General features: G+C 41.9%; 3 protein-coding genes across 4 annotated transcripts in view; 1 reads left to right on the top strand and 2 right to left on the bottom strand.

Moving 5' to 3' along the window:
* The first annotated feature begins 227 nt into the window (after positions 1–227).
* ZNF488 (zinc finger protein 488) lies at positions 228–22157 on the top strand. Of its 2 annotated transcripts, none has more exons than XM_080596682.1 (4): positions 228–360; positions 12658–12880; positions 15378–15606; positions 16247–22157. In XM_080596682.1, the coding sequence occupies exons 2-4, from the start codon at positions 12662–12664 to the stop codon at positions 17410–17412; spliced, it is 1614 nt and encodes a 537-aa protein (XP_080452808.1). In that variant the 5' UTR covers positions 228–360; positions 12658–12661; the 3' UTR covers positions 17413–22157. The 2 variants fall into 2 exon arrangements, with proteins under 2 accessions (XP_080452808.1, XP_080452809.1); XM_080596683.1 differs by lacking the exon at positions 228–360 and adding an exon at positions 10545–10550.
* Positions 22158–23963: 1806 nt separating this feature from the next.
* On the bottom strand, positions 23964–40177 carry RBP3 (retinol binding protein 3; the record flags this gene model as incomplete). Its single annotated transcript, XM_080596680.1, has 4 exons — positions 23964–24343; positions 26143–26285; positions 29206–29396; positions 37130–40177. 4 exons carry the CDS (start codon positions 40175–40177, stop codon positions 24015–24017), a joined length of 3711 nt encoding a protein of 1236 aa, XP_080452806.1. The 3' UTR covers positions 23964–24014.
* Positions 40178–51235: 11058 nt separating this feature from the next.
* The window catches only part of GDF2 (growth differentiation factor 2), a 4228-nt gene continuing 1656 nt past the window's right edge, over positions 51236–53807 (bottom strand). The window contains 3 exon segments of the mRNA XM_080597856.1: positions 51236–52404; positions 52406–52795; positions 52797–53167. Of these exon segments, the coding sequence (XP_080453982.1) occupies positions 52228–52404; positions 52406–52795; positions 52797–53167 (938 nt within the window). The 3' untranslated portion in view covers positions 51236–52227.

The raw sequence follows: 53807 nt of genomic DNA on the forward strand, positions 1-53807 counted from the left end.
TACAAGGGGGAATCCCCACCACCTCCCGAGCTCCCCCCCACCGCTGCACTTCGCGGCCGCTCCCGGGACCGCCTCTGCCTCGGGCGGGCTCCGCGCCCCTCGGGAGCCGTCGAGGGTCCCTGGGGGAGGCTTTCGGGGGGCGAGGGGGGTTAAGGGGGGGGTCGGGGCGCCGCGGTGGGCGTTATCCTGGGCGGGGAGCGGCGGAGGGGGAGGAGGAGGAGGAGGAAGCCGCCGTGCGGGGGGCGCAGGGGGGGCGGATCGGGGCCGGCCGCGCTGCCGCCGGCAGAGCGAGGGCAGCGCCCGGCGGAGCGGGGGGCTCCGAGCCGTCCCTCCCGGCCGGGCAGAGCCCTCCCGCAGCGGGTAAGGGCGGCGGAGTGCGGGGACGGGGCGGGGAGGGCGGCCCCGGGGGTCGGAGACCTCCGGAGGGGTTCCCCGGGGAGCGGAGAGGGCGTGGGGGGGGAGCCCGGAGAGAGCCGCTGCGGGGGCCGGGCGTGATGGGTTGGGGGTGATGGAGACGGGGAGATGGGGCCGGGGGTGATGGAGCCGCCGTGCTGCAGTCCCTCCTCAGGTGCACCGAGGGGTTCCTCTCGGCGAGCATCCCCTCGAGCATCCCTTGCCCTTTTTGCTGCTGCGCTCGTTCGCCCGGCTCCCATAGGTGGCCAGGGCGATCGCGGCCGATCGGTACTCGGGGTTTGGAGAAATTGGTGAAGTTTCTTGGCAATACATCGCGTCGCTATTCTGTATTTGTATCGGGTATAACGAGATCCGCGCTCCCCTGCAGAATTTTCTGAGTGGGTCAGTAAGTTAGGAACTGCTGTTGTTGTCACTTGGAAATGTCACATTGGGCTTTACGTTTGCAAACCCTGCCATGAAAAGGTTTCCGTAGGATTGAAGTCCGGCACCAGTGTGTGAAGCCTCTTCATGTCTTCATTCTGTGATCAGACAGGAACCAGTCGTAGGAAATGTCAATGAAAACTTGATGGAGGACATCATTTTTAAGCAACTCTGTATTTTCGGTAGAGTTGCTCTTAAATGAAAAGTGGTCGCACTCATGCATTGAATTCGGGAATTTAAAAAGGATTGCTCAGGAGCTATTCTTTGTTCGTGGCTTTTGAAAATGCCGAATTTAGTGCTCGACAGCTCTTGCTACCATTTGTTAAATACAATTGGTGCTACAGAGAGAGGGATTTATTTAGGCAATAGGAAGACAGGGGTATTAAATTCAGTATTTTTTTAAAATGTGTAAAAGTAGACGAAATTACATATAGTTTTTTGAGAGAGCACATTTATTCGGTATTTAAGCATCCTCCAGTATTTTGAAGCAAAATAGAGCTGCCGTATAGAACTCTATGGAAATATCATCTTATAGGAGAAAAAAAGCTCTATAGCCATAGAAATATTGATGTAAAGTCAAAATATTACTTTAGCTTCTATTACCTAAATGTAAGATAACCAGACAAGAAAAAACAACAATAAATTCTTTGTAAGAAATTATATATTACACGGAAGAATTGGCAGAATTAATTGCCTAAATACTTGCATGTTCTATGCGTTTTGTGTTTTTTTTTTTTCTATGTCCATAATGCAGTGAATCAGTATGATTTTCCTACAGTACATGTTACTTGAAAATGCTATTAATAAACACCAGCCAAAGAACAAAGTATTTAATTGGGAAACAAATTATTTTAGATCAGAACTGTTTTAATTTACAAAATTCACTTTTGATTACAAGGTTTTTTTGCTTCACCGTAGTATAAAATAAGTTGTTTATGTTGTTCCCCATAATTTCACATTACATAGTGTTATTCAGATCAGTTATTGGCTGTTAGTGGAGTAGACATGATGTAGTAAGTTTAGAATTAATGTAAATAACATTAAAGTAAGTGACTGTTACTTAGTACAGTTGAAGTAATCTCCAGTATTAACCATGTGAAAGTGACTAGTCGTAGTTTTAAAATATTTTTCTTCATATGCAAATGATAAATATGCAAAATTGCAAAAGATTATATAGCTGTATGTGCATATATGTGCGGTTGTGAATGCATGTGTATTTATGTGTAGACATATATGTGCACACAAATATATTAGTTTCTTGTCAAAAAGAGGTGTTTGAACGAATATCACATTTTTTTAAAAATCAAGAGCTATAAAAAATAAATAGCATGAGTGTTAAATGAAAACAAGCCTTACACTTCTTGAACATCAATCAGATAGTCATTTCTCTGAATTTGCAAAAAGAAGACATGAATTTGAAACATATGAAGAGAGAAGGGAAACAATCTATGACTATTTTCAGAAGTTACACATTTTGTTTCAGTCTGATTGCGTGTGATTCGGTCTGATTGTGTTTGGTTGTGGTTTGCTGCTTGGCTGCTTGTTTCTCAGTTTCCTCTGGCTGCAGGTAAGGAATGGAGGTTCTGCCTGCAAGGATGCCTATGTGAAGGAAGAGCTGCACCGGTCTGTGTGAGAACAAGTGTGGTAGCACACATTTCCATGGTTGGGGCCTGGGTCTTTCCTATTTACATGAATGGGACAAGGATTTTCCTGAAAGTGGATACATGCATATGTGTGGCAAGTAACTTACAGCGTGTTGACAGAGGAAGGTTTGTTCAGTTGCCTTATCTTCCCATGAAGCTGGAATTCCCATGAAATGACTTTGCTGCTTTAAGATGTTTGTTTGTTGTATGCTCCTTTTGTGTGGGGGAGAATTAGAGGCATTTTTTTGCCTCCCTTCCCGGTTGTTCCCTTTAAAATTGAAATTTCCTGTGACATTTTGTATATGACATTATGTATATTGCTGAACACTGAACAATGCCAGAGCAGCTGGGGCAGAATCCAGACCAAGCCTCTGAGATGACCACTGGCACAATTCAGATCTGGAATACAAAATACTGTGTGCTCTGAACTGAAATATATCCATACAGCATGCTGCATATACTATGCGGCTGAAATGATGATAATTCATTACATGTATAATACAGTAATCCTCAAACATGTCTCGAGGGTTACAACGTGCTCCCAGTATCCCACAGGAACCCTATTTTTTAGGTCCTAGGCCTTGAAACTTCAAGAACAAAAGTGGTGGATTAAGATAATGCTTCCACCACATGGACAATCTGTATGCTAGAGAAAAGTCAGCCCTTCAGTACAGAGCCCTGTGCACAGAAGCTAAGTCTTTAAAAGCCAGCAGACTACAGAGCTATAGTCAGCTCCTCTTTGTCCGCAGGTGGGCTGTCTGACTTGTGAATGGCTTGTACAAGGCAGTACCATCCACCAGGGTCCATTAAATAAGATGCAGTGCCAGACAGAATGAATAGTTCTGCCTCTGGGGCCAATCCAACTAGAAAGGAGTATTGACATTTTATGCATCATGGAGCTAAACTCCTAGATTCAGTTTGTATGAACCTGGGGTAGCAGAAGATCAACATATTTCCTGCTTTCTAATTAAGACATCATGGTATTTACTACTGCTTTTTGTCCAGCCTGAAATATAAAGAACCCTGCTAGTTTTTGTGTTTTGTTTGTGGGTTGGTTTGCTAGATTATTTTTTCATTTCTTGCACCTGGGAGGTGTGGAGCAGAGACCTCAGTGGCTCTGTGTGGGGTCACTCACGTTCTACCAGATTTAACACCTCCCATTCACAACAAGGTCTGCTAGATCAAGGAAGGCTCCCCTGCAGCTGTGCTGATACCATTCCATCACACATCCCAGCAAATCAATATTAGTGAGGCTTTCCTGCTATGCGGGATAGTCCGTTCCACTCCTGCCTGCCCTTTTCCTGCCCTGGAGGATAGTGGCAGTAGAGATAGGTGTTCAGTGTGGAAAGTGCCAAAGAGCACAGGGAAGTTTGCTGTGGAGCTCCCATTTGAAAGTCACTTAGGTTAGGATACGTGCCTCTCCTGGAACTTGTCCAAATCTCAGTTATTTCCTCACCAGACTATCTCTGACACTGAATCGCAGACATTTCATTCCTGGGCTTCAAGTAGAGTGGAAATTACATCCCTGTGGTCTTGTGAGAAAAGTTTTGCCCCTTCTGCAGTGAGGCAGCTCTGCATGTCGGTGGGGCAGCTGCCATGCATCAGGAGAGATCCCACTACACCTTCCCCTGTCCTCAGAGAAAACAAAAAAAGAAACATGAAAAAAAGAAAAAAGAAATCACAACTGGAATCTGATCTTTTAATCTGTACTTCCAATTGGCTCCTGTACTTCACAAGACTTGCTTCAGGCAGATGTGGAACTTTAGGTATTTTCTCATTTCTAAACAGGGATTTTAGCTCTGTCTTCTTCATTATTCCCCATGAAGTTTGAGAGATTGTTCATAATAAAAAGATTTGGCAGCTTCATGATTCACTAGGCTGGGTATCCAGCCAAGATATAATGATGGCTCATCAAGAGCTGTCAGTTTATATTGCATGTACTGTGGATTTCAGGTGATGGAAGACAGTCTGAAGACCACAGAGCCTTAAAATACTAAGATTTGGAGAACCGTTCCCTGAAGATACCATGACAATAAAACAGCAAAATTGTGAGCACCCCATAAACTTGGAGGTGTCTGACTCATAACAAAAACTTCCAGATTGGACAGAGACCAATCTCCAGAAAGGGCCAGTCTGGAAACTCAACATAGATATCAGGCTCTTCACTCAGCTGCCTCATGATATTTTCAGGGGATGTGAAGTTTCCCTGTTTCTACCCTCTATTCTTCAGGGCTTGTCTAGCCAGAGTTCTGCAGCTGCTGTGCAGAAAGGCATGAGGAAAGGACGCTGAGGCCAGCTGAAATGCCAATTTTTGAAGACCATTTTCATGCACTGGGCTAGTTCAACCCCAATTTTATTCCGCTCTCATCTGATTCAGTTAATCTCTGCAGCCAGCAAATTCTGCCCTGTTGCATAATTGTATTTTCTTCTGCTTCTCCCCTGATGCCTGGCTCAGGCATGCTGCAGGGACTGAGCTGTCCCAGGAGTGCAGGGTATGTGCTCAGAGCAGAGGAGCGAAGAACAGGTGCTCACAGTATGGCCCAGGGTAGCCTCAGGTAGAATCAGAAAAACATTCTGGTCTCCACAGGTTTCATCATTAGCATTTCGTTTATCAGTGCTAATTGGACTGCTCTTAACACATGAATTGGAAGTGGTACATTGTCAGTAAAGGGCCTTCTTTGAACCAGCTGACCCCATATCTCTTTGCAGAATCATTGCTGGAATCTAAATTTGCCATGTGTGAAACTGGGAGGATGAAAGAGGATACTTAGAGCTCAGGAATTCAAGGAAAACTGTACACGAGCTATTTCTAGAAGATGGACAGGATGCTGAGCTTGAGCTCAGCACTTTGTGCAGCCCACCTGGGCTGGGAAAGACAGCACATGGCTGTATCCACCTGTTGTCTTGACATCTCCTTGTGCAGTTTTCTTCTGCCATGTGCATGAGCTTTTCAGCAGCAAAGGTCTGAAGGAACCACTTCATGCCCAAAAGGAAAGGCTCCCAGACCTGGGCCCAGGCTGAAGCAGAGGTGCTCTATCTTGCAGCATCAGTGAGCTAAAGGAAATGGCCTGCTTAGACCTTCTGTGCTTTAAGAAGACCTTTTCAGCTTGTAATTTAATGGATTTAAGAAGCAGCTTGCAGTTTGTTCGAGCATTTGTCTTGGGGTGTTTGGAACTACTTATTTTATCTTTCAAAACAAGAATTCTTTCCTTTCTTTGATTTCCTGCCAGTTTCCTCCAGTTCCAGTTTTGATTCTTCTCCTTTGCAGTTCACAGCATGAATAGAAAAAGAAAACTTTGCACAGAAGGAAAGCAAATGTATAAAACCCAAGAAGCAGATTTTCTCACTTTTCCATCTCTGATTCCCTTGGAATTCCCTTCATGTGTTAAGAACCCTTAGTTCCTTATAACGACAGAGAATAATAAATACTGCACACAGAAGCACTCTGTCTGCATCAGCTCAATTCCCTTAATATCTGTAGTTTATTGTGCATGACACTGCATGTCTGATCATGGATTCCTCAGACCGACAGACCCCTAATTGAAATCAAAGGGAGTTTTGGCAGTAGCCACAGGAATGCAGTGGCATGGAGTCCCAGGTTATGTGCCTCAGGGAGAACATTGTCACACTTTTGAGTTGAGAGGAGTAAGTTAAAAGGTGAAGGAAATGATGGTTCCAGTATTTAATTTCTATTTTATTTATTTTTTTATATTTCAGTCTTCCTGACATGGCAAATGCTGTTTAAATTAATCCCTACTCTGGAGAAAGGCCAGAGTAGATGTAAAAATGTCTGGGGAGACTGGGATGATGCCTTCCCAGGTCAAATACAGTGGTTTTTGTGGGTAACTTGTGGAGTGTTTATTTTTTTCCAAAGTAGGGTAATTGTTTTGAAAGAGATATCACTACACGCAAATTACGCCACAGTTCAAATGGAATGTGAAGGTGAAATTGAAGAAGCTATTGAGAGTTATTTTTGTCAAATTAAGAAAATCAGTTTTTATTATCCCCTTCCATTTATGATTGCAAAGAACTAGATAAAACAAGTTCTGGTTGAAAAGTTTCCTCACTTGCGAAAGTGGTTCAGTTGTTTCCATTACACTTCCAAAACTGATAATAATATTAAGCAAGGCCACCAGTGCTTTTGTGACCACCAAGAAGCAAAGGGTGATGCCACAGTTCAACATTGTCACTGTGGCAAGGAGAATTGGGCTGAGTGCTATGAAAATAGGGGAGAGGGGAGTCTGTGTTCAAATTGTTGTTTCTGCACTTGGGCTTTTCCAGACATTTCTTAGAAGAGCTTGCAGTGACATCTGAAGGCCATATAGTAGAAAATCAGGGATCTGAAAATCTGCTCTTGACTGTTCCTATGACCTTCTTTCACTTCTCCTCCCTAGAAATGTATTTTTGTCACAAGGTGAGGGAGCTACCTAAATATTTTTTGGGAAGGCACAAGTTGTAACCTGATTAGTACAAGTGGGATGACATGCGAGTGCTAGGAAATGGGGAGAGAGAAAGGATATCTGCAAGGTTCCAGCTTGGAAGAGGATTCAGGAAAATGGAAAATAACAACTAAACATTTCAGCAATGGAGTTATTTCTTAATATGCACGGGAGACTGTTGAACAATCAACTGGGATAGATATACACAGAATAGCCCCAGCATTGGGAATGTTTGTGTGTTTTGGTTTTTTTTTGTGAATGTTTTTGAAAGAAACAGACTGTCATGCTTCCCACCCAGCAGCCAGGCAGTCATGGCTCCTACCCACAGGCTCAGTGGTTGGAGGCAGACAGCTGAGGGTGGGGAGCAGAAACTTAATAATGCCAGTCAGGTGGTGAAGCACTGGTCCAATCTTGGTTGTCACAACTGTGTGACAACTCCACTGCACCCTTCCATGCTAAGCGCAAACTTACAGACAAGCTAAATTGTGTCTTAAATTGTTACAAAGCATGCTAATTCCAGTGGGGTGAGCAGTCTTCTTGAAGAAGCACAGGAAAATGCCTAGAATGGGTCTTAGTAAGGGAGAGCTGAAAGGAGATTGTGTTTTAACCAGGCAGCTCTATTAACCGGATTAATAGAGCATAGGTTCACAGAGGTCTTCTGAAGACATAAAGACGAGTAAGTCACTGGAGCTGTATCTTCAAAGCAAATTGCTAAAAATGCCTGCTAAATCACAATGAAACTTGGCAGGAGGAAAGGGTGTAAATCCTTCAGATTAAGATAAGGAACACCAGCCTAAGGCGTCATAGTTGACTTTGCAGGGCCACAGATTTGTTATAGACTATACCCAAATCATCAGGTTGAACCCTTTTCAGTAGCAATTTGTCTGCTACTTCTGGAAGCAAGCAGGCTGGGATCAATTGCTGTGAGCACCATCTACTTCGTGTTCTTTTTGATGAAACATCCGAAACTGCATAATCCATTGGGAGTTGCCTGCCTATAGGTACTGGTTGTTTGACAGATCTGTCACGCTCCTCAGAAATAAAGATGCAAAATCCATGACTCAGGGACATGGTATATGTGTATCAGATACTCTCTAGGGGATGAAGAGTCCATTAAACAGCAAGACCCTAAACTCATCCGTATGAAGAATTCACATCTGTGACAGATAGAATATGGAGCGTACCCATCATCTAGCAGGTGATCTGACTCTAATGTGCTACTAATGCACTATAAATATTCAGTTTATTTCACCCTTTCAGAGACGTGTGTGGGTGAGCCCAGAGGAATTCTGCTTTTGCAGAACATGAGTGAGAACAGCAGGATTATGTTGCATGAGGGAGAACATGTCTTTAGGAGGCAATGGCACTCATAGCATAGGCTGTTCGAGGCAAGTATGTCATTGCACAATACAAAACTGAAGATACGACCTTCACAAAGAGGCTTATGACAAGGGTTCTGTAAACTTGCCAAATAATAGAAGAGGGGTGAATTAGTCAGGTGTACAAGACAAGCTAGCAAAGCTGTGTGAAATGAAAGTGCAGAATAATTATTGCTTCTCAAAGCAATGTTAGCCAAAATGTGGAAATCAGTAACATAAGACAAGTGTGATTTTGGTGTAGTACGTCTTCACCTATACGTTAAATGAATTTGCATCAAGTCCTCTTGTTGAGCACAGTAAAGCAAAAAGAGGGGTAGTTGCCTTGCTGACACCATCCCACTCCTTTGCGTAATGTCTCAGCACCTCTATTCAGGATGGGGTTCTCTTCACATAGCACCACCAGATAGGTTAATACCCTCCAAAGTAGGTAGAAATCAGACTCGTTTAAAATTTTCTTTTAGAAGAACACTAACTGTCAGTGTTCTGTCACTGAAATCAAAGGAAGTTGCCAGAGATGTCACTGAGCAACAGACCCCTCCACACAGGAATACATAACCACCTTTCCCCGTTCTATTTTTTTCTATTTGTTTAATGAAAATAGGTAACATAAGCAACTGTCTCCTGCATTTCCACTGGAAAAAAATTTTGTTTTGATATCGCCCATGAAGCTGAGAAGTCTATAAAAGGAATAAAATCATAGGGAAAACTTGTAATGCTTGTCCTGATGGCATGTGAAAACACTGATGGGCATTTCTAGGTCACTGAAAAGAAGTTGATTACAACTGTAGCTGCTTAAGTACTGGAGTGAGGTAAGAGAAGGACACCTACCTCATTAAGGGACAGAAGTGGTGGTGTTTGAGGAATATATTAAGACAAAAGACAGGATTTATGCTCAGCTTGGGAAAATAAGCAATTAACCCATCAGTGGGAACTACATAGATCCAAGTGCTTTGAGGTATAAATACACCAGCCAGAGGGGGGAATTGTTGAATATACCATAAGAGGTATAGGTAGGAATGATAGGAAGTTGAGCTAAGGAAATGAAGACCTGATACCAGCCTCAGACGTTCCTGACGTTCTAGGAGAAAGTAAAAAACCAGTTAGATGAAATTTTGGAGAATTCACGGTTATGATCGTTTTCTCTGTCCTTTGCTCCCTTTGAAGAGTGTGAGCAATTCACCTACTTGAGTCTGTCAAATAAAAATGCCAGTCATTCTAGTGTACCTTTTTCATTTTTCATTAGGACTCCAGTTGTAGGTTTTTAATGATTATAACCTTCTTTAGACTCTGAGGACTGTTGGCAAAGATGTGAAATGTGCTCTGGAACTGGATTCGGAATTATATAAGAGCTCCTGTCCCTCTGTCACTTTTTGGGACACCATGTTGTACTGAGATGTTTCACTAGATGGTGCATTCGCCAAATTATTTGAAGAGATTGATCTTCCCATGCTGAAAGCTTCTGATGCAAGGTTTACCATAACAAGCCTTTTTGCTCTCTATATGCGGTACATCCTCTTCACAACTTTCTACAAAGCTGACCCTGCTGTGCAAGAGAGGAATGTGACCGTTGCTGTCATTTGGGGGATTTTTTTTGTCCATCACGAATCTTTGATTAATTCACAAGTCATTTAGAAACTAGCAAAGAATCCTGGCTTATTGGATTGGAGGGACTCTTAACTTTGGAAAGAGAAAGTTGTGTTGGTCAGAAAATATTTCATATTCCTTATTAGGTTCCATTTCCCCCATCCCATCAATCTAGGAGAATTAAATGGAACTGAAGATGTGCATATATTGATTTATTTGCTTCCAGAAGGGAGGATTAGCCTGCAGGCAGCCCTGTGGGACAGTGAGGACAGACAGAGGTTCCCATGTCCAGGGAATTAATTCCTGCCCTTCTCCTTGGATGCGTGGAAGCCCTTCTGTCCTCAGGATTTGGGATGAGGGCATGGGCAGCACATCAAGCATCACACACCTTGCCAGGAGCTGTTGAAACTTTCACCGAGGAGCTCAGAAAAGCTATCCAGGTTGGAGGTGTGTGCTGCGCTTGTGCTCTGGGAGCTGGCGGTTTCACATCCATCTTGCAGGTAGCAAAGCCAGAGTGGGGCAATGGTGCTAAAGCCTGTCTGGCCCCTCTGCCTTTTCTCTTTCTTTGGGACGTATGTTATGGCAGAAATCACTAGGTGGTGCTGTTACACATAAATCTTGCACTTTCTCTTGATATCTTCACATTTTCAGTCTTCGGAGAAATGGTTCTGGTAAGCTTTGGGTGTGTGAAGCTCTTTGAAAGCTGCTGAAATAGGGGAAGGTAGCAGGCAGCAATAGCTGGCTGGAAGGGGGTGTAGATTCTTTGGACCCTGGTATTGGTGCTTTGGCTGGGATTTCTGGAGGAAGGGAAGAGATTTACTCCACACAGGCAGCAACACATCCTCTTCCTAAAAGTGTGTGTGCTCAAATCTAGCACCCTTGACTCCTTCCCCATCACAAATTCAGCTTTGAGGGCCCTCAAAGGAATCAGGAGATTCTGTTTCCTCTGGATGGACACCGGTGTAGCCAAGGCACAATGCTCTCCTGGTTTACATGGAGACATTCAGATGAATTTCACAGAAAGGGGAATCTTAGTGAGAGGATTTGCCTTCTAAGGTCATAAGTGGATAAATAAAATAATGTTAGAAAAGATTAGGAATTTTAGATTTTCTTTTTCTTCTGATGGTTTGGAACTTTTTTTTTTTGTATTATTATTATTTTTAAATGTGACTTGACTGTTTCAATTTATTAAAAATTAATATAATTTAAATGAAAATACACGTGCATATGAATGTGTTTATGTGTTTGTTTAGGTAGATCCTATATATTGCACAAATGTACATATACAAGACATCATTTTGTTCTCATAGCAATAGTAACTTCAGCAGATTATTGGGAAACCAGGCAGTGAAACTCATCAGTAACAGAAAGCAGAGACCCATTCTATCCTCCTCTTAATGACTAATATCTGGCAAGCCACCTGAACTTTTTTTTTTTAATTATTATTATTTTTTAATTTCCTTTCACCTCCTGCTCTTTGTCTTGTTCATCTTTTTTTAGGCCTTCTTCCTTCAGAGGCTTACAATGTTCTGTATACATAACCATGCATTTCAATATTTTCAGAGTAGGGATTTAGACTTGCCTACCAAGAGGAAATTATTCTGAATTAACTATACTGATTTAGAAACTGATTTAGTTAAATCAGTGCAACTCTCCTGAGCGCTTTATATCACTTCAGTTTAAGTCATGAGTCAGTGAATAACAAATCAATTCTGTTGGCAGAGAGTGAGAAAGATTAGACTGGATCTTCAGCCCTTCTATCTCAGTATTTATTAGGCTAAGGACTCTTCAGGGCTTGTTGCTGTTCTCTTTAATTTTCTCTGCCTAATGGACCTGATCCATTTCTTGATGGCGTAAATGAGGGTTTTTCCATGACCTCCGGCTGGGAGCTGAAGATGGCAATAACTTTATTAAAAACCTGGAGAAGCTTAGAATGACAAGTAACTCAAAACTGCCTCCTTGCTGTGTACACAGTTCTCAGGTTGAGGCTCATAGTGCAGAAATCACCTCTGCTCTGAAAAATGTAATGTTCTACATTCAGTTCAAGAGAATTCAGTCCCTAAGCATACCAGTCTCTCCTAACATTGTGCTGAGAATATCACCATGCAAAGAGCCATAATCTGATTCAATTTTCCTAACAACAGCTAACAGCTAAAATCTCACATACATTTGAAATAGGATGAAAATAATCCCTGTGTCAATCTACAATGATTTTGTGCATTCAGGCTGAATAGACTTGGGACTCAGGCTGTTCCTGGTTTTGTATCTGCTTAACCAGAACAGAGACTGATGTTACACTTACAAATTAAAAAGCATGGCTTTTTCAAAACCTACTTGGTAAAGCATCTGCTTTTTTGTTGTCCTCTTTCTGCATTTTTCTTCGCACTTCTACAGACTACTAAATAAGAAAGTTATCTGAGAATATGCTGATCAAGAATATTCTGAGTTCCACTAATTGAAAATGTTGCTTACTGTTACCAAGGTTTCTTACTGCTGGCTGTAGAGAGTACAGTGCAGAAACAGTTGTGCTCTTGGATGGTCTCACCAGTCCAGAAAAGAGTAACTAGGTTGTTTACAAACCTAATATTTTGGTTTATTGCAAAGCCTTTTTTCTCTTTCAGAACTGGATGTTCATAAAGCTCTACACTGTGTAACCAATAATGTTCTGACATGCTCTTACAATTCACCTGCAGTTAGTTCCTAGAAGCCTTTAAGTAAGTAGTGGTTCCCCCTTCCATTTTCATCTGTATTACGTGTGATTTCTTGCTCATTTTACAGGTTTATGATGGAACTCACATCTTTGCCTAAATTCCTGTGGACAAATGACAACAAACTTCTGCATCACCATTTTCCGGATGTATTGGCTACTGTTCACACCACACAAGACATTCCCAAAGAAGCTGTTTTTGGACCATGTATGCTCCAGAACACCCTAGTGGACACTGTAGCTTTTATCGCCCTCAAGTGTTCTGAAAGACGAAACATCCATTACGTATTTAAGGTAGGAGAACGCAGCATTTAATGCAAGTCATGTCGGACAGGGTCACACCATCTCTCAGGAGGTGGCTATGTCAGGGGGGAGACTTTTGTTCTGTTCAGCACAACTAACAGCTCCTCCAAAAGGGAGAAGTAGCCAGCATGTTTCTGATTATGAGCCGTAGACTGGAGGGACCTCAGTGAAAACTGGCTCCTTTGCAGGAAGAATACAAAGTTCCACTTCTGTGCTGACTATTGATGACTTGGCTTTTAAGTTTAGTCCAAAAAGGGGCCCTATATTTTTTCTTTCATCCTCCTGGGGACCCTAATTTGAACTTCTTGGTCCTTTCTGTATGCTTGGATAAAGACAATGGCCACCATTGGCACAGGTGGTTCTTCTTAGCCAGCCGTTTACCCCAGCAAAGCAAACCTGCGCCTTATAAAGCTGTCCTTCCCACTGAGTTCCTCTGAGCCTTACAGTCTCTTGTGGGGTTAGCCTCCTGGATCCAAGGAACAGCCTTATCCTCACCCTTCTCCTCCGGCTCCTGTCAAGGAAGCCAGACCACGTCCATTGCACAGCTCTGACTGAGCCTGTTGGGCAGTAAAGCCCTTCCCTCATTTATGGATGCAAAAGATTCATCTGAGGGATTTCCATCCCAGGAAGAGGGTGGATTTGCACTACTTGTAGTGTCTCTGCATGTGTGGAAAAACTGAAGCAGGCTCATGCTTGCAGTTGAGTGTACCCAGGTCTTCTGTTCTGCCCTGTATTCCTCCCCAGCTCCTCCAAACTCTGTCAGCTGCTTCCCTGCAGGCCCGGTTCCTGGAGAAGCTGTGTTCCCTTTGACTTTGCTTAGAGGTCCGGGTGGGTGCTTGGTATTTCTGAAACACTGAAACTAATAAATGACAGCCTCTGTCAAAGCTATTAGTTGCAACCACTGTGTGTGTGGGTGGGTGTGCTTGTGTTGCTGTCAGACTTTTGGATTTCTCAATCATTGTTAATTACCATGGCGTTTAGAGAGAACCAGTTACGGGGCATGCTAATTTCTTTTCTCCCTTATAATAATTAACTCTTATACTAATGGTCCCTTAATATTTTATTCAAGCTCCTACCATGGTCATACTTTTCATGGTAGGTAATAGTCAGACTGAGCTAAACACAGAGAAAGAAAACCAAAATACTGTTTCTGATACAAAACACCAATGAATGGCTGCCCTACAATTAGTGGAAAACAAAGAGCTATACATTGCTTGGGGTGAAATTTGGATCATACTTGTCATTAGACATTTTTCATTTCCAAATTTCTTCCTTTCAAAACAATGACTTAGTGCTTCAAAAATTAGTTGAGGCTTTTTATGTGTATAAGTGCTGCCCTTGATCGCCCTGTGTTTCAGCCTCCGGGCTATGAAAATCTTCCCCATCCTTCAAATACTGCCGAGGACATAGATCTGCTGTGGTAAACACCAAGGAAAAAACCTATAAATAAATAAATCATTCCCTATTCAAAGCAAATGCAATCAATTAAATAAGATGGGAGCCACACACTGAATGAGAAAGACAAAACCAAATGTTTTACAGTTATATTATTTCCAGAGCATGGTCAACCTGTGACTAAATGACTCAGGAGTCCTGTGGAGAAAGGCATTTATGCGACTGAGGACTATGTTGTAACATGTACACAGAAGGGAGATTTAATTTGAGCAGTAGGCTTAATATTATGTTTTTAACTTTTGAGTGCCTGACCTTCCAACCTGAGTGAAATTTTTAAATTAAGCTGTTTGGTATTTCTGAATGCACACACAGAAAGTAAATCAATTCCTCACTACACTCAGAAGTAATTTAATGAAAAGTATTAATCAAATGAGTTTTTGTCTGTTTGTATACCCTGAAATGAATTTAAGCTATTTATCAAACGGAGAAAGGGGAATATGTCATTTTATTTCTGAAAAAGGAAAGGGATAATATAAGTGCTTCCTAGCTGTACTTGTTAAAAACTTATATTTGCATAATCTAGCTGCTAGTATATGCAGAAGTTGTCTCCCTGGGATTTTGACTCAAATAACCAATATTATTCCTAATTTACCCCTCTCCTGACACGTCCCATTTCCCCATGGGATTGAGACCCCTACTTACAGAGGAGCACGCCATCTGTACCTCTGAGATCCACACCCAACGCAGCCTCAGGAGACAACCAGCATCAGCAGAGGACAGCACCCTTGCCACGAGGGGGCCGGAGATGGGCCAAGGGACCAGCCCTGGCACTGCTGGCCCAGAGCAGGTTCACATGAACAACGGTGTCCCCTTCTGGTCCCACTCAGTGCTCCCAGAGCTCTCAGCACTCACACCAGGGAAGCCTTCTCCCTCCCATGACTTCGGGTTTGATCACAGCTGTGTGTGATTTGGGCTCGCAGCTTTGGCATAGGCTCTGTGTGAGGCAGAAAATAGGCTTTTTCTTGAATTTCATGGAAATCTATTTGGGGTTGCAGGATTTTAAACTTCCCTTTTTGTGTGTCCTGTCTCACAGGTGGATGTTACGTCTGTGCACAGTCCTACAGGGCTGCCTTGGATGAGACTTGTACAAGCAGCTGCCAATAGCAAGGAGCAAAACTTGGAAGCTTACTTAGAAAATAGTCAGTTATATTATCGCTCTACCAGGAAAATCAACAAAAATGAGGAACTGCTTGTCTGGTATGATGAGGAGCTTTCCAGACTCCTGGGTTTCAATGAGATAAAAGCTCAAAGTCCCCCAAATGGTAAGTACCAGACTGCTGGCTCTCCAGGGGTCACTGAGGACTGAAGTGAGTCTGCAACTTCTTTAGCATGGGTGATCCTGTAATGCAGGAAATAAAACCAGTCTAAATCCTTAGCAGTCAGCTAAGAAAAGAGACATTCTCTTTTTGGGGATTGAGCTGGAGGCATACAGTGAGAAGAAATTTGTAGTTCTCAATGCCATTTTAATTGTTACTGTCCAGCAGAGGACAGTGCACTAGGGAGCAGTGCTGAGGGTTTTAAGCTGTGCAATGGACAGGACATCTATGCACCTGACTACCTCAGACTCCTAAAAGCCTAAAATATCAATTTGAAATATGCCCTTAAAATAAAAAGATGCCTTTAAAATAACAATTTTATCTAATACAAGCATGGCTGGAGAGTCTAAATGAGAGCATTTCTGCAAGGAGCACATGGAGGTAAATACAAGTGAACAATTTTCCATAACAGCAAGGGACCTGACTGCACTGGCATTAACTTTACCATGTATAGTCTTGTGTGACATAAGAGATGTTTCTGGGTTTGTTTTTTGTTTGTTTGTTTGTGTCAACAGCAGGGTCAGGATCTGCATCCATCCATGATTCTGACTTTGCAAAACTCATCATTTGTTGTCTGTTTCTGCAGAGCTGAGATGCCAGGAATGCAACCGAGTCTTTAAATGTGAGCATTCGTATCTCTCCCATGTCCGCTTCCTATGCATCCCAGAGAAGAGTGCCCTGCTGTGGAGAAACTTCCAGGATGGCAAGACTGAAAAAGGCAACTTAGAGGACCAGACCACAAATTTCCACAGCCTGGCAAGGGATCTAGAGGTCAAAATGACAGCTCGTAAAGATGATGCACATGGTCTCACTGGAGAAAAGAGAGCAAAATTAGAAGAGGCTGAGAACAACAGGAGCAGGAAAACAGTGTTGTTGGAAAAAACAAATAACCTGAGTGAGGGACATAACTGTGGGGCCAAGGAAGAGGTTGGGGGAGAGCGTGCACTGGCAGGTTCTTTCTGGAAGCCTAGTTCAGGGAGGCAATCAGCTAGGAAGGATGCTTTCGAGCAGAAGCAGAGTGCTTTCACTGAGGTCAGGAGGGTAAAAGAGAAAACGAGGAATGAGAAACCCAAGGAATCAGAAGAGGAGGATGACACGGTCCCAGCTGGGAAGGAGCAGGTATCAAAGGAAGTGTTGCTGAACTCCTCTGGCAGTGCATTCTCCTTCGTGTGGCCCACCAGAGCCCGAGGAGAGCAGAAGAGTGCTTTCAGCAAGCCCAGTAAATGTCTAGCAGAAAGAGCTGCAATAAATTCTTCTCATCCCATGAGTGAGTCACCAAAGAGCCTGGGGGACCTGTCCGGCTTCATTGCCACCACAGACATCATGTGCTGCAGCACTCTTCTCAATTCCAAGTTCTTCGTCAGTGATTTGTGTAATGCTCAGATGCTGCAGACTAGCATCACTCGGAGCAATGTTTTCCCATATACCTCAGAACTGTGGCCCAAACAAGCAGGAGGACAGTTACAAAACACAAGTACCACTTCTTCCTCCTCCTCCTCCTCCTTGACTCTTCTTCCCCCTACCTTCACGTCATTTGGAGTGGCTGCCCAGAACTGGTGTGCCAAATGCAATCTGTCCTTTCGCATGACATCTGATTTAGTCTTCCACATGCGGTCACATCACAAAAAAGAATACTCCTCAACTGAATCCCAGAGCAAGAGGAGACGAGAGGAGAAGCTAACATGTCCAATTTGTCATGAGTACTTCCGAGAACGCCATCATTTATCCCGGCACATGACCTCTCACAATTAGAGCTGTGCAGATAGATCTCACCAAGGGACTGGGCAGGTTGGGTAAAGAAGGGAAATGTTATTCAATTGTATCAATTTCTTTTTACAGTTACATTAATTTCTTACAGGAGATCACTGCTTACAGTAATTTATAATAGATGCTTTGCAAAAAATATAAGATGTTTACAGAAGTCTGAGTGGGTTGTAAGATCTGAAAACTCAGCCTAGCCCTTGTTAATCTATTTTTGAGGAAATAAAGTAGTGAAATGAATGCACATGCAGTACTAATTTGCAAAGAGTTGGGAACAAAGGTATCATTTTGCAGATAGAGTTTGCTTTGCTTGTATCTGATTTGCTGGTTTATGTGCAGTACAATGTAAATACAGAAGTAACACACTCTTTACTGAATGTGGAATCTTTAAACACTAAAAAAAAAAAAGCATTTATATGCTTAAAGAAAATAAGTTACTTTTCCTAGCAGCTTTGGTGGACTCACTCCTTTGTGTTAGCTGAATCAGCTCTCTTATCAGATTCATCTCACTGTCTCCTTGGCTTTGGAAGGGACTACTTAAAGTTAAGACTACCTGAAAATAGTCGTTGTCGAAAAGTGACCAACACACAGCCAAAGAGGATGTGAGTTGTAAATCAGTACACCTGAGTTCTGTTCTATGCTCTACCACTTTTGAAATATCTTACACAAAACCAAATCAAGCTGGATCTGCATCAGAATGTGACCTGTTGTCAACACGATCATGTAGACAGGGAAAGCAAATTCTTTCCTGGGTGTGCTTGCAAAATCTGTGTGACTTTGGTAGGCATATAGATCGGATAGGGGCAGAGTTTGGCCTGTGGTTTTCAGTTTTTGGATATACTAAAGAAAGTAGCTGGGAATTCTGAATTACTGCTTCTGATAGACAGAACCTGCACCCTTTAAGTCTGGATGATAGGCTCCATTCTGCTGACAGCTAGAAGAGGAACGTCCTTCAGAAAATGACAGAGGCATTAATTGCATTGGATGAGACCATCTCTATCATCTGGTTTCTACATTGGCCAATCCATCCATTTTAAAGAAGATGCCAAAGTCTCTCTGTAGCCAGTCTATGAGACAGTTTTCTCTTGCCTTCTTTGGTTTGTGCTCTGCTTAGTCTCAATCAGTTTGTATTGCTTGGAGGGGAGGGGAGGGAAAGCAAGAACCCTGCCTGTTGTTACTGCAGCTCATCTAATTAGCCTTTCATTACTTTCTAAATCCACTTAGGGACTTGCTCTTGATAGCTTATGACAACATGTTATTCAAGTGAGCATTTATATCTCTCTTGAATGGGATTTTTTTAAGGTTGTCTCCTGTTTTTGTGGCCTGTCTCTGAGCCTTATCTGCAGTTATTCCCTTTCAGATAGAGAATTGTTAAAAAGTGCTTACTCCCCAGATAAGAGTACCCCTGAGATTTGTATAGGACATTGCAATATACTCCTTATTATTTAACTTCATGCTGATGATACAGTCCAGTGTTTGTCTGGAGCACACTGGACAGAAGTTTTTATTGAGTTCCCATGATGATGCTTAGGTTGATAATGCAAGTATCGGACATCCAAGTGACAAGAGACAGCCCTGGAGTCTTAGGCTGTCAATTGGGATCAACGTATTACCCTCATTGTCATCTCTTGGGAGATTTCTCTGAGTCAGAGACCATATTCTTACCAGTATATTGCTGTTTATTATTAATACATGGCTGTTTCCTGTTAGCATAAACATTTGACTTATTGTAGGCCAGCCACTGGCTGTGCACTGCAGCTTTATTTTCCCAACATAAAGTGATTAAACCTTTACATTATGCCTTTGAGTTTAGAGGACATAAATTGAGACTGGAGGTCTGGTTGGACTGTAACACAGCTTTCCCAGGTCAGTGCTGGAACTTCTTTCATTGGAGTCATTAAAAACCAAAGTGAACAAAAGCTTTGATACATGCAGCACAGGGAACAACCTTGCATTGAGTAGGGGATGATGTGGTTTCCTCCTAATCTTTCCATCTCTATTTTGTGTCCAATAACATTTACTGTGTAAGGAATATATTTATGGCAAGGTTTTACGGGCCAAATTTCACTCCATCTGGTTTTATCTGGGTGCCAGCCAGTTTACTGTGAAGTCAGTGTCCATAAAGCATAATAAAGGACTCCATGGTGTAACTGCATTCATATGTGGTTAGGGTTATAGTTCCCATTAGTAGTTTAGGCCAGATTGTGATCTCACTTATTCCAGTGCAAATCCAGAATAATTCCATGTTGCTACTCCTGATTTACATCAATAATATTCAGATCAGTCTGGCCCTGTATGAATAAGACTAAAGATTATTTTTTTTTTCGTACCTTTACTGCCAAGTATTCTCCTCTATGCTTTCTATAATATGCTGTTTTCTTAACGGTTGTATGTTAGAAACTTAGCTTCTGGAAAAAGACAGGAGCAGCTATGTAATGCTTCCCCGTATTATGTTGGTGCATCGCTTCAACACTGTCTACTCCAAGGGCCTGTTTTTCCAGTGCGCTACACTTGGTTATCATTTAGGTCAGCATGAAGCAGTATCTAACTGGCTACATGGTTTCGCTGATTTTGTGTTGGTGTAAGTGATACTGAGAAAGTGTGGAAAACCAGCCACGGATAAAAAGCTGCTAAATCTCCAGATTTCTTCCAATGGTGTGTTAGATCTACATCCTCAGAGCTCTCATCAGTAATTAAACTTCATTCTGCCCATCATACGAGGTTTCAGTAAGCAGCAAGACTACGGGGAGAGATAGCTTTCCTTTATATCATGAAGTTGTTTTCTTTGGTGAAAGAAAAAAAAAAAACAACAAAAAAAACCCTCTAACCCAGTTTCTTTGTGGGCATATCTCAGCCACATCAACTTGGATACTGTGATGACAAGTCCTGTATAAATGCCTTCTGTGCATAGAAAGGCAAGAGAACCAGTTATGAAGAGTGTCAGAACTAATTCAAAATACAAAAATGAAGAGGAGAGATTTTTAATTAGCTTTCCCTATGACATTGTCCTTACCTCCTCCAGTTGCAGGAGCAGCACGGTTTTATGCTAGCATGTAAAGACTGGGGGGTTTCCTTGTGCAAAACAGAAATCCCACTGCAGGGAAATGTGTGCTATGCTGTCTTTACCCCCTTTCAGATGGCCACTGGCACAAAGATTGAATGAACAAGTTGCTTTTTACACTGAAGACTACAGAGTTTTGTGAACTAAGACCTGTTTACACACACTACTGTCCAGTATCACATTCTGTTGCCAGCTACACCTGTGCTGACATCAGAGCAAAATAGCACCGGTGCCAATGGAATCAGAACTTGATTCCCTATGTGTAAAATAAGCTTTTGTGCAAATCCCCTCATGCAGTTGGGGGGAATGTCTTTTACGTGTCTCATGTTTAACTGAGTGTCTCATCTAAGTTGGGTTACATAAACCCTTGGACTTAGCCAAAATTTTGGGAGATTTTATTTCTTTATATGAAAATATTCATATTAAAGCTGAGTGAACCAAGGCAGCACAGGCAGAAGGAAGCCTAACAAGACAAAGAAAAACAAACTTCCTGTAACTGAGTCATGCTGGAAGCTTTTTTTCCTTATGTCTGGAAGTCTGAACATTTAAATTGGTGCAGATGAAAGGAAATCCTGCTGGAAGAAAGGCACTCCACTAGATGTTCTTGAAGAAATGAAGGGACTTAAGGAATTCATGAAGGACTGCATCCAGTCCCAGCACAATACTGTGATTTTACTGCAGGGATCTGTGTCTTTTTTATGACTAGAGATACTTGGAGGAAAAAAAAATGAAGATGTGTTTCTCTATCAAAACCACACTCAGATTTTTGAAAAGTATACATGTGCTTGTTTTTAAGAGTAAATTTTCACTAATTCCTTAGATACAGTCTGTGGGCTCCCTACAGACCACAGTTTGAAAATCACTGGACTAGGGCAGTTTTTGTGGTGTGATCAGGGAAGACTGCATTAGAAGCACTCTCTAGAGAGCAAGAATGCACCATTCTGTAGCAAAAAAACCAAGTAAGCTGGCTGCCATTTCTTGGTCGGAGTCCTGTGAACTCTAAAAGGAGAAGGATCATACTGCTAGGAGGGCTGGTACACCAACTTCTTTCTTCCTTTCTTCAAAAGGAACGTTATTAGAATTAACCATTAGGAAGTTCTAGGTTGGAAGGTAAGGAAATTGTGCTACAAACTGTTGAATGTCCACGTCAGCTCTGGAACCAGAAGAGAGAAGGGTGATGGTTTCAATGTGTTTCCTGTTGTATAAAGAGCTGGAAAGGCACTTCAGTATTTACCAAGTCCATCCCTAAGACAACATCTGTCTAACTTTCTCATTTAAATCACAAATCATGGATTGTCCATAACTGATTTTCATTTGTAATTTGGTGATGTTCTAGTCTTTCACTGCAGTGTAATTTTCTAAACAATTACTCTCTATTGAGAGAGTATTACAACACTATTGATATCAAATGGACTCACCAGCAAATGCATTTTCTTTTTTGTTTTTTGTTTTCCTGACTGTATCCCAACTGTTTATTATTCATAAGTACTTATCATATTACTCAGGCGAAGAAATTATTTATTATTTGTGCCCATTTGGTATAGTTTTTGGTCCTTGAATGGATGGCTGAAGTTTTTAAATGTTGGGTTTGACAACCACTATTGTTTGTACATGACAGCACAACAGATTGTGTTTAGAAAAAAGGAAGCAGTATATCTGGATCATTTAGATATTAAAGAGGCTTAAAAGACATTAGAATACATTAGTGTTGTTTACTCATTCATGACTAACCCAGTCTTTTCCGTATTAAGTATCTTTAATATTCTTCATACATATATCACTTTACACAATATACTGTATGAGTTTTAATCCATTTAAATGGTTCTGCAAAACTGAGAAATTCAACAACTGGCTATTGCATAAAAATCAGAATACGAAAATGACTCAAAAGAGCCCAGGTTAGTGATCACACCAAAGGTAACTGGAAAGATAAACAAGTAGTAAAAAAGATGGAAAGTCTGCTTTGTTGTTAATATTATTTCCTGTAAATACTGAAAGAGATTCTCTGCAGCTAGATGTTTAAACATGATTTATAAAAAATGTCAGTTACTTACAAATGAGCAAGCAAACAGCAAAGTGTAACTACTACAGTCTATAACTGACAAAATTCGGGGGGACCATTTTCCTAAGTTTAATGCCTTACAGCTGGTATTTTGCTGAGACAAAGAATGTTGATATCTAGATTAGAATTATATGTATTTCTAAATCATTACAAAGACATATGGTTAGATAAGAATTGTAAGGATGACAAGGAATGTAGGGCATTGATTAGGTTCGTGTGAATAATATGAACTGTTAGTTCACATTATCAACTCTGTTATTTGCCCTGAAATACACTATCAGTTAATAACTAGCTTGTTATCATGCTGCAAAGGATATTTCTTTGCTTTCCTCTGGTCTATGGAGTAGGGCACACAACCATCTGTTCTTAGCCTTAAGTAAAAACATGATTCTTTTTCCTGAGTGTTGATCTGAGCACTGGGTTAGTCAATGTACTGCCTTTTCCTGCCTCATTTCCCATCCCTCTGCCAGATACCAGGGGAGAAACAGACGTGCACCAGGAATCTAGGCAACCCTGACAAACTGGGAAAGATTATTTTTGGTACTTCTAATGATGAAATGGAGAAGACACTTACCTCTTGCAATTTGGAAAACAGACCCTCACAACTACTGTTAATTCTGCTTTAAGATGTGTAAATGGGAATGTGCACATTTTCCAAAGGAGCAGATGTGCATTTTCTATCTTTGCATGAATGCTTTGAGGTGGCCCACATGCCTTCAATACTGAGCTGGGATTTTCTAAGGAACCAGAGGAAATCTCTGTGATCTGGAGCTAAATCTAAGACAGACAGTGCAACAACTAACATTTACATTTCAAGCCAGGAGAGAAATCCAGAAACCCCACTGAATTATCCAAGTATCTCAACCATGCTGAGAAAGAGTTGGATTCCTCAGAATGGGGTGAAAATGCAACATGTTGAAAAGGGAGTCACTTAGAGCTATGTACAGGGAACCACTGACTATAGAGATTGAACGCAAGTTCCTACTCCTTTTTGTCTGGGGAGGTGGCTTTCTTCTCCAAGACACTTAGTTACTAGAAAATTAACACACAAAAAATGAGACTTTGGTGTGAAGCCTCCCTTCTCTGTTAAGAACTCAAATCCACTTCTGCTACCCAGAACAGTGCCATTCCTGAGGCTTGGGAATTATTCTGTGTAGCAGAAGGGCCTTAAAATAATTTCTCCTGTTGGAACTGAGCTCTTGTGCAGTAAACAACCCATCATTTATTAAGCCAGACAGATAACGCATAGAAAAACACCCGTACCCTGCACATTCCCTCACATGGAAATGCACACACACACAGAGTGAGATTTTGGGGATCTTGTTTTTGCATTAGTTACCTAAATTATGGCTAAATGCTCTTCGGGGCTCCCCAAACCGTTATTGGTTCAGCTCCTGAGAGTGTAAGTCCCTCAGGCTTCTTTGAAAATTAGAGCCTACCTTTTTTCTAGGAGCACGTGCCCCTGCTGGGCTATCTAGAGCTGTGCAGGTGAGCACTGAGCATCTCCTTTGCTTTGATGAGTGCTGTTACAGCTGGTGTTTCCATGTGAGGAGGCACCCCTTTCCCTTCCCAAGAAGTGCTCTCTGCAGAGATGACTGATCTGGAGGTGGGGATGATGATGTAGAAGTTGGTATCATCTACTTGGTATGTCTGTGGGGAATGGGAGCCACCACTCGTCTGTTCCCCAATGATGAGAGCTCTGCCCAGCCTCTTCATTATGGATACAAACTCCTCAGCAGCTCCAGATGTCACAGCACTGGTGAGGATTATCAGACCTTTCTGAGACCCGTACCTCTCCCCTGCCAGAAAGGACAAAAAACATCACAAAATGCTTCCATTTTCAGAGATTCGTTTGCATAACTGAGCCAAGATACAATTCTTTCCTTACTTGCTATTAAAAACCAAACAAATTTTAAAATATATTTTGCAACTATGATGTTATTAGAGGACTTCTTTTTTTTTTCTCCCTAGCCCAGCCTTTGTACTGTAAAAAAGACTGTCACCCTATGCAGTACTCTTGAGCCATCAGTTTCTGGATATGAGTTCCAACAGCTGATGGTTACTACTGCTGGATCTCTGTGGCTTTTATTTCTACAGCAGCTCCTGGAGCAGTAGGATAGGCAGGCGAGGAAAGCAACCTCTTCCATTGCTCCAGCAGGGTTACTCAAAGCTCAGCCAGCAGCACCTTCAGTTTCATTCTCATCCCTGCTCTAGGAACATGGCTGTCATAGTGCTTGGCCTGCAGACTATGCAGGCGGCATACTATGAAATTATAATTGTAGTGGTTTCCCACAGGCTTTTTGTAGTCTATAAATGGAAGATGTTGCATGGCCTTTGTCCCAAGCCCTTCAACAAATACCCTCATATTTTTGGGATGCCATCCAAGTTATCTCATTCTCTTACATAAACCAGCTGACAGGAGCAGGAGTTTTCTTGCACCTTATTTTCAGTGTATCTGAACACACTGGATACTTTTCGAGGGCTTAGTTCCCTTGAAAATGAAGCCAGTGTGTCATAACTGGGACCTGATAACTTGAAAGATACTCTAAACTCCTTTAAAAATGCCATTCTTTAAGTAAGTTGCAGGATGACATCTAATTCTCATACTAAATCATAAGAGAGGGGCCAATAGCATGGTAATTAATTTTCACACCATCTTTGGTCTTCTCATTTCACTGTAGATGTAATATCCATTAGAAGACCCTTTTCACAGTAGATATATATAATACAGGACCAGATCCAACTCCTTTGAAGTTAATATGAGTCTGCCTGTTCTCTTTGATGGGAACTGGAATGTGTCCATAGTAATCATACCCCCTTAGCACAGCCCACCTCTAACTGCCTGGGAAAATAGATGGACCCTGCAAGCCTGCCACTGAGTTTAACCATTTCAGCATGCTCCAAGCCAATAACTGCAGACACCATGGTGGCACCTCTTTCAGTAGCTTTTAAGGGGAGAAGAATTAAAACCATTGTTTAAGGCTGTTTAGTACTCCTGCACTTTATGAGCACCAAAGAGCTTTGTTTCTGCGTATTTGCAGCACCTCTTCAACTTCCACGGACAGCAGGGTAGGGAGCGATACACTGCCAAGTGCTCCAAACTCACTCAGATGTGCAGAATTTAGTGCTTCTCTTTGCTTTTGCATCCTCTGGACAAACTGGGCTATTGAGGGTGTTTTCATTTATTGAAATAGCATCTGATGGATCGCACAGGTAGGAAGTGAAGTGCTACATGTAAAACTATAAGTGAGTTTTGGAAGAGGTGTTACTAGAGTTTTAAGCAGCATGGGATTTATTTCTAATCTTAGCAACTTCTATAAGCAGTCATAATTGCTGTGTACTGTATTCAGCTAAACTTCTGGGAACCAGTTTACAAATCTATGTGCCCAGTCTACCCCATTCCTAGGAGTTATTTATAAATGGCATTAAGGACAGGGCTGAGGTGCACATTTTTGTTTTCACATTCTCTGCACAGCTTGAGCTAATTGCGGCAGGCGCTTTCACCAAATGAGTTATGGCGTCTAATGGTTCACTTTAAAATACACAAAGAGGAACCTCTGAAATGAAAAACTATTCTCAAAAGAAATTGTCGTTTTACCTTTGAGCTGGGGCTGGGTCCATATTTCCTTTACTGAGTCACTGGGTCTGTCGTAAACTTTGTCCAGGAGAATTTGTTGTCCTTCATCAAAGAAGTATGAGCATAGGATTGGTATTGAAGTGGTGTAGCCTCCAATATTGTACCTTTTCAGAAATTTAAGATATTAATAAAACAAGTAAAAATTTGTGGCAGATGACAAATCTTCCTTCCAAATGTTTTTTTTAACATCACCGCTGAAAGAGCTTAAAGCTACATTTTGATGCATTTACATTCATTCTCCCCTATCAACATTGGCACATCTATCAGAGAAACAAAATCCCATCTAACAGGCTGGGACTGTTATTGCCCACAGTTGGCTACAAAAGCAAACAGAACTCTGAATGGAATGTTTTTCTCTTGATTCAACCTGAAAAAAAATCAGAAAGTACACAAAGGCTTTTATTTGTAGAGAAACATCAGATTCTTTTTCTTCTTCTGATTTGAATATTGTTATATATTTGAATATTAGGGTTACATATGTACTCGTACTTCCTATGTCATTAGTGATATTTAAAGGTAGACCCCAGTTTAAGCAACATCCATCTGTAGAGCTGACATGGGTTCTTATTTCCTGCTGCACACAGTAAGAACAACTGGAATTTGGCACCTTATAAGAGGAGGCATTTGTTTTTGTGCCTAAAGACTTTTTTTAGCTGCTTCATTTAGGGCCATCATGTTTGAAAACTTTGGTTGTAATTTTATTTCATATCCGTGTCTGAAGATTGAAGTCACAGAAGTGCCTAAATGTCAATGGAGAACCCCTGCTATGTATACACACAGTGGAGTACCAAATTATTTTTTGTCTGTCACTTCTCTCTGATAATAGAGCACATATGACACTGAAGTATTTGCACTTTGTTGACTATTGGGAGATAGCATGCAGTGATCTCCTGTGGTTGATGTTAGGAGTGCCTGGCACAGACATTCCGGCACAGACCTACTAGAAAAGGGTGTTTTGTCCAGTCCAGTCCATAATTAAGTTCTTTTCATCTCTAAGAAAGGATTAGACAACCCAGGAGATCTCTGTCCCAAACAGTGAGGATCCCCCATTTTTCTGCAGCATCTGGGAGCTGTGTGCTGGACTCACACTGTGACTGCCCAGAGCTGCAATGAGCCTCTTTAGTGTGTCCCGGGGAGCGCTGTGCTGCCATGAGGTGCTGCTGCTGCACGGCCCAGGAGGCAGCTGGAGCCAGCAGAGCCCAGTTCCTGCAGCTGCCATCCCAGCTGAAGACAGTGGCAAGCAGCCAGCTAGCTAGCTGGTTGGCTGAGGACAAAGCAGCTGTCTCTGCACAAGGTTAAGAGGCAGTGATCTGCTGAGTTATTGCCAAAAAAGCCGAGACCTTCCACCTCTGTTGGTGGCATCAGACAGGGCAAGGTGGATGAGCACTGAAATTCGTTGTGTTCTTGCTGCAGTCACCCACCTCCAAGAGGATTTATTTGTCTAGAAAAATGTAGCCTAGAACACAATATCTCCTCATGCACTTGGAAGAAAGGAAGGAGGTCTTTAAGGTACATTCCTGGGTCCCCATCTAGCCTCAGTTATGTTGCAGTGCCAATCTCAGACAGCTGGCTGGGCAGCAGAGAGACAGAAGTATGCAGCAGGAGTGAAGCCAGGCAGCAAGATGGCAGAGCAGCTGCCTGCCCTACAGTGCGTGTCTCACACAGATTGAGCTGAAGAAGTCTACAAGATTTTGAGGGAAAAGCAAACATCAAATATCTCCCTCCTTTGTGAACATCAATTTAGAGGCTTCTCTGATTATCAAACTTCTTGTCAAGAGAAAGAGACAGGGCGGATGACAAAGACAAGAAACATTCTGACAAGACAATAGAAATAGAGCAATGCTGGAGAGCTCTTCCTGGGACTCTCTAGGGCAGGGAAACTGCAGAAACTTTATTCAGTAATAACAACGGAGCAATTGTTAGAATTTTAGCTTAACTCTTGGAGGCAAGTTCTTTATTCACTACAGACTTCTTGTGTGACATTAGGGAAGCTGTTCAGTTTACCAATGTCTCTCTTCTCTAAGCTGTGATATTTAAAAATAAGAAGTTTGTGATTGGCCAGGGAAGGGAACTTGTAAGGTGAGAGACATTATGCATTATGGTTAGTCCATGCAAAATGGAAGTTATCAGCCTCCCCTTAAAATCATTGGATTGGTTTAGGGAGAATTTGAAAACATAAAATGCTTATGTTTCTTTTTACATGACTTCAGAGACTGAGTCTTTTAAGTGCTCTCAACTCTGCTTTCTCAAAGGGCTAGAAATAAGAAAAAGATTAAAGAAAGAAAAAGAAGCAAGGAAAGGACTATAATGACACCATTTGGTACCTAGGGCATGATGTTACCTTTGCTGCTTTGTTACCCCGGCCCTGGTTTGAGTTCTGACTTGAGAGAAAACTAGGGCAAGAAAGAGGAAAGTGCTGGTGCCATCTCAAGTCTATTGGAAGATGGCGGTGTTAAGAGCAGGCATATGGTGCTGTAGCTTGCTGCAGCAGGAGTGCCACAGTATCTTGAGGAAATAGTGCCTTTAAGCCACCTTCGTGCTCTGCACAAGGACCATTCTGTACAGGGCTGATTGCCCAGCATAATTTGGCACTGAGGATATGGCAGACTAGATGCTGTAACACAGACTTATGCATGGTCTGTTTTTTGGACCATTCAATCACTTGACCACTGCCAGCAGTGAAGGATTTAATTAAAACAAACATATATAATTAATACAAGACACATGCAGAGTCAGATTAGAAAGAAATCAGAAAAAGAAAACAGATGTGACGTCCAGGATTGCGTCCTGCAGCGTAAACCCTAAATTTGCTTATTTAGTTTTAAACATGTCAAGTGATGGTACAATTTCTCTTGAGATATATTTCCCGACTGTTATTGTTTTCCTTGGCTGTTTTCCTTTTCTCATTTAATCCCAGCAATGTTAGGCTGTAAACAGGATAGCAAGCCATGTAAAGATAATTCACTGTTACAAATAAAATGCTGTTTTGAAAGAGGTTTGGTTATTTGCCATTCAAAGGTTTACCTCATGTCTATGATTAATGCATCTGTATGAACAATTTTCTTCCAAACATGCTCTACCAGTAGGTCGGACACCTGGGTTAGAAGTTCGCAGTCTCCAAACATATCAAATCTCAGATAGCCGATGTTGTTTTCAAATACATTTGTGTGGAATGAAAATTTAATCAGATCTTCAAATACTTCTGGGGAAGGGATCTGAAAGAGTTTGGAAAAAACAGAACAAATCATTTGCTGGCACCGACAGCTTGGCACAAGTTTTAAAAGGAATTATGTGGGTCAAGTTTAGTTCAGGTGGGACATATGTGAGAAATATGGCCAAGTCTGAAGTACAATAATGTAATGATATTAAGACTTCTACATATTAAACTTAGGTTAACATGGGCTGCCGACCAGTACTGTTTGCCCAGTATTGGATGCTTTAATAGCATGCTCAGAATCCAGATCAGGCCCCCATTTGTCAAGGCTTAGCTTATTTATCAAAAATACAAGGGAAATCCTTGTGCCAGAGAGACTGAGAAGGCTACAAGAACAAGCCCAGGCCTGTAGCACAAGTCATTATTCCAGATCTGCCACCCAAAACTGCTTACTTCCTTTCTAAAGGAGGCACTTGAGGCTTTTATGGTCTCATTGACTGGGCTTAGCTGACAAACAGCTGCTGGCTGCAGGTGAGGCTGGTCTCAGCCCATTAATGAGCCAGTCCCTGTGACAAGGAGGAATCTCCTGTGTTGGGTATGTGCTGGGATACTCATGAAGTAGACGTGTTAAATCTCTTATATGGTGGCTATGTGCCTGGAATTTCATGTGTTAAGCTGTGATTAATTTCATTTTGTTTATCTGGATGTTAGCAGACATTTTTTTCATAGCAATGTGTAGCCAAATAATAAAGTTGTCCTAATAACCCCTATATGCTTTGGACACAGAATCTGCTCCCTTTGCCAAACTTATGTTTTGCATGCATGTGTCTGAAAATGGAAGACCTTCCAGCTTAAGGAGATAAGGCTTTCAGATATAAGGGTGACCTAGAAGGGTGACCTTCCGCAATGTGGGCTTTTCTCCACAGGGTTGCTGTGAAACTGATTTTATACTTGCTTTTTAATCAATTTCCCTCTGCCATATCTCAGCCCCAGACAATCCACGGTTTAATAGTGAAAAGAACAAAGAATCAGCAGTGTCATGTGCTAAAACGTGCTCTCCCAATCCACAGTATGACCCAGAACTTGGGAGACATCTGTGTCTTCTGCAACTGAAGGAAGTCAGGCAACTTCCTGCCCTTTGTGCAGTGCCCTGGCCTGGGGTCTGTGCTCCTGCCAAAAGCACCTCTGCTGCTGCAGGCAGAGGGTTTCCAAGCTGTGTGAATGCAACTATACTTGACATAGCTCAAGCACATTACCTGAGGGAATGTTAGCTACCATATCACACTTCTGGCTGCCCTGGGCTTCTTCATCATTCAGTGCCTTCTGTATGCCAAAATTTCAAGAATTAATCCAAAAGCTCTGTTGGCCAGTAGTTGTTGATCTAGCTGTGAGAGCAAACTTGACTGAGCCCTTTCCTGTACTTTCTTTCTCACTGTACCTTGTGAAAATAACCACTGTATCTGGACTGTAAACATATCAGTCCAAGCTGCTGAGTTTGTCATTTCCAATCCACTTCCCAGTGACAGCAATGCTACTTGATCTGCCCACTGTACTTTGATTAACAAATCGCAGTTTTGAAGAATACATCCAGCATGCATTGTGTTGTTCTGACAGAGCTTATTTCTAGTTCAGAGGTACTGGTCCCCCCAGGAGAAAAACTCATCACTCATTTGTAACATACAAATAAAACTGATGTGGTACTTTCAGCCACTTACCAATGATATTTTAATTAAACACGCGCATTTCTTTCCTCTTTCTCATACAATAATTGCTAGATGCACACCCAGAAGCATGTTGATTAGGAATAACCTCTCGGTCTATGCCTGGTAATATTTTTTTTTCTACTTTTTTTTTTTTTTTTTTTTTTACTGTGCTGTATCACATTTTGCGTTGCTAACTCTCACAAATTTATTACAGATTTCAAGGTGAGTAGGTTTCCCTTAGAGCTTCACATCTTTTGGGCTAAAATGAATATGCAATGATCTCAAAAAAAAAAAGAGAGAGAATAAAAGGAGAAAGTATGAAAATACATCTATTCCAAAGGCTCTGACCGAAAGTCAGACAAGAAGCACTCACAAAGCAATTTCCTTAATAAATAAAAAACACAAAACAACAAAAACAACCACCACCACCACAACAACAAAAACCATTTTCAGTAAAAGAGGGGAGGAGGCTGGGACTGACAGTAGAGAGTAATGGTCCTGGAAAACCCCAGGTTCATGACACTGGCTGATGGGCCACGTGCTGCTGGTACTTACGGAGGTGAGCCTAGCTTCAGAGACCAACCGAGTACTCCCCTTTGGAAGGCAAGGCTCTGCTTGCAGGTCAAGAACAAGCTGGGACAGGATGCAGCTGAGACTAAGATCCTGCTGGTCAGTTAGGCAGTGTTTACATACAAATGACTTGATGGTTAAATATAAACCCTCAGGTGCCTTAGTAAGAACACTATAAGCAATGTGGCTAGACTAAAGGACCTCCAAGCTAACACCACTTAAGCCAAGAAGAATTTCTTTTGGTTAACTATATAGAGTCTCCAGCTCTGTTCTGCAATTGCCTTCCACATGTGTGTGGCCTAACTGTAACAAGTAGTGGGACACAGAATAGGACTTAGATTGCTGCCCTGCGACTCGTGCATGGAGTTTTATCACTGGCTCTGCTACAGACACATACCCCAGCCAAGGGGAAACTACTTTTCCAGACGCACCTCTTTTCCCTCTTTTCTCCCCTTTCACCTCTCCCCTAAATTGTTTTGTTTATTTTGATGGAAACTGTATTTTCATAGCTAATTATATACTGACCACCTTAGTGTAACTCTTCTCTGTTAAGGTTGCTAGTGCTGTCAGCCTCCGGGTTAGAATACCATCAGCCAACACACCTGGGCCATTGCAAATCCGGAGGCTGGTTTAAGAACCACGAGATTTTGGGGAAGTAGGGGGGTGTTGCTCCTTTCTTTCTCAGAATAGCAATGGGTATCTTTGTTCACCCCCACAGGCTGAAATGGTACCATCCATTTTAGTAGGTTCCCTAGCAAAAGTGCTGAGCAGGACCAGCAATATCCCTGACAGCTGCCTCTCAGTTGCTCTTAAAAACAACCAGTGATTGAGATTACATGTTCTTCTCCAGGCAATCCAGTCTAGCACGTCACTAGCCTCACTATTATAAAGACGTTCCTAACATCTTGTGTAAACAGTCTAAGTTTGCTACTTTCTACAGTTTAAGTGCATTACTTCTTGGCCTATTCAACATGGGTAAGGAAACAGATTATTCTCTTCATATTTGAAACAGCCTCTTATGTATCTGAAAACTGTTTTCATATATCCTCTCAGTTTTCTTTTCTCCTGAATAAACAACTCAAATCCTTTAAGCTTTTTCAAGATAACTCTTACTCAACTCTTCTCTTTATTCCTTTTCCTCTTCCCTGGGCCTTCCCCACCAGAGACACGACTTTCCAAAAAAGCATTGCCCAAGATTGGGCACAGTGCGCCCCAGCTGAGGCTTCTTTAGAGCTGAATGTAGCAGAAGACTTCATGCATTTCACTGATTATATTCCTGCTTGTCCAACCCATTTTGATGATCATTGTTTTTTACTGTGACAACTTGACTCTGTGTACTTGTGTTCACATTGTGAACTCTGAAGGACCCATATACTTTTGTACAGGACTCCTCCTAAAGAAGCCATTTTCCTCCCAGAGTTGTGCAGTCAATTATTCCCACTCTAGAATCTGTGCAAAAACCTTGCTCGTGCTCCTCATCCTGCTTGTCACAGATAATTTATCCAGTTTTTCCAGAACCATAGCTTTGAATCCTTATTCTGTCCTCTGTTGCACCCGGACAGCCAGGATGGAGAGGTTACCATAAGCAAAAGCTGAAATGCTCTGGGAAGGATTAAATGAGGTTATTTAAGGCTCTCAGTCCACACTGAGGAGCGCAGGGCAGAGGGAGAAGCTCTCACAGCAGATGGCGCTGCACAGCGACATGTCAGCCTGCTCTGACAACATACGGCTCCTAACATACTGCAAGTCAGTGAGCAAGAGTGTAAAGCCTTGTTTTCTTGCCTGGAATAACCCGGAAGATTACATTGTAAAACATGATTCATGGATAAGTTTTGATTTTTCATCTAAAGCGCATTGAAAATCCATAAAACTAATGGGCAAATCTACTGTAACACTGATGGCAATGGCAAAAAATGAGCATAAACAGGTCTCTTTGGAGGGATTATTGTAACTGCAAATGTAGCTGTATTGAGCTTCATTATCAGGGTCAAAAGATGAAAGGTGCTAGAAAAAGAACAAAAATGATTAACAAAATGCCATTTTCTTCTCTGCACCAAATATAAGAGGCAAGCAAAAGGTGAAAAGTCAAGGAGAGTTAAACAGGAGACTTTTTTTTGGCTTATATAAACTTCTATAGTTCCACTGACTTTACTGTGGTTATGTTATAAATCAGCATCAGAAAGGCCCACAACATTTTCTTCTACCTGTTAGTGACAGATGTAGCAATTTGTTTACCTATCTTGACACTCTGAGGCTGAGTATTTTGTTTTACTTGTTAATGGAGGCATATAAGCAAGCATACTCATTTCCGGGGGAATGTCTGTAATTATTACCTCCATCAGCAAAGCAGAATCTCTGCTATAGGTATTATTTATCCATGAAAAATGATTCTTCAAATGAAGGAACAGCTTCTCCTTATAAAAGATTCCTTTTTTTTTTTTTTTTTTTAATAAAAGATTCCTTTTTATCTTTTACTAGGGATCTACAGTGCAGTGGGGAGACTTTCTTCATCAATTTCATCTGCATATCTAAAACATTAGCACAGAAATTCCCTTAGGTGTGAAGACTACATTAAAAAGATTTGGGCATCATCAAGGGGCTGCAAGAGTCACTCAGGGAGGGGCTTGTCACTTGAAGCTGACATAACACATTTGCCAAAATCAGGCAGCAATTCCTCTACAGGTAATCTACAATACTCAGATATTCATGAGTACATGGAAAGGAAGGTGTGATAAGAGAGAGGCAAACAGAGGAATAAGAAGCAGGATTACAGAAGTGTTCATCACCGTGTTTACAGAATTCATCCTTACAAGCAAAAGGCAATTTTCTGTTTCACAAACAGTATATGCAGCATTTGCCTCTGGGAAGTCTGACTTCGGAAAGTGGCGTTTATGCAGCAGAGTGCTCCGGCTAGTATCGACCTTGCTGCTGTCACAGAGGAGACATATTCACTATCCAGTATTATGCTTCAGCAGCTATTCTACTACAGCAGATGCAAAGGTCTATGTGCATTTCAATTGTCTGTCTACTATGTCCCATCCCATCCCTCCTGCAGTTATTCATCTTCACTTTCATTTAATTGTGTTGGATCTGCTTCACTGTCAAGGTCACTATCTAGAAAATCCAATGTCAAGGGAAAGGTTGGTTTGGAAGGCTGGCAGCACAAGAGAAAAAATACCTCTTATATTGTTAAAGTATAAGCATAGTACACAGATTAAATAGCCACTATGTCCTGTTTGAGATTGTCAAAAAAAAAAAAAAAAAAGGAAAGAGAAAAAGAAAAGGAAAAAAGAAAAAGAAAAAGAAAGATGAATTTATAAATGCATTTAGTGCCATAATCTAAGCTTCACTGAAATCTTAAGGCATTTGCTTTCTAGGGTATTGGTGTGGGGGAATTTCTGAAATGATTCACAGAAAACATTCCTCTTGGCTCTGCAAAAACAAGGCAGAAGCAATTATCCTGTAAGGTGAGTCAAGAAGATACAGGGACACTGTAGGAAAAAAAAAAAAAACCAAACGAAAGGTACTTTTGCTGCCTAAAGCTCTGTGGAATAGGTGAATTTTCTTCTATCTCTGTCACAGGGAAAAAAACCTATATGTTAAGTCTTAGTTCGCTCACTGTCTTCTGCCTTGAAATATTTTAACACCACTTTCTTGTCTCACTCCCTCCCAGTTTCCTCAAGCATTGTGAAGGGATGCATACCTCCTTGGTAGCTATTCTAGTTCCATAAGAGACCCATGCTTTTCCTCTGCTGTTTATATATTATTCCTCCTTAAATAATTCTTAGTTTTGTCCTAATTTTCATCCACACTGCTGTGATTTCTTTCTGGTGGATGTATATCGTGACCTTTTCTAATCATTTTTCTTGACAAACAGTTGAGATAAACAGTGGCATTAATTAGCATAATGACATTTGCTCGTTAGATCATTAGCTCTATCAGGATCAGAATTTTATACCGTGTAAAAAATAAGATTTTTGTCCTGTACATTCTGTTCTCAACTTTCAAGGTCTGAATAAAGTAAGTAAGGTCTAAATAAGTAAAAATACACAGCAATATCCATTAACAGCCTTCAGCAAATATGGTGACTAAGTTGCAGGATAGGTCCACTTTGTAGGATGGAGAGAAATTCATATCAGTGCTAATATGCTGCTAAAAATTTAATAGGAGGGGGAGAGGAATGGAATTTAAAAAAGAAAAAACTTTTATTTTATTTTATTTTATTTTATTTATTTTATTTTATTTTATTTTATTTTATTTTATTTTATTTTATTTTATTTTATTTTATTTATTTATTTTTGCTTAGAGGCATGAATGAAGCCAGCATCTCTTGGTTATCAAACTTGAATTGAAAAAATGTCCTCCCCTGGAAATACTTAGACTTTGTCCTTGACATTAGTGTTGGAGATAATACCACAAAGGTCATGCCCACCTTAATTCATGCATGCCAAAGACTTCAGAGGGTGGAAGCCCACAAATTTCCTCCCCCAGGAAACATTTAATAGTTACCTGACACTTGGTATACTCTGGTTCATTGCAAAGGCAAATGCATTCTCTTCAAAAAGTAATTTTATGAGTCCCTTGGGAAAAGTCTCTGATAGCCACACTGGAGCAGTAGCCAGAAAGGAGCTAACTCCATCCAAGAAAGGGATCAGGTTATCCTAACCCTCCTTTTAATTTGAATGTGGAATTTTAACAAGTGCTTCTGGGAGCTCCTTCTAGCACTACAATGAACAAGAAAGATTGCCAAGACAGACCAATGTATAAATAGCCAGCCTCAGAACAAAGCACAGACTGTTATGCAAACCATGCAGCAAAGGCAGAAGTAGATTATTAAAAATCAATTTCTCCCTGGGGCCACCTAACTTCCACCCAGATACTTCTTCCAAAGTATTTCTAGGTCACTGGGAAGCTGTCTGATGTTGAGCATGAGATACAATCAGAACAACTTTCCACTGTCACTACAAAAGGAGTTGCTTGTTGTTCTAGTGTAATAGAATTAGAAATCAGGTATGGCAATCTTATATATAAAAATCCATTGCAAAGTATGGGGCTGTATGTTTTGCAGGTCTATGCATTTACTCTGGACCAACCGCATTTTTCTCAGATTACAAACTCAGTTTGTAACCAGTGGGTTTCTGCATTAATTTATTACAGCTTGAAAAGCTGTAGTATTCTTCTGTGATCACAGAGATGAGATATTTTCACTGTAATAGGGAAGCCCTACATCAGCATCTTTTCTTGTGGTAGATGGCCACTGAAAGAGATCCACAGCCTGAAGGCTGTTGTCCCCAGAAAGTATGCATCCAGAACTACCATCTACTAACACAAGCTACTACCCTGGCTTGCCTTATTATCAGAGAGAATTCAGTCTCCAAAACCCACCGAGGCACAGGCTTCTTTAATGCATACAGGTAAATCCTGATGGGTTGATGATATGGGCTAGAAACAAGGTAAGATGTCTGACTCAGTGCTCCCATTCTAACTGGCATCAGTATAGCTGGCTACAGGAGAACTGTACCTGTTTTGGCATGATTCCTGGGATGCTGTCCTTGGTGTGTTCAGGGATGTAGAGTATTTTGAGGTGCTCATCATCAGAAAGAGCTTGCAAGTTGGCAGTCACCTTCCTGGCCAACTCCTCTTCTGAATTAATCCTTTTGTAATTTCCTTTGTTGATATTCTTGGTGAGATTGGATGCTATAACAGCCCCAATGTCCACAAAGGCATAATTATCTGCCACAAGCTTACCTACAGTTTGCAGTGTCTGTGGCACCTGGGCACGCAGGTTGGCAATGTGCTGGGCTACAGCCATGGCTTCACTGGCTTGGATGGTGATGTGTGGCTCCACTCCAGACACACTCCACACTTTGCCAGTCACTGGGCTGAGCACCACTTGGCTGGGGATGGAGGCATACAGGGAGCTATTACCAACACGATAAATGCCCACTGAGAGGGAACCACCTACTGTGGGCTCACCAATAACTGTGGCCCGGTGTAGATCCTTCATAGAGCGAGTAAAAGCTTCAGCTGCTGAGCCACTCATATGGCTTGTTAGGATGTAGACGTCCTTGAGGGAGCCATATCTCTTGCCAGTGACCTGAGGGAGAGTCCATACTTCTGTGCTGCGGGAGGTACTACGATCGAAGACAGTGTAGAGGTGTTGCCGAGGCTCAGGCTCAAAGAAGTAGGAACAAAGTATTGGGACAGCAGTGGAGTAGCCACCCGTGTTGTACCTCATGTCAATAATCATGGCATCCGTGTCAACCAGCTTGTTCCATACCATCTGCACCAGCTGAGGCCCAATGGCCTTCACTGTCTCTGCCTCAGCCATCATATCAAAGCGAAGGTAGCCCAGGTTGCCTGGCAATACCTCGATTTTGAAGAGCGCCTCAATGATATAGCTGAGCTCCTCAGGGCTGGGAATCATGTTGGGAAGCTGTTCTTCTGGTGTTGGTTCCACATGGCTGTGGAAAACATGAAGCCGATGGTCCCCTGAGGCCTCCTGCAAGTCACTGGTAAGCTGGGAAGCCAATGTCTCAAAGTCTACAGCTGATCGATAACCTCCTTGGGCCCGTTTGGTGCTGAGCATGGCACTGGCCTTCCCAGCCACTTCTGGGATGGCATAGTGAGCTTCTAGGAGTTGCCCAGCATTTTCCAAAAGCACCCCCATGTTCCTGTGAAAAGCTAGCACCTCTTCAGCCTTCTCCAGCGCGTCCTCAGCCAACACTATGGCATCAGGCACAACTCCTCCGCCCATCCAGCTTTCTCCATGGTTGTCAATGAAGGTGATAACTGGTACTGTGATAGTTAGGCCACGGGTTATTCCCTGCTCAGGCTGCAGCAGGGGGAAGATATAGGTGTGTGAGAGGCTGCCTGCTGTGATCTCCCCAATCAGTGTGGCGCGGCCCAGGGACTGCATGAGGTAAGCAAACTCCTCAGCAGCTGTAGCAGTGTGGTGGCTGGTGAGCAGGTAGATGCCACGCTGAGCTCCGTAGGGCTGGGCCAGCAGTTCTGCCTGGCTGTTGTGCTCCTGCGTGTGGTTGGTGCGCCTGTCGTAAGTTGTGAAGAGATGGACAGGACCTACAGCAGGGTCTTGGAAATAGGAGAGTAGCACAGACACAGCAGAGGAGGAAGGGCCCCCAGGGTTGTAGCGTAGGTCCATGATCAGGTTCTCTGTATTTTGGAGGGGCTCCCACACTTTTTTTACGATGTAAGGTCCCAGTTTAGCAAGCACAGAGGCATCAGCAAACTCATCGAAGCGCATGTAGCCCACATTGCCTGGCAACACGGACACCTTGAAGACAGTATCCACCAAGGCATGCAGCAGTTGCTCATTGTCAGGCAAGTTGGCTGCCACTGCAATTGGCGTCTCAGCAGGGGGGGCAGCAGTTTCACCTGGCATCATGACTCGGACCAACAGGCGAGGGTCCTCGGATAAGGTCTGCATCTCAGTGTTGAGCTTGGTGGCCAGGTCCTCTGCTGACTGCACGGAAGAGAAATCAGAAGTGGCGAGGTGCCGCAGCAGCACTGGCACCCGCTCCACTAAGCTGTAATAGTCCTTTAATATGTCTATGAGGCGGGTTAGGGTGCCAGGCACTGCTCTGCGCACTGCCAGGATGTCCAAGGATTTCTGTAAGGCTTGTTCTGCCTCAGTAGCCACACATGGCATCACCCCATTAACCTCCCAGCTCTGCCCACCCCCACTCAAGGGGCTCACAGACCGTGACACAGGAACCATTAGATAAAAATTAGAGAGGCCAATACGCAGCTTCTGGATATCCAGTGAGCCCCCAGCTGTCTTCTCCCCGACAGTGATAGCTCTGTTCATGTGCTTGAGGATGTACGCCACATCTTCGGCCACTCCTGTGGTGTGGCGGCTGATCAAAACAATGACATCCTTTTCTTTGCTGTACCTCTCTCCCAACACTTTTGGCAATGTCCATATCTCTGTGGTGGTGTTGGAGGGCCGATTGTATACGGTCTCAACATGCAGCATCTTGTCTGCTTCATGCAAGTATGAGATGATGAAGGGAAGTCCAGAGATCTGTCCTCCAGTGCTGTGACGAAGATCTATCACCAGGGCAGATGTATTTATCAGCGTCTTCCACACCTTGTCCACCAGAAAAGCTCCAACTTTCTGCACAACGTCCTGTCCTATGACATAATCAATCCTCAGGTAGCCAACATTGCCCTCCAGCTTGTCATACACAATCACACGCTCAATAAGACTCAGGAGTTGTTCACGAGTGGGGGAAGCCTCAGTTTCTTTTTTGGGAGCTTCATGTGGTGATGGCTCATAGGAAATCACCAGTCTTGGGTCATTCAGAGCACCTTGCACTCCAGCTGTCAAGACGCTGGCCAGCAGTTTTGGATCTGAGATGTCCAGGATCTCCCCACTCTTGATGGCTTGTTCAATGGCTTCTTGCATTCCCACTAGGTTTTCAGGATAGCAGTAGTTATCCAGTAGGACTTTAGCCATGTCCAGCACTAGAGTTGGTTGAAAAATTTCCTCAGCAGATATGCTGCACATAATCAGAGAATAAAACAGGAAAAAATGTGTCCTGAACATTTTGTATTTGTAAGGAATAAAAAAAAAAAAACAACAAATTGTATTTAGGAAAGAAGTCAGAAGCTCTTATCTGTCAGGATGAGCATAGCTCTCCACTGACCCTCTGTGAATCACACTGAAATCCCTGTGTTGAATCCAGGTGCACTGAACAGATAAAAATCTTTTATCTGCATTAAGCCTTTAATCTCATTAAAACGGAGTGCATCATCCAAAGTGCACCAATAGATGAAGTTCAGCTTCTTGCTACTTTACAGACCTCTTATGAAACAGCAACAAACTTCAGTCATCAAGGAACATTTTTCTGGCAGTTAATTGTTTTCAAAAAATAATGTATTGCCTGTTATAAACTGGACCTGGCTTATCCTGACAGTGAATTGCTTAAATCCAAAACTTTGATTTTAACCACAATTAGAACAGCAGTCATCCAGTCTTTTAGCATTATTTATGAAAAGCTTATACCAGGAGATTTTTCAGTGACTTAGTTGTATCAATATTTAATATTTTTTCAAAAGTTGTTGACAATACATTGTCTTTGGTGTTTTCCAGTCTGTGCTGCAAAGGACTGTTTTTTCATTCTCACTAAAGACTCCAAACAAGGAACTCAAGACATTTGGAACAGCTCATAAAATCCAAGGTAATGACAGCCTGTTAATTTCTGTGCTGAGAATTGCCAGCATTTTAAACAGGACTTTGAAATACATTTGCTTCAACATAATGCAGCTAAATGTGAGGTGACTTTAATCTTCATAATTTGCACTCAATTAGGATTTACTTGTAATACCATTGAGTAACATATGGTCATGTCTGATGACAGCTCCCAGCCAATGGACTTTAGGCTCAACATACTGAAATAGAACGTGGGGGGTTGTTTTCTTCTGCTCACAATGTATTTGAGACCCTATTGTACTAAGAGTTTGAAAGAGGATCAGAATACGCGGGATGCAGCTGCAGGCTGTACCCACGTGAATTGTCAACACTCTGAGCTCCAGTATGACATGCCAAAGGCATACAAGAACAGATTCTTGGCTTTAAGTCTCAAAAGAGCTACTACCCCAGCCATTTTGCTTGCTGGAGGTGGCTGTAGGAATAGACTAGGGCATGTGGGAAGGGCATGTTTTTGCATTGCTTTCAAAATGTCACTTGCTGCTACATATGAATACATGTGGAGGGGACAGTTTTAGAGATGGTCTGCTCCAGCTGGGCACACTCTGTTGGTGTCTTGAGCAATGCCTGCCTGAAACAAAAATCAGCCACTCACATGAACAAAATTTAGTACAGTCCTCTTTCTGGGTCATTCAGTAGTACGAATGAAAGAATTTTGGGAAGCTCCTTCCTTTAACATGTCTGTATAGGGATAGCTTAGTCTATATAAGCAGGTGCTATTTCATCCCATGCTTGATTTGTGCCTGTGTGTATGTAAATGTACAAATGATGGAAAATTAAACATATCCGTGTGACTTTTTTCTACCCATATAATGAGTTTTCAGAAAATGTCAAGCACTATATAAACTTTCTGGGTAAGAAAAATATTTATTTACTTATTTATTTAAACCTTAACCATAGTTAATCTGTACAGTGGTGAATATAAGTGTTGGAGCCCTGAAAAACAGTTTAAGCAGTTTAGCCTGTTGTTTTCCTTTGAGTCTGCTTAAAATTTCAGGGCCTGTGGTATTTGTCGAAACTGACAGGAAATTCTCTATTTTTAATGAGGAATAAGATAGTGTGACATTTAGATATTATTAAGATTTCCATATCTGTGTGCACTGCCTTTGTTGGCATTATACTAAAGATTAAAAAAAAATAAATCCAATAAAGGGAACAATTAAATTGTTCTAAGAGTCCATTAGAGAAAGGACTGCTCTATGGCAAAAGCTGTAGAACATGATGCTATAATCACAGGTATCTGTGATAACTAGGCTGTGCTCTCATCTTCAAAAATTAAACCCTAGTTTAAAAATTGTAGCCAATTACCTTGTCAAAGGAGAGTACTGGTATATAGCTGAAATTTTTGCCGATAATGTAGAAATAAGTAATTAAGCTCCAAGTTTGCCATGGCAATGTTTTATGAAACAGTGAGATTCAGACTTGTTGCATCTTCTTAGTCTGGCGTGTGTGTATATACGTGTGTGTGTTGGCTGCTCTGTTGTGACAATGTGTGATACCCACCACAGAGCTGACTCCAGGACATTATCACCAGCTTGAATTGCTCTTCTCGCTTTCTTCTTGCAAAGGATAATCCAGTATTCCAGGGCAAAAGTAGCTGGGATAAAAATGCTCCAGCAAAACCACACTTTGTCCAGAAATTGACATTTGAGCTCAAGGATTTATTGCCAGAGCTGAATTAATTTCTCATGTGGACAATACAGTGGACAGGGCCTCAAAAAAATGGGCTTCTGTTTCTAGCTCTGCCACTACCCTACTAAAATGACTTTGGGCAAATTGATTTCTATTGCTTTTCTAATCCAAGACTCTTCTGTCTGTTTAGTTTGTAAAGTCTGTGGGCAAAGGATCTCTCTTGCTACGTTAATGTCTACCACATACCCTGCCCTAACTTCCAACCTCAGACTGTGCCTCTAAAGGCTGTTAACACAGGAATAATTGTGCACACTCCAGTGTATGTTAAGACAATTAGTTCAACAGGCAAGATACTGTACTTCATAAATCCCCAACTTAGTTCTTAAGCCCCACGCACTCTGCACACTGTCTGAAGCAGGGGACTTTCAAAATAAAACCACTAGGAGCTGTGGTACGTAGTTGTATCACGTGATCTTAATTCTGACACTTCACTTTGGAGTGCTTAACTCTTTAACCTTAATTCACTATTAGCATTTTTTTCTTCATCCCACCATCTTTCAATTAACTTGGAAGTGAAGATATAGATTAACTAATTTTGTTTTGATGGAAAACAAAGCATAACAATTAAGAAAAAAAAAGTGAGATCTAAAACAATGATATAAAAATGTGTAAACATGAAAGAGCTAGATATTTTGCCTGCTGGGCTAGGGGGTTGGGTTGTTTCATGGGTCCCCTTTTCTTCTTTCTTCTTTCTTCCTTTACTCCCACTGGGTGCTGGAGGAGGGCATGCCCAGGAGCCAAGGAGCAGGGTTGCAAAATGGATCCATTGTGACAGGAATTGGGAAAAAAAGTACAATAATCCATGTCCCTAAGAATATGTCAGGATGGATTTCTATTTCTGTCTGTCTGTGCAGTAGCTTTAAGCATACAGCTTTCTATCCCACAAAAAAAGAATGACATTGCATGTTTAGAGAGTATACATAGTACTTTCCTTTTCAATCCTTCAGTACATAGTACATAATGGCCACCTATAATTATATAAAAATATTTACCAAGTATGAGTTAATGGTGCAAAAAGTTAAAGTATTTACTATTAAAACTGGAGAAACTCAAAGTTTCTGGATTTCATGTAAGTAAATTCATTCTGCTAAGTAATTCACATCACATTAAATCTTCAAAAACCTTATTTTTTCTAGAAGGGCCTTCTTTTACACTGTATTCTTCTCCATGACTTTCTGCTTTTAGAATAGACATAAATATAACTTGAAAGGACAAAGGATTACTCAAATTATCTCATTTTCAACCTTCTGTGCACGGGGTGACTTAGAATGTTATGGGTGTTATATATGAGGTGTTGATAGCAACCTCATCTTACTCTGAATATAACAGATATAGATGAACAGCCATGAGAATCATACTCAGAAAGGAGACAGCAGCAAACACTGATCATTTTTGATCAAGATATGCACCAGATAATTATCTTCCAGAGCTAAACAGGTTCTATATATCCTAAATTAAATTCATTTTATGATTTTTTTTTTTCCTAGCATTTAAGGAATTAATTCCGTAGATTTACAATATTCTTCTCTACTGTAGCCATATTAAGAGGTTAAAAATCTTGAAATAACCCTTTCCTGCCTGTGATTTTTGTAGAATCATAAGATTAAAACAGGAGCTTTTTTCTGTTTTTCAAATATATATTGTGCATTTTATCATGTTCTAAAGATTTTCATATCAGAAAGAGTGGAAAATAAAGCTGAGGTTTTAACAAAGCTAGGATTTTGAGAAATATTCATAAGATTATGATTAGTTTCACCCAGTAAAAGCCAAGATATGGCAACACTCCACAATGCATTGTATTCCTCAAGTTCAGATGCATATTCTCCCTCATGTTTTTTGCTATTGCCCTTTATCTCTAGCACACTGAAACAAACCTCGTTTCACATTATAAATGTAAAATAAATGCTTTCTCAACATGTATAAATTAAAAGCCAGGGCAGTGGAAAAGAGTAGTTTTCACACTGGATCTTTTCAGTGAACTCTGCTTTCTTGTGCATTGAATTCAATGTGATATGTATCACTCATTTCTACCTTTGTAATTTTTCACAGATAGTGTTAGAAGGTGAGAATCCTTCCTTATGTGGTGTGGATACTTCAGGCTTTGGAGAATAACAATTTACTTACCCCTTTTCTTCCTTCATAGAACTTATATTTTTATCAAATATGTTGTGTAATGCAATTCTGCTCATTGAACTCTCAGTATCTGGAATGTAATTCTACCATCAAGTCTAATTTATAATATAACCTAAACCAAATTACTATTTTGATTTTAGTTTTGATCTGAACTCAACAGCTCAGGCCTAGCTCTTGCTTTTATATCTCATAAACTTTTATGACCCTTTAAAATCTGTCCATGAGTATTTCATTTTCTGACTTCCTGTAGCTATGAACTTCCCACATGCTCAGAGAAGAGGCTTTTTTTTTTTTTTTAATCCGTCCCAGATTAGTCTGCCTGCATGGTCTGCATCACTCAGATAACATGCTAAAAAGCTTCCACAAGAGACAGTAAATATTTTGCTTCTTGTTCGATACTCCCTGTTTGTCATCTGCAGCTCACCATTCCTTCAGAAGCCCATTATAGATCATTTGGTCACTGACAAACTGCAGTAGCAGGAGGCTCATCTAAAGGTGGCAGCAAGAGCAGCTTTTTCTCTGGGAGAAATAAATTTTTGAACCTAGAAGCTATGCCAATAGGGTAATGGTGAAATTTGGACACAAACTACTTTTCATTTTAATAGACCCTCCTAATATAGACATATTTCAAATTATATGTAAGAAATAGAATTAATGTAAAGGTGATATTGGGCTCCTAAATACTGAGAGGCAGGGTTTATTAGCTCAATCATGGGACTATGGTAATGAGAATGTTAATGTTTCCAGGACTTTGGTAAGTATTTCTAGACAAACCTCCCCTGCCTTTTATAGATGTACAAGTCTGGGTCAGTACTACTTCATGGCTGTCTGGGTCGGGCATACCTGAATTGCATAGGTATGGTCTATGACTGTCTTTTCTGTTCTGTTCTTGCAATGTCTGGTACAAAGGGAACCTTGTACCTGAGAAGGCTTTCTAGGCTGCTTGGTAGTACAAACAACAAATAATATCACTTTAAGATTCCTTTATAACTTCCAGGCTAAAAGAAGTAATGTTAGGTTTTTGTTCCTAAGTCTTGCAGCTTTTATACAGTACAAACCTGTAGAGATTAAAATTGAAGCTGGTGGAAGGTTTTTTTTTTCTTTTTTCTTTTTCTTTCTTAATATTGAAAACTTTGCATTTTATGAAAATAACACTTAAAATGAATCATGATTACATTTGTAACAATAATACCTTAAATCCAAATTATGTTGGATATTAATTTTCTTCTGCTTCCCTTCCCTTCCCTTCCCTTCCCTTCCCTTCCCTTCCCTTCCCTTCCCTTCCCTTCCCTTCCCTTCCCTTCCCTTCCCTTCCCTTCCCTTCCCTTCCCTTCCCTTCCCTTCCCTTCCCTTCCCTTCCCTTCCCTTCCCTTCCCTTCCCTTCCCTTCCCTTCCCTTCCCTTCCCTTCCCTTCCCTTCCCTTCCCTTCCCTTCCCTTCCCTTCCCTTCCCTTCCCTTCCCTTCCCTTCCCTTCTTTAGTGTCCAAGAAAGAGAAAAGCAAAGGAATGAAAGAATGAGAAGACAATTTATATTTTTACTGAAAGACCGGAGAAGGGTAGAGAATGTATATTCCCATTTTGAAACATCTCTAATTTCAGCCAGGATTCATGGTACAATCAGGAACAGGTGGAGAGTAATGGCACAGTTGTAATAAGCCCACATCGACAACTCTGCTGAACTGCCGTGTTCTAGATAAGCAGAAAATTTCAGATAAATGTATTGCAGCTATCCAGCCTGAGCTAATCTAGGCACACAGTTTTGCATTTTTGGCAAGTAATTTGTCAACAAAAATAGGAAATTGATGTGCAGTCCTTGGAGAACTGGTGTATTGTGTGCTTGCACTGTACTGTCTGTATCCTGTAGATTCTACTTTTCTAATGGACTTGCCTGTCCAGCATGGTGAACCAAAACAGAGTTAATACTAAAGAGTGAATATTAAATATATAATCAGGAGCCCTCCTATCCTTAATATTTGAAGAAGTGAGAACTCCAGTAAGGCCTTTGTTTAGCTACCAGGTACTGCAAACAGCTGCCACCAAACTAAATCCTACAGACTGTGCTGCTGATGCCTCTCCAGCTCTGAGGCCAGATGAAAGCCATTCTGCTGCAGGTGTCCACTTCACTGACACAAGATGAATGTGCTCAGTATGTCCAGGCAGATAAGCCATTGCTGTCTTTAGCCATATGGTTTGCTGTAAAGAAGTATTTTCTCCACCACTTCCAGCTCAGAAGTTTTGGTTATCAAGGCTGAGACTCCCAGGCCATTGCTTGCTCAGCTCTTCTGGTGCACTGGGCCTGTGTCAGGACGTGTGAGGGCACAGCAGGGCTCTGGCCAAAGCTTATGCCTTGGTGAGGGGACAGACTCAGGGTATCCCATTTTCTAGGGCTACACAGCGGCCTTTCTCCTGCGAGTCTTTCAGCTGATTTATGACTGACTATCCAGCATAAGCTTTGTGATAAGGTACAAAAGAGGAACAGGGCCATCTTGGCATCAGCAGGCCACACGAAGGCTCTGAGGCAGGTTGGCAGGATGATATGGTGCTGAGGCAGCCTGGTGGCAGCAGTCAGTGCACAGATGGCAGCAGGGCAGTTCAGAGACGTGACGAGAGCAGAAAAGGCTGTGTCCAGCCCAAAGGGAGACAGACTTTGCACAGACATTAGATTTGAATGCACCACTGCATGGCAAATAACAAAGGGCCATGGCAGCCCAGAGCTGGTGCTGAGGCAGTGCGTGGGCCTCTCACAGCCCAAACATGGCACTGAGACAGTGTGTGGGCCCCTCACAGCCCAGAGATGGCACCGAGACAGCACATGGGCCCTTCACAGCTCAGATGGCACTGAGGCAACGTGGGGATGGGACAGAAATTAGAGAAAGTGATGAATGCTGAAGAGGGCCCAAAAATGGCTTGAGGCATTTTGTAGGCCTCAGTCAGCCCTGGGGCTGCGCTGAGGAGATTTGCATCTGAGGCACATCCAGCTCCACTCTCCTACCCTGCAGACCAGCGAGAAGAGCTCTTCGAGCACCTTGCTCTCCAGAGACTGCAGAAGGACCTGCCCTGGTTTTCCCTGTGCTAAACATGACAAATGGTAAGTTGGGGAGTTCAAATGGTTAGAAGGGAGGTGGTTAGCTCTAAGATGCAGCTAGAGGGGAAGCAGAGCTTTTGTTAAGCTGTTTGAGGACAGGACCTTGCCTCACACAGATTGCTCATTTACTACATGTTGTCTTTGCCAGATTGTTCTGTGTGCCCTTCTGTACCTTTCCAGTCTTCCCTGCAGTAAAAAACATCAATTCAGTGCTGCATATGGGCAGCTACAGTGAGGTGTTAATACCTCCTGGAGTGTGGGCCTGTGTGGACCTACGTGTTGCATGATTACTGTGACCAGGCGCAGAGGGAGGCTGGAGGAGACTCAGCTGCGGTCTGGGAGCTGTGTTAGAGCACAATTGTGTCTGAAATTATAAGCCTCCCGGAGAGAAAGTCTAAAACCTGTTAATATGAATTTCAGGAACTGCCAATTCTGGGTTAACATTTCTGTATGGTCAAGGATATTTCCAGCATAAAGGTATCTGAGCAGATGCCAGCTGACCACCTCCAGATTCCTATGAGGCTATTGGCTCTTAATCAGTAATCATGAAAATGGAGATCTTTTTGGCTTTTAGTGATCACTGGTGCTGTGTTGTTGTTAAGTGATAAGTTGCATCTGCTGTTCTTACACGTTGAGGCATGACACAGGATATTTTGCCTGCTGCATACACAGAAAAGGTAGGAAGATATGTAAAAATAGCAACACTTTTATCTCCTGAACAGCTTCCACCACCTCATCATGGTATCTATTAAGAATGGAGTGCTGCTCAGTAGCCTTAAAATTGTCTGTGGCATCAGCTGGTGATTCTGATGTTAAAAGGGTCGTTGTTATACAGCTAATGGGTCTGAATATGAGGACGTACTTCAGCCATGTGTTTATGTTAAGCAAGTATGTTTTGTTTTTAACTGTACATCTGCTGGATGTTGCACAAGCCCCAGCCTGCTCCTCAGTAGCAGCAAGCTGCTGGTCAACATCCACAGTTTGGTGGCGAGGGGCGCTTTTCTCAGTGTCTGAAGGGGCCTGGCTTGATGCAGGTGGCAGGGTGCTTTGCCTGCTCGTGCAACCTGTATATTTTCTAGTGCTTTTTGGCCACCTGGCTGATTCTTTGCACCCCAAGGAAACTGAGAAGTGAACGTGAGCAGTTGTTTAAAATCAAATTTTCAAAACTACCTAAATTGCCCTGCTAAATTTACAATGTAAAACCAAACACCAATTTGACACATACTTCAGCCATGCCGTAGGTAGCATCTGTAGTCACTACTGGGTTCTCATTCCTTCTTGACCCTGATCATCACCCTGTGGAAAGATTCATGTTTCAATTTACTGCTATATCAACCAAAATGTTAAGCCTTTGGGAACATGATCATTAGAGCTGGCTGGAGGAGGAATTGATTTTTTTTTTTTTGTTGAAATACAAAAGAGACTTGTACTACAATTTTGGGAATAAGTCTATAGAGCTTCACTGGAATTCTGATAGCATAGCTAGGATCTGAATTTTTGAGCCAAAAAAAATGGCTTTAGATCTTTTTATTTTTATTTTTTCTTCAAGTAAGTTCGGAAAACAAAGATCGATATTTGACTTCAGAGTGTGAAAAAAAGAATAATTGATTGTAGAGAATTTCTCTCTGTGGGGACTGGTCTTTCCCCTTCCCTACTATTTCATTTGATTATGGATGAAGTCCTGTATTCAGTGAACTTGGAATTATAACAAGGACCTTGTGTTTAGGTGACTTAAGAGCAGCACACAGTTGCAATTACCTTAACACATGGGTGAATAAGTTTTCTAATGCATTCACACCACATGCTTGTTCAATGGTTTGTTTTACTTTAAGAAGAGAAGTTATACAAAATATCATGAGTTTAGGAGACATCAACAAAACAAGGAGAGAATATGGGGGGTTCTAAAAGGAATAAGACATAACAACTGTAAGATGACAGAAGCCAGTGGGGAGTGGTAAAATGAGAGGATGTCACGGGAAACCTAAGAGTTTAATGACATGCATCTATGGATGGATGGAGTTCGCATGGACCCAGACCTCAGATCTGATCCAATTGCAGCCCAGTTCTAATGAAAAAGGCTATAAATCAGTCCCAGGATTCTGATGAATCGTGCTTTGTGCTCATGATCTGTGATATAACCATCAGTTCTTGATGGAATTATAACCATCCTGCTCACACTCACCTGCTATTTTCTCTGTATTAAGTTAACAATAGTAAATAAACTGCATATTAGATTTCAAGCTGAGCTGTTCGTGCCGAATGAATTCGTCTTGCCCACAGGCTGCCTTAATTTAAAACATATGTATTCATTTGAACCATTTTGCTTCCATACATTAAGCTTCTGTTGAGACAATATTCAATATTTTGTACAGACATATAGTTTGCTATGAGTTTGAATCAAAAATGTTCTCTGATAGATTTATTTTTTTTTTTGTGGAAGGTGGAGTGATAGAAATGAGGTGGACCATGACGGCTTTGTACAGCACTTAAAATTAGCACCTGAAAACAACACAAGACACTGTCTTTTCTTGTATGGGCAAAACCTTCACTAAAATCAAAGAAAGTTTTCTTTAATTGCAGGAAAGATGGGATTCTTGTTTAGTGAAAATACAAGTGAAATCAGGAGGACCATTGTATGATAGTGTATTTATCTTATGCAATAGCATGTGTCCCAGAACATAGACAGGTATTTTCAATTGATCCCAGTTCTAAGGCGTGAAAGAATTTTGTATGACGGGGCAACCCTGGCTATACGTACAGAGTGGGTGACAAGACGCTGGAGAGCAGCCCTGCAGAGAGGGATCTGGGGGTTGTGGTTGACAGCAAGTTGAATATGAGCAGCAGTGTGCCCTGGCAGCCAGGAGGGCCAACAGTATCCTGGGATACATCAAGCACGGCATCGCTAGTTGGTCAAGGGGAGTGATTGTCCCGCTCTACTCTGCGCTGGTGTGGCCTCACCTCCAGTACTGTGTGCAGTTCTGGGCACCACAGTACAAAAAGGACATTAAACTTGTTGGAGAGTGTCCAGAGGAGGGCGGTGAAGATGGTGAAGGGCCTGGAGGGGAAGACATACGAGGAGCGGCTGAGGTCACTGGGCCTGTTCAGCCTGGAGAAGAGGAGGCTGAGGGGGGGACCTCATCACAGTCTACAACTTCCTTGCGAGGGGAAGTGGAGAGGCAGGTGACCTATTCTCTGTTATCACCAGTGACAGGACCCGGGGGGAACGGTGTTAAGCTGAGGCAGGGGAAGTTTAGGCTGGACATCAGGAGGGGGTTCTTCACAGAGAGGGTGGTTGCACACTGGAACAGGCTCCCCAGTGAAGTAGTCACTGCACCAAGCCTGTCTGAATTTAAGAAGCGATTGGACTGTGCACGTAGTCACATGGTCTAAACTTTTGGGCAGACCTGTGCGGGTGCCAGGAGTTGGACTTGATGATCCTTATGGGTCCCTTCCCAACTGGGGATATTCTATGATTCTATGATTCTATGTAAAATAGAGTTTCTCCTAAGAAGAAACAAAGAAAAAGAAACACAGCCTGGTGGCAGACTCCAAAGAAATTATTTAGACCCCTAAAAAATGAGTTCTTTTCACAAGTGCTGAGCACTGCCAACCCCCACTGTTGTTAGGGTACAAGCTTCTAAGACTGGACATTGTTTGACTGCATGTTCTTGCAAAGAAATACTAAGAATATGCAGTAGGTCAAAGTGGCTCTTTATCTTTGTGCAGAGATAAGGGCTGCTGTTCCTCCTAGGAAACAGTGTCTTAGAAGCGGAAGGCTGTGCTTCTTATCTATTCAAGTATGTGCCATAAAGGGGGTAAAAATAGGGACATTGAGGATAAGAAAGATGAAACCAAGGCACCTGCTACCACACAGAAGGAAACTTGGGAATGAGACGAGATGGAGAGTCTTGTCTGTTTTGGAAATTGCAAAACTTCACTTAGAGGAGTAAATAATTTGCATTAAAATGATCTGCAAAAGCCTCTGAGATTACTGACGTGAGAAAAGGCTTGCAGAATTTAGACTCCTGACTTTACCATGCAGACCAAAGTCAGCTCACTGAGTTTTACAAAAGTTGAAAATGTCAGAAACTGAATGACAGAGTTATATTTCTGTATCTATTAGACATATACAGGACATCCTCAATTCCATAGGCTGCTTTGAAGATGCTTTGGTTTGTGACCTGAACTGTTGTGATTTAAGAGAAAAGTTCAAATAAGGTATTCAGATTATATCACTGTTAGAAATAATGCATGGTTCTTTCAATCTCACAAAAATTTTAATTCATGATACATAATGCAGACTATTTACAGTGATTGCCATTTTTTAAATGCCAGCTTTCCTTCAAAAGAAGCAGCACCAACAGCTAGCCCAATGCTGTGCTCCAAACCTTGTTTGCAAGGATTTTCATTTGCATTACTAATGTACAGATTTACAGAGAGCAGAAAGGGTTGTATTCTTAGAGCTTCTGCCTTGTATACTACCTGCAGCCACATTCTGCCACTTTCATCCCTTCATAGTTATATATCAACGTGGGTACCCCAGCATCATCCTTATACAGAATAGAGATGGAATCCAATTTGGTTGGTACACAGCAGGCCTTAGAAGCTTTCTTTGGGTTTTGGAGGTGCACCAGAGTTTGAACAATAGCGTGTTTTTGTTGGGGTAACGTTATCTGTCAGAGGGAAGAAGCAACCTCCTTTGCACTCAAAAGCCTCATAGTCTTTGGGAGCGATGATCCAGGAATCCCAGCCAATCTCCTCGAAGTTCACATGGAGGGAAGTTCTCCGGCAGTGGTTGGCTAGGATGCTTCTCTTGCTTCTGGAGGAATGCCGGCGGGGCCCAGTGACGGCCTTTCCCTCTCGTGGTTCTTCTTCAGACGAAGTGTTGTTCTTTCCTAATTTATTTAGTACATTTTCTTGTTCGTGAACAATCATCTCCCGGAGCTCCACTTTGGTCTCTTTTGTCCCATTGCTGCGGTCATTGGAGAACACTATTAACAGGGGCAGATTTTTTTTGTCAGGAGTAACACTGATATCCAGCTTCCCCACAAGTGAAACCACCCAGAGCCTTACTCTCTATAACAACCTCTAGCTTGTTTTTAGTCTTCAGTTTGTCTGCCCTGACCCATCTTTTCACAGCGCTGGACACTTCAAACATCTCCCAGCCACATTCCTGGATATTGTGGGAAACGAGGAAAGATTTTGTGCTTTCTGGGTTTTCCCAGTGGTCTCCATCTAGAACATCATAAATGACCATGTTGCCTTCCAGTCTAGACAGAGACCCAACTTCCCTGTGACAGGAGATAAAAATTCTCAGTTCAGCTCTGGTGATTTCCTCATATCGTGGAATAGAGATGTTGAAGAGCAAGATGTGTTTCTGAAATGGATTTTCTTCTGGTGAAGCTAAAGAAACAACATCTGCAATAGGAAATTAAAAACACGTGGTTACAGTGCTTCTGACTGTCCAAATAACTTGCTTTTCAAAGATGCAGGGTATATTTTGGAAGTGAAATAAGAACATGGTTACCTAGTAATAAAAAAATAATACTGTCTTCTGGCCGGGTTTCAGGGGCAGAGAGCGAAAAAGTCAAAATGGAGGTCCCTGATGGTGGTGGTATTCTCACCAAGATTTCATGGTCAGGTGAGTATGGGGAGGAGTGGAGGGATAGCATCAAGAGTCTGCCTAGAAGAAGGTGTGGGTAGTGCTGGTCAATAGTAGGTGTGTAAATAAAGCATCTAAAGTGTTCAAATTTAGCATTTTCCTGAAGAGATTTTTACAGAAAGGATTCTCAAAAAAAGCTGTGGGAATTTACCACTGATCATAGTGCAATGGGATGAACTGCTCGCCTAGTATGGAGAAGTATAGTGTGTACTGTCTCTTTTCTAAGAATTAGTTGTGCTGAGGCTTTTGCCTCAGCTGTCTTCAGATAGCTTTGAAAGCAGCTTGGGTGACTGAGAGTTAGGGGAAATAGAAAAGCGTTTGAAAAACCTGAATCAAAGCTTGAGGGTCTGTCTATTTGGCAACTTGGTGATAAACAGCCTTTCATGTCTGGGTCTG

This window comes from Anser brachyrhynchus (genome assembly GCF_964034855.1).
Source record: "Anser brachyrhynchus genome assembly, chromosome: 6".
Lineage (NCBI taxonomy): Eukaryota > Metazoa > Chordata > Aves > Anseriformes > Anatidae > Anser > Anser brachyrhynchus.

Coding starts and splice junctions, on each gene's coding strand:
- ZNF488 (XM_080596682.1), top strand. CDS start 12,662: ATGATGGAACTCACATCTTTGCCTAAATTCCTGTGGACAAATGACAAC. Junction 12,881..15,377: donor ACATCCATTACGTATTTAAG/GTAGGAGAACGC, acceptor CCTGTCTCACAG/GTGGATGTTACGTCTGTGCA. Junction 15,607..16,246: donor AGCTCAAAGTCCCCCAAATG/GTAAGTACCAGA, acceptor CTGTTTCTGCAG/AGCTGAGATGCCAGGAATGC.